Source organism: Sebastes umbrosus, chromosome 6 (genome assembly GCF_015220745.1).
Source record: "Sebastes umbrosus isolate fSebUmb1 chromosome 6, fSebUmb1.pri, whole genome shotgun sequence".
Classification (NCBI taxonomy): domain Eukaryota; kingdom Metazoa; phylum Chordata; class Actinopteri; order Perciformes; family Sebastidae; genus Sebastes; species Sebastes umbrosus.
In genome coordinates this window covers 9,791,389-9,854,584 of record NC_051274.1, presented here as the reverse complement: position 1 = coordinate 9,854,584, position 63,196 = coordinate 9,791,389, and the positions used below count along the sequence as shown (strand labels likewise).

Here is a 63,196-nt window from a genome sequence, read left to right as displayed (position 1 = left end):
TGTAGCGTGCGTGCATGCACGTGAGAGGTGGAGCGAGTGAGATTGAGCGCGGTGTGTGAGTGAAGGCAAGCAGGCAGGCAGAGGAGCAGAGCAGCATCGACTCCGGCCCTGATGGAGACCAAAGCTACGGTCTCCCCTGTGTCTTCCGACCACGGTCGGGGAGCTGGAGCAGGAAGAGTTAACACTGTTTTCGCAAGATGGGCTTCACTAGATATAACTTTGCGGTTTTGGTGCTTCTGTGTAGTTTTTGTTGGAACAGCGTAGCCCGACATGACCGCGCACGAGACACCGACCCGATTTATATGTGTAAGAAGTTACAAACAGTACCTTTAACTGTAACATGTCAGTCACAGCCCGGCTCCTGGAAAAAACGGCAGACACAAGTAATAACAACGTGATTAATTTACATCAAAACAAATACGAATCTCAGTAGTCCGCTCCCTGGTTGAATGAACATGTGCTGTATGGATGTTGTGCTGGCTTATATACTGGGAAAAAAAAGTTTGGAAACTTGTGTTTGGTGGATTATTTCTCTGTTGTTACAATGCTAATTGGCATTGTATTTTACATCGTTGGAATGCCTGTTTATTTACCTTCGCAATGATGTCCAACTTGTAAGGATCATGCATTTGTGGGATGAGCAGCACAGCTGATTATGTGGGTAGCGCCCAAGAAAAATTTGCCAAAATGCTCTGCCAATGGTAAATAATCAACCAAACACAAGTTACCGAACTTTGTTTTTCCAGTTTATATGCATGGGGCACAGCGTGCCCAGGTATGTCCCATGCCACTGATTAACCCCCAACAGGTCTGCAGCCCCAGAGACAGACGCTTCGCGTCGGGGTGCAGCATCGCCCTGTCGGGGATTCTTTCACAACAATGACCGGCTCGCTGTACATTATCCCTTACATAGTAAATATGTAGGCCTATAGTTTGTATTTCATGACTGGAATTACTTCATTTAAAAAAAAAAAATCCCTATTGTATTGGGAAATGTACCAATTGTAAAAAAAAAAGATGTCAGTGTTCTGTTCCAAGCGTTGATCCTGAGATGTGTATCTAGTGTTTTTGATGCATTAGTGCATTGGATGATAAATTAACTGTTGCGCTGAGCTGCATAGAGAACTATGTGAAGAGTTGTGAGCTGATAGAGAAATGTTTGTCACCATGCAGCAGTTTCACCATCTGACCACTAGAGTGTAATGTTACACTAATCTTATATATTATTCTGGCCATGAAAACTTGGAGTGACTACTGAAGTAGTGATGTGTCGGTCACGAACGAAACGGCTCTTTGAGCCGGCTCTTTTTAGTGAACGATGGGAGCCTGCTTCCGTCCGAGAGACTTTAATTCAAGGCAGAATGATAGGATGATCTTATCTGCCACGGGCATTCCATGCATCCAATGACTGTGACTGAATGTTGTGTTAATGACATCCGTACGACCAATCAGGTGATGACAGACAAGGATCATACCATCAAGCAGGGAGGGGCGGGGATGCGCGGCGTGGTGATGGTCTACAGGTACAGAGCAGGAGAGAGAGGAGGAGAGAAAGAGAGAGGAGTGTGGTGCGCAAAGATGAGTGACGGTTGGAAACGAAACAGCATGTAAAATTATGGTATTCTGTAAATTATAAGGTTTAGTATAATTATATTGAATGTTTTAAGTGATATATGTGCACACATACTAATCATAGCTCAAAACAGCGCTACATTTTGCTGAATTAAAAAAAGGCAGAAGTGGTAAAATAAAGAGCCGTTTGGGAGCCGAAAGAGCCGGCTCGTCTTTGTGAGCTGAGCCAAATGATCTGGTTCACTAGAAAGAGCCGGAATTCCCATCACTAAACTGAAGTGAGTGATAGATGGGGTGCGGCTTTTACAGGAAAGTGAAACTTACGAAAGTTAAACTGACGGATGAAAATATTGCCTAATCAGTCCGTCTGCAGAGCACAGAGAGACATGGCGTCTGCTTTATACTCTCAAGATCTGACTTGTCCTATTTGTCGGACTATCTTCACAGATCCAGTGAATCTTCTCTGCGGACACTCCTTCTGCAGAGAATGCATTACAGATGTTCTGAGTTCACAGCACCGCTGTCCAGAGTGTGACACAGCTGTTCCAACAGAAGGAGAACGTCTTCCGACCATCCACATATTGAAAAGCCTCGCTGAAAAGGCCAAAGAAGCGGAGCAGGTAAAGAAAGAGAAGGAGAAAGCAGAGGTATGTTGCTGCTATTCACAAGGAAATGTAGTTAGTCATTTGTATGTGTTTATTTGTATGAATGTATGGCCAGTTCTGCGATGCAGATGTTGATATTGCGCAGATATATCCTGAATAGCACAGGCCTTTGTAGTCTCATGTGATCTCATGTTTTAACCTCACAGTATCAGACGTCCAAAGTGCGTCATTATTTGTCCACAGTGTTTGATTAGGCCAGGCCTCTATCATTCAAACTTCAATACGGTTAGAATAAACTAGGTTATACAGAAATATTGGCGTGATTTGACTGATTTAACATTTTGTGGATTAGGTGGTAGGCTATGTGCACTTTTTTTTCTCCAATATAACGTTTTCTGTTTTAGAATAGTATTCACAGGGAAACTATATCCCACTCCAAACTGACAAGAGGATGGGATGAAATGTTCAAAGAATTCACATCCACAGCTTTGAAACATTTGAAATTATAGATGCATCATTAATAACACATTGAATAAAACACCACAAAGTAAGTAGTGATCAGATGTTAAGCTTGTTGCAGGTTTAAATGTTGATCACATGGATCATACTGTTTCTCCTGCTGCAATATTATTTCTACACAAGTTTCAGATTCAACTAAATGTAGGCTAACTATCAGTGTTTTATCCTAAACATGATGTACGCGCATGCATGTAATCTGTTGCGCGCGTGCACGTTTAATCAGTTATTACAGTATAATTTAAATATTTAAAAAAGTTTAAAAGGGATTTAAAAGTTGACTAACAGCCATAATGTATGAAAGATGTGGTGTAATTTAAAGTTTGAATGGTGTTTCCATGTTAAAGTATGAATGAGCAGTTAAGAGTTCAAAATTCTGACCATCCTCTCATTTTAATAGAGAATTGTTTTGCCGGAAAATGTTTGATATTTCTGAAAATATGAACGTTATGAATAAGAAAAGCAATAACCAACGTCCTAATTGATCTGCACGTTTTGGTGTTTGAATTTGGGTTTCTATGTTGAAATGAATGTTGAAATGTGGGAGGAGTAGGGTTGCGAAAAAACAGGCTGAATAATGATAACTTTTGTTTGCAGTAGAAGAACATACTGTAGGTTGCGAATGCTTGATTAATGAAGTTACTGATACTAATATGTAAATGTGCACAACATCTCTCTCCCTTTGGAGACACACCTGTTGTTCTATGATGGCTGCATTGTACTCATCTGTAACATCTATTTCTTTACAGACACGATCACTGCTTTGTATCAGTCGACATTTTTTTTTTTACTCTTGTAGTGTATCATCATCCTTTAGCTGTTGTGTTTATTAATAGATAAATTAATTTTTTTTTACAGGCGGCTGAGTTGTGCCTTGAGCATGAAGAAAAGCTGAAACTGTTCTGCGTCACAGATCAGCAGTTATCTTGTATCATATGCCGAGATGGGGAGAGGCATGAGGGACACAAATTCAAACCAATCAAAGAAGCAGCTGCATCTCTGAGACAGGAGTTGGAGAAGGGTATGAAGAACCTTCGTGGTGATATCCTTGATACAGAGAGCCTAGCCAATACGCAGAGGGAAGAAATAACTCAAAACAAAAAGAAATCTCAGCAGCTGATGACCCAAATCTGCAAACAGTTTGAGGAGATGCACCAGTTTCTGAGAAAGAGAGAAGATGAGATAAAGAATGAGCTGAAACACAAAGAGGAAGATGCTGCTGAGAAAATGAGAGAGAGATTAAATGCTATAGAAACAGCTCTGTCTGAGAGCAGAGAGCTGGAGGGAAAGCTGACATCAGTTCTGAAAATTGAAGACTCTGCGAGACTCTTGAAGAGCTGGACTGAGTGTAACAGCAGGATGAGTCCAGAACATGTATTCAGGCCCAAAGCAAATGATCTCAAAGTGGAGAATACCTCTCTCTCTTTGGGGCCTTATGAAAGCCACCTGCAGTTCTTCATATGGAAGGAGATGCTTCAGGTAATCCAGCCTCGAGCAGAGCTGCTCTCACTCAAAAGCAACAGTACAGATATAACTGTGTCTGATGATGGGCGGAGTTTGTTTAGTACTCCCAAAAGCAACCAAGCTCCATCAGGTCACTCATTGGTTTTTAGCTCCTACGCAGCATCAGCCTTTGCCTTTACCCCCTCAAGCACAAACACACATGTATTCAGTGTCAATGAGTTCACTTCAGGGCAACATTACTGGGAAATAGAGGTTGGACACCGGGACTACTGGGAAGTAGGGATAAAAGATAATTTCCTGAAATATGAATGTAAGAAATATGCCACCTGTCGTCCAGATAAAACCACTGAGCTAGAATTTGGAGACAGACCTCGAAAGATTGGGATTTACCTAAACTGTGCATCCAAGAAGCTCTCCTTCTATGATGCAGACAACATGATACGTATTCACGCTATGAGCTCTCCTCTCATGTCCATGCCACTGTCGGCATATTTTAACATTAGAGTCAGAGCACCAGATCGAAACCCTCTGACAGTGTGCTGGTACTGAAGTCAAGATCAATATCATAACAAGTACCAGTTCGATGTTGTATTTTCAGCTTTTTAAAGGTACAATGTGTAGGATTTAGTAACCTCTAGTGGTGTGGTTACAGATTGCAACCCTCACTCCTCCCTTTCCATGACTACTGTAACGTGAGCCGCCGAGTGCAAAACTGTGGTTGGCCTCACCCAAAGACCATCCATACCATAATAAGACGCCGGCTGGCGATACCACGGTTTTGAACTCTACGGCTCACTTTACCTCACTTTCGCAAGCGTGTCGGAGAACTACGGTGGCCTTCAGGTTACGTAAAAACGTGAAAATCTCTCTCTAGAGCTAGTGTTTGGTTTGTCCGTTCTGGGCTACTGTAGGAACATGGAGGAGCAACATTGAGGACTCCATGAAGAGGACCCGCTCCCTATGTAGATATAAAGGACTCATTCTAAGCAAACCAAAACACAACAATTCTTAGTTTCAGGTGATTATACACTAATGAAAACATAGTTATGAATATTATATTCCATTTCTGCTAATAGATCCCCCGAAATGCTTTACACTGTTCCTTTAAAGCGACAGTGGGCAGAATGTTTTTGGCATCATTGCGCAAAACTTCCATAATAGCCTTTCAGCATATTGTAATTCAAGTGTTCTAAGCGAAAACTAGACTTCTGCACCTCCTCATGGCTCTGTTTTCAGGCTTTAAAAAATCTAGCCTGTGGCGGGAGACTTTGGCCAATCACAGGTCATTTCAGAGAGAGAGAGAGCGTTCCTATTGGCTGATCATTCAACGGAGGCAGCCGTCAATCACTCGCAAACTCCGATACTTTTTTTTAATCATATTTGCTCCATTTCTACCCACTGCAGCTTTAAGGAGCAGAAAATATAAAAACAATTAGGCAAGTTCCATATCACAGGAGAGAAATACAATTAATACATCAACAAATGACTTCTAAAAACATAATCTGTTGCAATGTAACACATTTTATAGGTCTGTCTCTGTCTTTCTAACATTACTAGCATTGCTTGTGTATTCTACATTATAGGGCTTGTGGTTGTGGTGTATATATGATATATGCAATACCAGATGAATTCATTTGAATTTTGTTTTCTAAATTTGTTCTGTGTTTGCCATCTGATTTTGAATGTTATGTTTGTGATTCTGTTTTACACGATTGTACTCAAGTGTTTTTTTTTCTGCCGTCTGTATGAGATGTTCATGCCTCTCTGTCACCACTGGAGGGTGGTGTTATCATGTGTCACCAGACCTCCACTGTAAGAGTCTGGTGAACAGCAGACAGTCTTTGGCTTGATTTAATCAGTTTTCAGTGATTACAAAAATAATAATAAGACTGCCGAATATTATGCTCAATAAAACTTTATTGGCTCAATCATACTCTCAAAAGATGTGTCAGATTTTTTTTTGCTTAAAAAAACATGTGATTTGTGTTGAACATTTGATTAGAATTTTGAAATTAGCATTTAATTTAGAACTTCATGTTTGTCTTCATTAGCCCATTTCTCTATATGAAATATGAAATGCAGTATGATGATGTGTCAGAAGAGTGTAGGTCAATGTACATATTTAGGTATGGTATATTTACTTTGTTCTTCTAACTTTTGTAGGGGCTTAGAACTTAGAAAGAAAGAAATGACACAGCCACAATGGCACTTTTGTTGAAGCATGTGAAAACTGGAGCAGCCTTAAAGGGACTCTATGTAGGAATCAGAAATTGCTTGTTAACAGCGACACATGTGGCCGTTAAGTCAACGAAAGTCAGCGTCCTGTCCTATCGCACTTGTGCTCGCTCTACATAGACATGAACGAGCATCGGTCAAAACAGTGAGGCGACACACGTCAGCTAAAACCACAATATCACTCTATATTTCACCTGCTTGGCAGTAATGTTAGCTGACCAGACAAAGGTCTCTCCATGAATCGATGCTGATACTGTGTTGTCCTGCTTCAGCCTCCCGTCTTCTGCAGTGTGTAGTGTGCGCGCATGCACGTGAGAGGTGGAGCGAGTGAGATTGAGCGCGGTGTGTGAGTGAAGGCAAGCAGGCAGGCAGAGGAGCAGAGCAGCATGGACTCTGGCCCTGATGGAGACCAAAGCTACGGTCTCCCCTGTGTCTTCCGACCACGGTCGGGGAGCTGGAGCAGGAAGAGGTAACACTGTTTTCGCAAGACGGGCTTCACTAGATATAACTTTGCGGTTTTGGTGCTTCTGTGTAGTTTTTGTTGGAACAGCGTAGCCCGACGTGACCGCGCATGAGACACCGACCCGATTTATACGTGTAAGAAGTTACAAACAGTACCTTTAACTGTAACATGTCAGTCACAGCCCGGCTCCTGGAAAAAACGGGAGACACAAGTAATAACAATGTGATTAATTTACATCAAAACAAATAGGTGGGCAGAATCTCAGTAGTCCGCTCCCTGGTTGAATGAACATGTGCTGCATGGATGTTGTGCTGGCTTATATGCATGGGGCACAGCGGGCCCAGGTATGTCCCATGCCACTGACTAACCCCCAACGGGTCTGCAGCCCAAGAGACGGACGGAAAAAAGAAAAAAGAAAAAAGAAAAAAGAAAAAAGAAAAATCCCTATTGTATTGGGAAATGTACCCATTGTAAAAAAGATGTCAGTGTTCTGGTCCAAGCGTTGATCCTGAGATGTGTATCTAATGTTTTGGATGCATTGGTGCATTGGATGATAAATTAACTGTTGCGCTGAGCTGCATAGAGAATTGTGTGAAGAGTTGTGAGCTGATAGAGAAATGTTGGTCACCATGCAGCAGTTTCACCATCTGACCACTAGAGTGTGATGTTACACTAATCTTATATATTATTATACAGTATGTGACCGAGTCTTAATGATGAAATTATTAAAAACAGTATTTTTGCCAGTAATTCTGTTGGTGGTAGGCTACTAACGTGTTGTTCCGGTAATTACCTGGCCATGAAAACTTGGAGTGACAACTGAAGTAGTGATGTGTCGGTCGCGAATGATCCGGCTCTTTTTTAATTAATTCAAGGCAGAATGATAGGATGATCTTCTCCGCGCCACAGGCATTCCATGCATCCAATGACTGTGACTGAATGTTGTGTTAATGACATCCGTACGACCAATCAGGTGATGGCAGACAAGGATCATACCATCAAGCAGGGAGGGGCGGGGATGCGCGGCACGCTGACGGTCTACAGGTACAGAGCAGGAGAGAGAGGAGCAGAGAAAGAGAGAGGAGTGCGGTGCGCAAATAGCAGACAAGATGAGTGACAGTCGGACACGAAGCAGCATTTTAAAATTATGGTATTCTGTAAATTATAAGGTTTAGTATAATTATATTGAATAATTTAAGTGATATATGTGCACACATACTAATCATAGCTCAAAACAGCACTACATTTTGCTGAATTAAAAAAAGGCAGAAGTGGTAAAATAAAGAGCCGTTTGGGAGCCGAAAGAGCCGGCTCGTCTTTGTGAGCTGAGCCAAATGATCTGGCTCACTAGAAAGAGCCGGAATTCCCATCACTTAACTGAAGTGTGATAGATGGGGTGTGGCTTTTACAGGAAAGTGAAGCTGAGGAAAGTTAAACTGACAGATGAAAATATTGCCCAGTCAGTCCGTCTGCAGAGCACAGAGAGACATGGCGTCTGCTTTATACTCCCAAGATCTGACTTGTCCTATTTGTCGGACTATCTTCACAGATCCAGTGAATCTTCTCTGCGGACACTCCTTCTGCAGAGAATGCATTACAGATGTTCTGAGTTCACAGCACCGCTGTCCAGAGTGTGACACAGCTGTTCCAACAGAAGGGGAATGTCTTCTAACCATCCACATATTGAAAAGCCTCGCTGAAAAGGCCAAAGAAGCGGAGCAGGTAAAGAAAGAGAAGGAAAAAGCAGAGGTATGTTGCTGCTATTCACAAGGAAATGTAGTTAGTCATTTGTATGTGTTTATTTGTATGAATGTATGGCCAGTTCTGGGATGCAGATGTTGATATTGCGCAGATATATCCTGAATAGCACAGGCCTTTGTAGTCTCATGTGATCTCATGTTTTAACCTCACAGTATCAGAAATCCAAAGTGCGTCATTATTTGTCCACAGTGTTTGATTAGGCCAGGCCTCTAGCATTCAAATGTCAATACGGTTAGAATAAACTAGGTTATACAGAAATATTGGCGTGATTTGACTGATTTAACATTTTGTGGATTAGGTGGTAGGCTATGTGCACTTTTTTTTTTTTTCCAATATAACGTTTTTGTTTTTAGAATAGTATATTCTAATAAAACTATATGAAACTATATCCCACTCCAAACTGACAAGAGGATGGGATGAAATGTTCAAAGAATTCACATCCACCGTTTTGAAACATTTGAAATTATAGATGCATCATTAATAACACATTGAACAAAACACCACAAAGTAAGTAGTGATCAGATGTTAAGCTTGTTGCAGGTTTGTGGAAAGCCGTTTCAGCATTTATTCCATATCCTTGATATCAGACGTCAGTGTCCTCCACTAGTTCGGTCTTTGTCAGCACTAGTTGGACATTTGATCGCACTAATTGGACATTTTGTCTTACTAGTTGAACAAAAAGTCTTACTAGTCACTGTTTTTCAGCAACTAGTGGCACTTTTATCCAACTAGTTCCAACAGAAGCCTTATTAGTGAGACTGTGCACCACACTAGTAGGACCAAAGCCCAACTAGTCAGCTTTTTGACGCACTAGTGGACCTCTGGACCGAACAAGTAACGCTGACAGTCTTACTAGTTAACTAGTAAGCTGCAAAAGCTTTGACATGTTAACTAGTAAAGGACATATTCTCCTCACTATAGTGACCTACAATTTTCTGCACTAGTTAACTAGTGAGGACCAAAATGCTCACTAGTTAACTAGTTAAAGTATTTTCAACCTTACTAGTTAACTAGTGCGGCTCAAAATGTTTACTAGTAAACTAGTAAGGTAAAAAAGACCAAGACTAGTGTTACTAGTGGACATTTTGGCCCTCACTAGTTAACTAGTGCAGGAAATTGTAGTGCACAGTCTCACTAATAAGGCTTCTGTTGGAACTAGTTGGATAAAAGTGCCACTAGTTGCTGAAAAACAGTGACTAGTAAGAGTTTTTGTTCAACTAGCAAGACAAAATGGCCAACTAGTGCGATTAAATGTCCAACTAGTGCTGATAAAGACCGAACTAGTGGAGGACACTGACGTCTGATATCAAGGATATGGAATAAATGCTCAAACGACTTTCCATACAGGTTTAAATGTTGATCACACCTCATACTGTTTCTCCTGCTGTAATATTATTTCTACACATGTTTCAGATTCAGCTAAATGTAGACTAGCTATCAGTGCTTTATTCTAAACATTAATATGTAGGCGCATGCATGTAAACTGTTGCGCAAGTGAACGTATAATCAAGGGAAGCCCCCCTCCGCCCCCCTTATTAAAATACGTTTGCTCGTGCATGGCTACAAGAGATAAGAGAGACTTGTCATCCATCTGTATAAAGTGCAGCAGTACAGTAGAGGAACCAGAGAGTGTTTCTCCAGGTCTCTGGTGCTAAACCTGTGCAATGAATGATGCAACATTCAGACTACACAGAAGGTGCAAATGTGACAGACAAGAATAATTCATTTTCAGGCTGAATTCATTTATCCGGAGAAAAGCTCATTTCTTTGTTGTCTCAGTTATTACTGTATAATTTAAATATTTAAAAAAGTTTAAAAGGGATTTAAAAGTTGACTAACAGCCATAATGTATGAAAGATGTGGTGTAATTTAAAGTTTGAATGGAGTTTCCATGTTAAAGTATGAATGAGTTTAGAGTTAAAAAAGCAGGAAAAATGTTTCAATTCTGACCATGCAGGAAAATGTTTAATATTTCTGAAAATATGAACGTTATGAATGAGGAAAGTAATAACCAATGTCCTAATTGATCTGCACATTTTGGTGTTTGAATTTGAGTTTCTATGTTGAAATGAATGTTGAAATGTGGGAGGAGTAGGGTTGCGAAAAAACAGGCTGAATAATAATAACTTTTGTTTGCAGTAGAAGAACATACTGTAGGTTGTGAATGTTTATTAATGAAGTTACTGATACTAATATGTAAATGTGCACAACATCTCTCTCCCTTTGGAGACACACCTGTTGTCCTATGATGACTGCATTGTACTCATCTGTAACATCTATTTCTTTACAGCTACTATCACTGCTTTGTATCAGCCAACATATTTTTACTCTTGTAGTGTATCATCATCCTTTAGCTGTTGTGTATATTAATAGATAAATTAATTTTTTTTACAGGCGGCTGAGTTGTGCCTTGAGCATGAAGAAAAGCTGAAACTGTTCTGCGTCACAGATCAGCAGTTAGCTTGTATCATATGCCGAGATGGGGAGAGGCATGAAGGACACAAGTTCAAACCAATCAAAGAAGCAGCTGCATCTCTGAGACAGGAGTTGGAGAAGGGTATGGAGAACCTTCATGGTGATATCCTTGATACAGAGAGCCTAGCCAATACGCAGAGGGAAGAAATAACTAAAAACAAAGAGAAGTCTCAGCAGCTGATGACCCAAATCTGCAAACAGTTTGAGGAGATGCACCAGTTTCTGAGAAAGAGAGAAGATGAGATAAAGAATGAGCTGAAACACAAAGAGGAAGATGCTGCTGAGAAAATGAGAGAGAGATTAAATGCTATAGAAACAGCTTTGTCTGAGAGCAGAGAGCTGGAGGGAAAGCTGACATCAGTTCTGGAAATTGAAGACTCTGCGAGACTCTTAAAGAGCTGGACTGAGTGTAACAGCAGGATGAGTCCAGAACATGTATTCAGGCCCAAAGCAAATGATCTCCAAGTGGAGAATATCTCTCTCTCTTTGGGGCCTTATGAAAGCCACCTGCAGTTCTTCATATGGAAGGAGATGCTTCAGGTAATCCAGCCTCGAGCAGAGCTGCTCTCACTCAAAAGCAACAGTACAGATATAACTGTGTCTGATGATGGGCTGAGCTTGTTAAGTACTCCCGAAAGCAACCAAGCTCCATCAGGTTACTTGTCTGGTTTAAGCCTCACCATAGGATCAGGCCAAGGCTCAGCCTTTGGTCAGCCTGCCTTTACAGAATCAGGCAAAGTCCAAAGCTTTGGCTCTGCCACAGTATCAAGCCTAAGCACACCCTTTGGTCAGAGTGCCTTTACAGAATCAAGGAAAGCCCAAAGCTTCGGCTCTGGCTTTGGCTCTGGCTTTGGCTCCACCACAGGATCAGGCCAAGGCACACTCTTTGGTCAGAGAGCCTTTACAAAATCAGTGAAAGCCCAAAGATTTGGCTCTGGCCCTTGCTTTGGCTTTGGCTCCACCACAGGATCAGGCCAAAGCACAGCCTTTGGTCAGAGTGCCTTTACAGAATCAGGCAAAGCCCCAAGCTTTGGCTCTGGCTTTAGCTTCGCCACAGGATCAGGCCAAAACACAAAATCTAGCCCGTGACAGGACGTGACTTTGGCCGATCACAGGTCATTTCAGAGAGAGAGAGAGAGCGTTCCTAATGGCTGTTCGTTCAACGGAGGCAGCGGTCAATCACTCGCAAACTCCAATACTTTTTTTTAATAATATTTGCTCCACTTCTACCCATTGCAGCTTTAAGGAGCAGAAAATATAAAAACAATTAGGCAAGTTCCATATCACATTAGAGAAATAAAATGAATACATCAACAAATGACTTCTAAAAACATAATCTGTTGCAATGTAACACATTTTATAGGTCTGTCTCTGTCTTTCTAACATTACTAGCATTGCTTGTGTATTCTACATTATAGGGCTTGTGGTTATGGTGTATATATGATATATGCAATACCAGATGAATTCATTAGAATTTTTTTCTGTGTTTGCCATCTGATTTTGAATGTTATATTTGTGATTCTGTTTTACACGATTGTACTCAAGTGTTTTTTTTCTGCCATCTGTATGAGATATTCATGCCTCTCTGTCACCACTGGAGAGTGGTGTTATCATGTGTCACCAGACCTCCGCTGTATGAGTCTGGTGAACAGCAGACAGTCTCTGGCTTGATTTAATCAGTTTCCCAGTGGATACAAAAATAATAAAAAGACTGTCAAATATTACGCTCAATAAAACTTTATTGGCTCAATCATACTCTCAGAAGATGTGTCTGATTTTTTTTTGCATAAAAAAACATGTGATTTGTGTTGAACATTTGATTCGAATTTTGAAAATAGCATTTAATTTAGAACTTCATGTTTGTCTTCATTAGCCCATTTCTCTATATGAAATATGAAATCCAGTATGATGATGTGTCAGAAGTGTGTAGGTCAATGTGCATATTTAGGTATGGTATATTAACTTTGTTCCCCTAACTTTTGTAGGGGCTTAGAACTTAGAAAGAAAGAAATGACACAGCCTCAATGGCACTTTTGTTGAAGCAATTCTGTTGGTGGTAGGCTACTAATGTGTTGTTCCGGTAATTACCTGGCCATGAAAACTTGGAGTGACAACTGAAAGAGCCGGCTCTTTTAAGTGAACGATGGGAGCCGGCTCCCGTCCGAGAGACGTTTTTTTTTTTTAATTAATTCAAGGCAGAATGATAGGATGATCTTATCCGCGCCACGGGCATTCCATGCATGCAATGACTGTGACTGAATGTTGTGTTAATGATGTCTGTGCGACCAATCACGTGATGACAGACAAGGATCATACCATCAAGCAGGGCGGGGCGGGGCGCTGACGGTCTTCAGGTACAGAGCAGGTGGAAGAGGAGGAGAGAAAGAGAGTGCGGTGCGCGAATAGCAGACAAGATGAGTGACAGTCGGAAACGAAGTAGCATGTAAAATTATGGTGTTCTGTAAATTATAAGGTTTAGTATAATTATATTGAATCATTTTAGTGATATATGTGCACACATACTAATCATAGCTCAAAACAGCGCTACATTTGGCTGAATTATAAAAAGGCAGAAGTGGTAAAACGAAGAGCCGTTTGGGAGCCGAAAGAGCCGACTCTTCTTCGTGAGCTGAGCCAAATGATCTGGCTCACTAAAAAGAGGCGGAATTCCCATCACTAAACTGAGGTGAGTGATAGATGAGGTGTGGCTTTTACAGGAAAGTGAAGCTGAGGAAAGTTAAACTGACGGATGAAAATATTGCCCAGTCAGTCCGTCTGCAGAGCACAGAGAGACATGGCGTCTGCTTTATACTCCCAAGATCTGACTTGTCCTATTTGTTGGACTATCTTCACAGATCCAGTGACTCTTACCTGCGGACACTCCTTCTGCAGAGAATGCATTACAGATGTTCTGAGTTCACAGCACCGCTGTCCACAGTGTGGGACAGCAGTTCCAACAGAACGTCTTCCGACCAGCCATATACTGAAAAGCCTCGCTGAAAAGGCCAAAGAAGCGGAGAAGGTAAAGAAAAGGAAGGAGAAAGCAGAGGTATGTTGCTGCTATTCACAAGGAAATGTAGTTAGTCATTTGTATGTGTTCATTTGTATGTATGTATGGCCAGTTCTGGGATGCAGATGTTGATATTGAGCAGATATATCCTGAATAGCACAGGCCTTTGTAGCCTCATGTGATCTCATGTTTTAACCTCACAGTATCAGACGTCCAAAGTGCGGCATTGTTTGTCCACAGTGTTTGATTAGGCCAGGCCTCTAGCATTCAAACTTCAATACGGTTAGAATAAACTAGGTTATAAAATAATATTGGCGTGATTTAATATTGTGTGCATTAGGTGGTAGGCTATGTGCTCTTTTTTCCAATATAACGTTTTTGGTTTTAGAATAGTATTCTACTATTCTAAAACTAATGTAAGATTAGATTTATTTTTGTAAAGATTTATTTTAGACTGTATACATTGTATTCTGCTCCTTAAGTTAGATCTGGAACTATATAATATGGCGCACCTTGTATAAAAGTACCAGACATTAAAGTTGATCCAGTTGCACAGACGAAGCTCTCCTCTTGCTCTTGCTTTACCCACAGCCCTATACAGTAGTTTAATTAAGTAACAAGTAAGTTTATAGTTAAGGCAACGAGAAGCCTGCCTTACACTAACACTCCAAACCCAGGAGAGGATGGGATGAAATGTTCAAAGAATTCACATCCACAGTTTTGAAACATTTGAAATTATAGATGCATCATTAATAACACATTGAATAAAACACCACAAAGTAAGTAGTAATCAGATGAGCTTGTTGCAGGTTTAAATGTCTATCACATGGATCATACTGTTTCTTTTGCTGTAATATTATTTCTACACATGTTTCAGATTCAACTAAATGTAGGCTAACTATCAGTGCTTTATTCAAAACATTAATATGTACGCGCATGCATGCAAACTGTTGCGCACGTGAACGTATAATCAAGGGGAGCCCCACCCCCCATTGAAAATACGTCTGCTCATGCATGTCTACAAGAGATAAGAGAGACTTGTCATCCATCTGTATACAGTGCAGCAGTACAGTAGAGGAACCAGAGAGCGTTTCTCCAGGTCTCTGGTGCTAAACCTGTGCGATGAATGATGCAACATTCAGACTACACAGAAGGTGCAAACAAGACCATGGTGGAATACACAGGAAAACTATAGAATGCAAGAGTTATTAAAAATAGTAAAGTACAAATATAAATAAGTGTCAAGTGTAAGTATTGCAAAAGTAGCAGCAGTAGCAGTTTGTGGAACCCTGAGGAAGAGTCCGTGGGAGAGTTGGGAGGGGTCTTTCATGATCCGGAGGCCCTAGTGAAAATGTTGAAAATGAAAATGTAGGGGAGAGAGGTCATAATGATGGACTGACTTCACTGTCCTCTGTGGGGACATGCAGTCTGAGTTCTGAGTGCCAGAAAAAGAAAAACGGATCAGTATGAGGTTTTAACATGAAAAGAATATTGTTATAACAAGATATTTTTATGTTATTCCCACATACAAACTTATCACGTTACAACAATAAACGTTTTGTCGTGTTATAACAAAACGTTTCAGGTTATAAAGTGATTACTTAGGCTATATTGTTATAGTATGAAACTCATGTTTGAATTAGGAAACGGTGTGCAGAGAGCAGATACATTGAGGAATATGGTTTATTTACATGATTTGATTAAGTACATGCTTGGGTTGACACGGCGAGATTCTTCTGTTATTGAACACGGTGGACGGTATTGTGATAAGTATGCGATCACTAAGAAGGGGTTTCCGTGTTTTGGGCCATGGTGAGTTCATTGGAAAAGGCCAGCTCACAAACGTACCACACAGAGTCCACCTCCGCCCGAGACCAATTCATCTTGCTATAACTTGAAATGTTTCAAATTATAAGCATAAGTCATTACGTTATAACGTGAAACATGTCATATTTATAAATTATCACGTTTTAACATTAAACTTTTCACATTATAAGAAGATAACAAGAACAGTTTCTTGGCTGTTTTCATCATATCACGACTTTTAGTCAAATTAGCTTTGAATTAATCAAATAGCTTGACAATGTATCACTCCACTTTTCAATTCACATGCATTTTCATCACCTCCACTTCTTTTTAAAAATGAAATACATTGAACTGATAGAAGAGGTCCCACCTCAAGGGAGGACGAGAACCTGCCTTCCTCCTCTACCCCCCATGATGCCTACAACCACTTCACACACACAGGCTGCCCTTTACTGGAGAATTGTTTTGCCGGAAAATGTTTAATATTTCTGAAAATATGAACGTTATGAATGAGGAAAGTAATAGCGTGCATCGTAATTGATCTTCACGTTTTGGTGTTTGAATTTGAGTTTCTTTGTTGAAATTAATGTTGAAATGTGGGAGGAGTAGGGTTGCGAAAAAACAGGCTGAATAATAATAACTTTTTTTTGCAGAAGAACATACTGTAGGTTGTGAATGTTTTACTAATGAAGTAACTGATACTAATATATAAATGTGCATAACATCTCTCTCGCTTTGGAACAACACCTGTTGTTCTATGATGACTGCAAATATTTATTAAACTCAGAAGAAATAATTGCATTGTACTCATCTGTAACATCTATTTCTTTACAGCCACTATCACTGCTTTGTATCAGCCAACATATTTTTATTCTTGTACTGTATCATCATCCTTTAGCTGTTGTGTTTATTAATAGATAAATTTATTTTTTTTACAGGCGGCTGAGTTGTGCCTTGAGCATGAAGAAAAGCTGAAACTGTTCTGCGTCACAGATCAGCAGTTAGCTTGTATCATATGCCGAGATGGGGACAGACATGAAGGACACAAGTTCAAACCAATCAAAGAAGCAGCTGCATCTCTGAGACAGGAGTTGGAGAAGGGTATGAAGAACCTTCATGGTGATATCCTTGCTACGGAGAGCCTGGCCAATACACAGAGGGATGAAATAACTAAAAACAAAGAGAAGTCTCAGCAAATGATGACCCAAATCTTGAGACAGTTTGAGAAGATGCACCAGTTTCTAAGAAAGAGAGAAGATGAGATAAAGAATGAGCTGAAACACAAAGAGGAAGATGCTGTTGAGAAAATGAGAGAGAGATTAAATGCTATAGAAACAGCTTTGTCGGAGAGCAGAGAGCTGGAGGGAAAGCTGACATCAGTTCTGAAAATAGATGACTCTGCGAGACTCTTAAAGAGCTGGACTGAGTGTAACAGCAGGATGAGTCCAGAACATGTATTCAGGCCCAAAGCAAATGATCTCAAAGTGGTGAATACCTCTCTCTCTTTGGGGCCTTATGAAAGCCACCTGCAGTTCTTCATATGGAAGGAGATGCTTCAGGTAATCCAGCCTCGAGCAGAGCTGCTCTCACTCAAAAGCAAAAGTACAGATATAACTGTGTCTGATGATGGGCGGAGCTTGTTTAGTACTCCCGAAAGCAACCAAACTCCATCAGGTTACTCGTCTGGTTTTGGCTCCTACACAGGATCAGGCCAAAGCTCAGCCTTTGATTGGGGTACCTTTACCTCCTCAAGCAAAAACACACGTGTATTCAGTGTCAATGAGTTCACTTCAGGGCAACATTACTGGGAAATAGAGGTTGGACACCGCGACTACTGGGAACTAGGGATAAAAGATAATTTCCTGAAATATGATGGCAAGAAATATGTCACCTGTAGTCGAAATAAAACCACCAAGCTAGTATTTGGAGACAGACCTCGAAAGATTGGGATTTATCTAAACTGTGCATCCAAGAAGCTCTCCTTCTATGATGCAGACAACATGACACGTATTCACGCTATGAGCTCTCCTTCCATGTCCATGCCACTGTCGGCATATTTTAACATTAGAGTCAGAGCACCAGATCCAAACCCTCTGACAGTGTGCTGGTACTGAAGTCAAGATCAATATCATAACAAGTACCAGTTCGGTGTTATATTTTCAGCTTTTTAAAGATACAGTGTGTAGGATTTAGTAACATCTAGCGGTGTGGTTACAGATTGCAACCCTCACTCCTCCCTTTCCATGACTACTGTAACGTGAGCCGACGAGTGCAAAACTGTGGTTGGCCTCACCCAAAGGCCATCCATACCATAATAAGACGCCGGCTGGCGGTACCACGGTTTTGAACTCTACGGCTCACTTTACCTCACTTTCACAAGCGTGTCGGAGAACTACGGTGGCCTTCAGGTTACGTAAAAACGTGAAAGTCTCTCTCTAGAGCTAGTGTTTGTTTTGTTCGTTCTGGGCTACTGTAGAAACATGGAGGAGCAACATTGAGGACTCCATGAAGAGGACCCGCTCCCTATGTAGATATAAAGGACTCATTCTAAGCAAACCAAAACACAACAATTCTTAGTTTCAGGTGATTATACACTAATGAAAACATAGTTATGAATATTATATTCCATTTCTGCTAATAGATCCCCCGAAATGCTACACACTGTTCCTTTAAAGCGACAGTGGGTAGAATGTTTTTGGCATCATTGCGCAAAACTTCCATAATAACCTTTCAGCATATTGTAATTCAAGTGTTCTGAGCGAAAACTAGACTTCTGCACCTCCTCATGGCTCTGTTTTCAGGCTTTAAAAAATCTAGCCTGTGGCGGGAGACTTTGGCCAATCACAGGTCATTTCAGAGAGAGAGAGAGAGAGAGAGCGTTCCTATTGGCTGATCATTCAATGGAGGCAGCCGTCAATCACTCGCAAACTCCGATACTTTTTTTTAATCATATTTGCTCCATTTCTACCCACTGCAGCTATAAGGAGCAGAAAATATAAAAACAATTAGGCAAGTTCCATATCACAAGAGAGAAATACAATTAATACATCAACAAATGACTTCTAAAAACATAATCTGTTGCAATGTAACACATTTTATAGGTCTGTCTCTGTCTTTCTAACATTACTAGCAGTGCTTGTGTATTCTACATTATAGGGCTTGTGGTTATGGTGTATATATGATATATGCAATACCAGATAAATTAATTTGAATTTTGTTTTCTAAATGTGTTCAGTGTTTGCCATCTGATTTTGAATGTTATGTTTGTGATTCTGTTTTACACGATTGTACTCAAGTGTTTTTTTTTCTGCCGTCTGTATGAGATATTCATGCCTCTCTGTCACCACTGGAGGGTGGTGTTATCATGTGTCACCAGACCTTCGCTGTATGAGTCTGCTGAACAGCAGACTGTCTCTGGCTTGATTTAATCAGTTTTCAGTGGACACAAAAATAATAATAAGACTGCCGAATATTATGCTCAATAAAACTTTATTGGCTCAATCATACTCTCAAAAGATGTGTCAGATTTTTTTTAGCATAAAAAAACATGTGATTTGTGTTGAACATTTAATTAAAATTTTGAAATTAGCATTGAATTTAGAACTTCATGTTTGTCTTCATTAGCCCATTTCTCTATATGAAATATGAAATCCAGTATGATGATGTGTCAGAAGAGTATAGGTCAATGTGCATATTTAGGTATGGTATATTTACTTTGTTCCCCTAACTTTTGTAGGGGCTTAGAACTTAGAAAGAAAGAAATGACACAGCCTCAATGGCACTTTTGTCGAAGCATGTGAAAACTGGAGCAGACTTAAAGGGACTCTATGTAAGAATCAGAAATTGCTTGTTAACAGCGACACATGTGGCCGTTAAGTCAACGAGAGTCAGTGTCCTGTTGCTCGCGCTCACGCTTGTTCTCGCTCTACATAGACATGAACGAGTATCGGTCAAAACAGTGAGGCGTCACACGTCAGCTAAAACCACAATATCACTCTATATTTCAGCTGCTTGGCAGTAATGTTAGCTGACCAGACGAAGGTCTCTCCATGAATCGATGCTGATCCTAGTGTTGGCTTTTCCTGCTTCAGCCTCCCGTCTTCTGCAGTGAGCCACACGCGACCGCGCATGACACACCGACCCAATTTATACGTGTAAGGAGTTACAAACAGTACCTTTAACTGTAACATGTCAGTCACAGCCCGGCTCCTGGAAAAAACGGGAGACCCACATAATAACAATGGGATTAATTTATATCAAAACAAATAGGTGGGTAGAATCTCAGTAGTCCACTTCCTGGTTGAATGAACATGTGCTGCATGGATGTTGTGCTGGCTTATATGCATGGGGCACAGCGGGCCCAGGTATGTCCCATGCCACTGATTAACCCCCAACAGGTCTGCAGCCCCAGAAACAGACGCTTTGCGTCGGGGTGCAGCATCGCCCTGTCGGGGATTCTTTCACAACAATGACCGGCTCGCTGTACATTATCCCTTACATAGTGAATATGTAGGCCTATTATTTGTATTTCATGACTGGAATTACTTCATTTAAAAAAAAAGAAAAAAAGAAAACTCAGTATTGTATTGGGACGTGTACCAATTGTAAAAAAGATGTCAGTGTTCTGATCCAAGCGTTGATCCTGAGATGTGTATCTAGTGTTTTGGATTCATTAGTGCATTGGATGATAGATTAACTGTTGAGCTGAGCTGCATAGAGAACTGTGTGAAGAGTTGTGAGCTGATAGAGAGATGTTTGTCACCATGGAGCAGTTTCACCATCTGACCACTAGAGTGTAATGTTACACTAATCTTATATATTATTATATGTGTCTATGTCTTAATGGTGAAGTGATTAAAAACAGTATTTTTGCCAGTAATTCTGTCGGTGGTAGACTACTAATGTGTTGTTCCGGTAATTACCTGACCATGAAAACTTGGAGTGACAACTGAAGTAGTGATGTGTTGGTTGCGAACGAGCCGGGTCTTTGAGCTGGCTCTTGTAAGTGAACGATGGGAGCTGGCTCCCTTCCGAGAGACGTTTTTTTTTTTATTAATTCAAGGCAGAATGATAGGATGATCTTATCCGCGCCACGGGCATTCCATGCATGCAATGACTGTGACTGAATGTTGTGTTAATGACGTCCGTGCGACCAGTCACATGATGACAGACAAGGATCATACCATCAAGCAGGGAGGGGCGGAGATGCGCGGCGTGCTGACGGTCTACAGGTACAGAGCAGGAGGGAGAGCAGGAGAGAAAGAGAGTGTGGTGCGCGAATAGCAGACAAGATGAGTGACAGTCGGAAACGAAGCAGCATGTAAAATGATGGTATTCTGTAAATTATAAGGTTTAGTATAATCATATTGAATGATTGAAGTGATATATGTACACACATACTAATCATAGCTCAAAACAGCGCTACATTTGGCTGAATTATAAAAAGTTAGAAGTGGTAAAATAAAGAGCCGTTTGGGAGCCGAAAGAGCCGACTCTTCTTGGTAAGCTGAGCCAAATGATCTGGCTCACTAAAAAGAGCCGAATTCCCATCACTAAACTGAGGTGAGTGATAGATGGGGTGCGGCTTTTACAGGTAAGTGAAACTGAGGAAAATTAAACTGACGGATGAAAATATTGCCCAGTCAGTCCGTCTGCAGAGCACAGAGAGACATGGCGTCTGCTTTATACTCCCAAGATCTGACTTGTCCTATTTGTTGGACTATCTTCACAGATCCAGTGAATCTTCTCTGCGGACATTCCTTCTGCAGAGAATGCATTACAGATGTTCTGAGTTCACAGCACCGCTGTCCACAGTGTGGGACAGCTGTTCCATCAGAATGTCTTCCGACCAGCCATATACTGAAAAGCCTCGCTGAAAAGGCCAAAGAAGCGGAGAAGGTAAAGAAAGAGAAGGAGAAAGCAGAGGTATGTTGCTGCTATTCACAAGGAAATGTAGTTAGTCATTTTTATGTGTTTATTTTTGTATGTCTCTGTATGGCCAGTTCTGAATAGCACAGGCCTTTGTAGTCTCATGTGATCTCGTGTTTTAACCTCACAGTATCAGACGTCCAAAGTGCGTCATTATTTGTCCACAATGTTTGATTAGGCCAGGCCTCTAGCATTCAAACAATAAACAAGGTTATACAGAAATATTGGCGTGATTCAACTGAATATTTTGTGCATTAATGCACAAAATATTCAGTTTAGGTGGTAACATTCACATTAGGTGGTAGGCTGTGTGCACTTTTTCCAATATAACGTTTTTGGTTTTAGAAGAGTATACTACTCTTCTAAAACTAATGTAAGATCAGATTTATTTCTGTAAAGATGTATTTTACACAGTATACATATTGTATTCTGCTCCTTAAGTTAGATCTGGAACTATAGCCTATAATATGGATGATTAAGTTTGGCGGAGTGATATGATGTAAGAAGTGATGTGCTACGTTTTGGTTATCGGTGTTCAATTGTCCTACGATTGATTTGAGACATTAAAGGTCACCTATTATGCAAAATGCACTTTTCCATGTCTTTTAAACATCAATATCTGTCCCCAGTGTGTCTACAGGTCACCATAGTATCATAAAAGACCATCCTCTCTCTTTTTCTCCTGCTCCATTTGTCCGGAAATGGGTATGGAAAAACGCTGCACAGCTTTTCCTACTCTGGTGACGTCGTTAGCGAATTGCAAGCCATATAAGGCTTTCCTGTTAGAATCAGAGCAGAACCAGCAGCTAGGTGACCCCGCCCACAGAGCATCGCTCTCTCTCCTCCGCATCCTAAACTATGAACAAAGTCTGAAAGAACCAGCAAAACAGGCTTCATGTACTCCCATCATCTAAATATAAAATGTTCTTTCTTTCTATTGCTGTCATGCCAGAAAAAGAAAAACGGATCATATTTAGGTTGTAACTTTATTCCCACGTTATTCCCACATACAAATTTATCACGTTACAACAATAAACGTTTTGTCGTGTTATAACAAAACGTTTAAAGGGACTATTTGTAACTTTCAGAAATGCTTCTTAACAGCGACACCTGTGGCCGTTAAATCAACGAAAGTCAACGTCGGGCTCGTGCTTGTGCTCGCTCTAAATGGACATGAACGAGCATCGCTCAAAACAGTGAGGCGACACATGTCAGCTAAAAGCACAATATCACTCTATATTTCAGCTGCTTGGCAGTAATGTTAGCTGACCAGACGAAGGTCTCTCCATGAATCAATGCTGATACTGTGTTTGCTTCTCCTGCCTCAGCGCAGGCTTCAGCAGCGGGGCTCCCCAGCGAGAAACTCGTCTACCTCCGCCCGGAGAGAGCAGGAAGACACCGGCAACCGGTCGGTAACGAGACGGTAACGTTTCTCTATGCGGAGCCCCGTTATTTCCCAAGACACGGGAAACCTCTGTTGGTCTGGAGGAGCTGCAGCATTTATTTCTGCACAAACGTCCACTGTACATTCACTAGATATTCTCAGAGCTAAACTAACTCTTCTGCAGTGTGTAGTGAGCGCGCGTTCACGTCTAGAGGCGCGCGCTGTCTGAGTGAAGGCGAGCAGGCAGAGGAGACGAGACAGCGGCCACACGCGAGCGCGCATATGTGAGCGCGCATGTGTGCCGACCCGCTTCATTTATACACTTAGAAAGTTACAAACAGTCCCTTTAAGGTTATATAATGATTATTTAGGCTATATTGTTATAGTATGAAACTCATGTTTGAATTAGGAAACAGCGTGCAGAGAACAGATAAATTGAGGAATATGGTTTATTTACATGATTTGATTAAGTACATGCTTGGGTTGACACGGCGAGATTCTGCTGTTAATGAACACGGTGGACGGTATTGTGATAAGTATGCGTTCACTAAGAAGGGGTCTCCGTGTTTTGGGTCATGGTGATGCCAGTTCATTGGAAAAGGCCAAGTGCAAGTTCACAAACGTATCACACAGAGTCCACCTCCACCCGGGACCAATTTATCTCGCTATAACTTGAAATGTTTCATATTATAAGAATATAAGTCATCGCGTTATATCGTGAAACATGTCATAATTAGAAATTATCACATTTTAACATGAAACATTTCACATCAGCTATAACAGTAATACAAATAGGACTAATAACAACAATCAGTAGAAAGTGAATGTTAGGCCTCCCATATTGCTGACCACCGTATCTGACACACAACCCTGCAGCCTCACATATACTGTTGTCCGCCAGTCGGGTAATCAGTAACCCAGGTCACCAGTAGTTTGTCTCCCAGGAGTACAGGTTGGATGGTGTTTACAATAAAAAAAAACTTAATCCTTACGGGGCTGTTTGCCTTGTCTAGATTGGAGAAGGCCCAATGGAGTAGGTAGATTGTGGCATTGTCTACTCCAATGTTAGCCTGATAAGCAAACTGCAAGGGGTCTAGTCCTCTTTGCACCAGGGGTCTGAGGTGGGCCAGCACAAGCCCTTCCAGAGTCTTCATTATGTGGGAAGTCAACGCCACAGGTCTATAGTCATTCAGTACACAGGGACGCCCTTTTTTAGGCACAGGGACCAGACAGGAGGTTTTCCACATCGCTGGGACTTTCCCAAGGCTCAGGCTCAAGTTAAAGATGTGCTGGAGGACTCCACACAGCTGGTCTGTACATGCCCTGAGGACACCTGGTTTGATGCCAGATGTACTTGATTCAAACCTGTTAAAAAACAGGTTTAGCTCATCGGCGATGAGTTTCATGCCGACCACACCTCTCTCATGCTGTTCTGTTGTAGCTTATTTTCCAACTTCCTCCTTCAGATGTCTTTGCTCTCCCTGATCTTCACCTTAAGCTCCTTCTGCACTCGTCTCAGTTCCTCCCTAATTCCATCTCTAAAGGCTCTCTTTTTTGCATTCAGAAGGGCCTTAAGGTCTCCAGTACCCCAGGGTTTATTATTTGGGAAGCACCGTACTGTTCTGGGTGGTGCAACATTGTCCTGACAGAAGTTGATATATCCAGTTATGAAGTCTGTTAGGCCATCTTATAGAGAGGCCTAAGGTGTACAAGGTTATGGTCAGATTTCCCCAGGGGAGGGAGAGGAGTGGAGCTGTATGCCTACAGGCAGTAGATCTAAAGTTTTATCCTCCCTGGTATGACATTTCACAAACTGTTTGCACCTTCAATTCTGACCATCCTCTCATTTTAATGGAGAATTGTTTTGCCGGAAAATGTTTAATATTTCTGAAAATATGAACGTTATGAATGAGGAAAGCAATAGCGCACATCCTAATTGATCTTCACATTTTGATGTTTGTAACATCTATTTCTTTACAGCCACTATCACTGCTTTGTATCAGCCTACATTTTTTTTTACACTTAAAGTGTATCATCATCCTTTAGCTGTTGTGTTTATTAATAGATGAATTCATTTTTTTACAGGCGGCTGAGTTGTGCCTTGAGCATGAAGAAAAGCTGAAACTGTTCTGCATCACAGATCAGCAGTTAGCTTGTATCATATGCCGAGATGGGGACAGGCATGAAGGACACAAGTTCAAACCAATCAAAGAAGCAGCTGCATCTGTGAGACAGGAGTTGGAGAAGGGTATGAAGAACCTTCGTGGTGATATCCTTGCTACGGAGAGTCTAGCCAATACACAGAGCGAAGAAATAACTAAAAACAAAGAGAAGTCTCAGCAGCTGATGACCCAAATCTGCAGAGAGTTTGAGGAGATGCACCAGTTTCTGAAAAAGAGAGAAGATGAGATAAAGAATGAGCTGAAACACAAAGAGGAAGATGCTGCTGAGAAAATGAGAGAGAGATTAAATGCTATAGAAACAGCTTTGTCTGAGAGCAGACAGCTGGAGGGAAAGCTGACATCAGTTCTGGAAATTGAAGACTCTGCGAGACTCTTAAAGAGCTGGACTGAGTGTAACAGCAGGATGAGTCCAGAACATGTATTCAAGCCCAAAGCAAATGATCTCCAAGTGGTGAATATCTCTCTCTCTTTGTGGCCTTATGAAAGCCACCTGCAGTTCTTCATATGGAATGAGATGCTTCAGGTAATCCAGCGTCGAGTAGAGCTGCTCTCACTCAAAAGCAACAGTACAGATATAACTGTGTCTGATGATGGGCGGAGCTTGTTTTGTACTCCCAAAAACAACCAAGCTCCATCAGGTTACTTGTCTGGTTTAAGCCTCACCACAGGATCAGGCCAAGGCTCAGCCTTTGGTCAGCCTGCCTTTACAGAATCAGGCAAAGCCCAAAGCTTTGGCTCCACCACAGTATCAGGCCGAAGCACACTCTTTGGTCAGAGTGCCTTTACAGAATCATTGAAAGCCCAAAGCTTTGGCTCTGGCTTTGGCTCCACCAAAGGATCAGGCCAAAGCCCACTCTTTGGTCAGAGTGCCTTTACAGAATCATTGAAAGCCCAAAGCTTTGGCTCTGGCTTTGGCTCCACCAAAGGATCAGGCCAAAGCCCACTCTTTGGTCAGAGTGCCTTTACAGAATCAGGGAAAGCCCAAAGCTTTGGCTCTGGCTTGGCTCTGGCTTTGGCTCCACCACAGGATCAGGCCAAAGCACACTCTTTGGTCCGAGTGCCTTTACAGAATCAGGGAAAGCCCAAAGCTTTGGCTCTGGCTTTGGCTCCACCACAGGATCAGGCCAAAGCACACTCTTTGGTCAGAGTGCCTTTACAGAATGAGGGAAAGCCCAATGCTTTGGCTCTGGCTTTGGCTCCACCACAGGATCAGGCCAAAGCACACTCTTTGGTCAGAGTGCCTTTACAGAATCAGGCAAAGCCCAAAGCTTTGGCTCTGGCTTTAGCTCCACCACAGGATCAGGCCAAAGCACAGCCTTTGGTCAGAGTGCCTTTACAGAATCAGGCAAAGCCCAAAGCTTTGGCTCTGGCTTTAGCTCCACCACAGGATCAGGCCAAAACACAGCCTTTGACCGGGGTACCTTTACAGGATCAGGCAAAGCCCAAAGCTTTGGCTCTGGCTTTAGCTCCACCACAGGATCAGGCCAAAGCACAGCCTTTGGTCAGAGTGCCTTTACAGAATCAGGCAAAGCCCAAAGCTTTGGCTCTGGCTTTAGCTCCACCACAGGATCAGGCCAAAACACAGCCTTTGACCGGGGTACCTTTACAGGATCAGGCAAAGCCCAAAGCTTTGGCTCTGGCTTTAGCTCCACCACAGGATCAGGCCAAAGCACAGCCTTTGGTCAGAGTGCCTTTACAGAATCAGGCAAAGCCCAAAGCTTTGGCTCTGGCTTTGGCTCCACCACAGGATCAGGCCAAAACACAGCCTTTGACCGGGGTACCTTTACAGGATCAGGTCAACCCCCAAACTTCGGCTGTGGCGTTACCTCCTCAAGCACAAAGAAACATGTTTTCAGTGTCAATGAGTTCACTTCAGGGCAACATTACTGGGAAATAGAGGTTGGACACCGGGACTACTGGGAACTAGGGATAAAAGATAATTTCCTGAAATATGATGGCAAGAAATATGTCACCTTTAGTCCAAATAAAACCACAAGCTAGTATTTGGAGACAGACATTGAAAGATTGGGATTTACCTAATCTGTGCATCCAAGAAGCTCTCCTTCTATGATGCAGACAACATGACACGAATTTGCGCTATGAGCTCTCCTCTCATGTCCATGCCACTGTCGGCATATTTTAACATTAGAGTCAGAGCACCAGATCCAAACCCTCTGACGGTGTGCTGGTACTGAAGTCAAGATCAATATCATAACAAGTACCAGTTCGGTGTTATAATCAGCTTTTTAAAGGTACAGTGTGTAGGATTTAGTAGCATCTAGCGGTGTGGTTGCAGATTGCAACCCTCACTCCTCTCTTTCCATGACTACTGTAACGTGAGCCGCCGAGTGCAAAACTGTGGTTGGCCTCACTCAAAGGCCATCCATACCACAATAACACTACTTTAGGAGCAGAACAGCGGCTGGCGGTACCACAGTTTTGAACTGTACAGCTCACGTTACCTCACTTTTGCAAGCGTGTCGGAGAACTACAGTGGCCTTCAGGTTACGTAAAAATGTGAAAGTCTCTCTCTAGAGCTAGTGTTTGGTTTGTCCGTTCTGGGCTACTGTAGAAACATGGAGGAGCAACATGGAGGACTCTGTGAAATGGACCTGCTCCCTATGTAGATATGAAGGACTCATTCTAAGCTAACCAAAACACAACAATTCTTAGTTTCAGGTGATTATACACCAATGAAAACATAGTTATGAATATTATATTCCATTTCTGCTAATAGATCCCCCGAAATGCTACACACTGTTCCTTTAAAGCGACATTAGGCAGAATGTTTTTGGCATCATTGTGCAAAACTTCCATAATAACTTTTCAGAATATTGTAATTCAAGTATTCTGAGAGAAAACTAGACTTCTGCACCTCCTCATGGCTCTGTTTTCAGGCTTTTAAAAATCTAGCCCGTGACAGGACGTGACTTTGGCCAATCACAGGTCATTTCAGAGAGAGAGAGAGCGTTCCTATTGGCTGTTCATTTGCTCCATTTCTACCCAATGCAGCTTTAAGGAGCAGAAAATATAAAAACAATTAGGCAAGTTCCATATCACATTAGAGAAATAAAATTAATACATCAACAAATGACTTCTAAAAACATAATCTTTTGCAATGTAACACATTTTGTTGCTGTATCTCTGTCTTTCTAACATTACTAGCAGTGCTTGTGTATTCTACATTATAGGGCTTGTGGTTATGGTGTATATGATATATGCAATACCAGATGAATTAATTTGAATTTTGTTTTCTAAATTTGTTCTGTGTTTGCCATCTGATTTTGAATGTTATGTTTGTGATTCTGTTTTACACGATTGTACTGAAATGTTTTTTTTCTGCCGTCTGTATGAGATGTTCATGCCTCTCTGTCACCACTGGAGGGTGGTGTTATCATGTGTCACCAGACCTCCACTGTAAGAGTCTGGTGAACAGCAGACAGTCTCTGGCTTGATTTAATCAGTTTTCAGTGAATACAAAAATAGTAATAAGACTGCCAAATATTATGCTCAATAAAACTTTATTGGCTCAATCATACTCTCAAAAGATGTGTCTGATTTTTTTAGCATAAAAAAACATATGATTTGTGTTGAACATTTGATTAGAATTTTGAAATTAGCATTTAATTTAGAACTTCATGTTTGTCTTCATTAGCCCATTTCTCTATATGAAATATAAAATCCAGTATGATGATGTGTCAGAAGTGTGTAGGTCAATGTGCATATTTAGGTATGGTATATTTACTTTGTTCCCCTAACTTTTGTAGGGGCTTAGAACTTAGAAAGAAAGAAATGACACAGCCACAATGGCACTTTTGTCAAAGCAATTCTGTTGGTGGTAGGCTACTAATGTGTTGTTCTGTTAATTACCGTTCCATGAAAACTTGGAGTGACAACTGAAAGAGCCGGCTCTTTTAAGTGAACGATGGGAGCCGGCTCCCGTCCGAGAGACGTTTTTTTTTTTATTAATTCAAGGCAGAATGATAGCATGATCTTATCCGCGCCATGGGCATTCCATGCATGCAATGACTGTGACTGAATGTTGTGTTAATGATGTCTGTGCGACCAATCACGTGATGACAGACAAGGATCATACCATCAAGCAGGGAGGGGCGGGGCGCTGACGGTCTACAGGTACAGAGCAGGTGGAAGAGGAGGAGAGAAAGAGAGTGCGGTGCGCGAATAGCAGACAAGATGAGTGACAGTCGGAAACGAAGCAGCATGTAAAATGATGGTATTCTGTAAATTATAAGGTTTAGTATAATTATATTGAATGTTTTAAGTGATATATGTGCACACATACTAATCATAGCTCAAAACAGCGCTATATTTGGCTGAATTATAAAAAGGCAGAAGTGGTAAAACAAAGAGCCGTTTGGGAGAAGAAAGAGCCGGCTCTTCTTGGTAAGCTGAGCCAAATGATCTGGCTCACTAGAAAGAGCCGGAATTCCCATCACTAAACTGAATTGAGTGATAGATGGGGGGCGGCAATTACACGAAAATGAAACTTAGGAAAGTTAAACTAACGGATGAAAATATTGCCCAGTCAGTCCGTCTGCAGAGCACAGAGAGACATGGCGTCTGCTTTATACTCCCAAGATCTGACTTGTCCTATTTGTTGGACTATCTTCACAGATCCAGTGACTCTTACCTGCGGACACTCCTTCTGCAGAGAATGCATTACAGATGTTCTGAGTTCACAGCACCGCTGTCCACAGTGTGGGACAGCTGTTCCAACAGAACGTCTTCCGACCAGCCATATACTGAAAAGCCTCGCTGAAAAGGCCAAAGAAGCGGAGAAGGTAAAGAAAAGGAAGGAGAAAGCAGAGGTATGTTGCTGCTATTCACAAGGAAATGTAGTTAGTCATTTTTATGTGTTTGTCTCTGTATGGCCAGTTCTGAATAGCACAGGCCTTTGTAGTCTCATGTAATCTCATGTTTTAACCTCACAGTATCAGAAATCCAAAGTGCGTCATTATTTGTCCACAGTGTTTGATTAGGCCAGGCCTCTAGTGTATCATTCACATGTCAATACTGTTAGAATAAACTAGGTTATATAGAAATATTGGCGTGATTCAACTGATTTAATATTTTGTGCATTAGGCGGTAGGCTATGTGTCCTTTTTTTTCCAATATAACGTTTTTGGTTTTAGAATAGTATTCTACTAAATCTAATCTTACATTCGTTTTAGAATAGTAGAATACTATTCTAATACGAATGTAAGATTAGATTTATTTTTGTAAAGATTTTTTTTTATACAGTATACATATTGCATTCTGCTCCTTAAGTTAGATCAGGAACTATATAATATGGCGCACCCTACTTGCTTGTAAACTGAGTGATGATTAAGATTGGCGGAGTGATATGAAGTAAGAAGTGATGTGCCATCTTTTGGTTATGAGTGTTCAATTGTCCTACGCTTGAGTTGAGACATTAAAGTGGATCCTGTTGCACAGACGAAGCTCTCCCCGTGCTCTTGCTTTACCCACAGCCCTATACAGCAGTTTAATTAAGTAACAAGTAAGTTTATAGTTAAGGCAACGAGAAGCCTGCCTTACACTAACACTCCAAACTCACGAGAGGATGGGATGAAATGTTCAAAGAATTCACATCCACAGTTTTGAAACATTTGAAATTATAGATGCATCATTAATAACACATTGAATAAAACACCACAAAGTAAGTAGTAATCAGATGTTAAGCTTAAATGTCGATCACATGGATCATACTGTTTTCAGATTCAACTAAATGTAGGCTAACTATCATAGTAAAGTAAATAGTAAAGTACAAATATAAATAAGTGTCAAGTGTAAATAGTGCAAAAGTAGCAGCAGTAGCAGTTTGTGGAACCCTGAGGAAGAGTCCGTGGGAGGGTTGGGAGGGGTCTTTTATGATCCGGAGGCCCTAGTGAAAATGTTGGAAATGAAAATGAAGGGGAGAGAGGTCATAATGATGGACTGACGTCACTGTCCTCTGTGGGGACATGCAGTCTGAGTTAGTTCCCATAGCTTATTGCTGTCATGCCAGAAAAAGAAAAACGGATCAGTATGAGGTTTTAACATGAAAAGAATATTGTTATAACAAGATATTTTTATGTTATTCCCACATACAAACTTATCACGTTACAACAATAAACGTTTTGTCGTGTTATAACAAAACGTTTCAGGTTACAAAGTGATTACTTAGGCTATAGTATGAAACTCATGTTTGAATTAGGAAACGGTGTGCAGAGAGCAGATACATTGAGGAATATGGTTTATTTACATGATTTGATTAAGTACATGCTTGGGTTGACACGGCGAGATTCTGCTGTTATTGAACACGGTGGACGGTATTGTGATAAGTATGCGATCACTAAGAAGGGGTTTCCGTGTTTTGGGCCATGGTGAGTTCATTGGAAAAGGCCAGCTCACAAACGTACCACACAGAGTCCACCTCCGTCCCGAGACCAATTCATCTTGCTATAACTTGAAATGTTTCATATTATAAGCATAAGTCATTACGTTATAACGTGAAACATGTCATATTTATAAATTATCACATTTTAACATTAAACTTTTCACATTATAAGAAGATAACAAGAACAGTTTCTTGGGTCTGTTTTCATTATATCACGACTTTTAGTCAAATTAGCTTTGAATTAATCAAATAGCTTGACAATTTATCACTCCACTTTTCAATTCACATGCATTTTCATCACATCCACTTCTTTTTAAAAATGAAATACATTGAACTGACCTACCTCAATGGAGGAGGAGTACCTGCCTTCCTCCTCTACCCCCCATGATGCCTACAACCACTTCACACACACAGGCTGCCCTTTAATGGAGAATTGTTTTGCCGGAAAATGTTTAATATTTCTGAAAATATGAACGTTATGAATGAGGAAAGTAATAGCGTGCGTCCTAATTGATCTGCACGTTTTGGTGTTTGAATTTGAGTTTCTATGTTGAAATGAATGTTGAAATGTGGGAGGAGTAGGGTTGCGAAAAAACAGGCTGAATAATAATAACTTTTTTTTTTGCAGAAGAACATACTGTAGGTTGTGAATGTTTTACTAATGAAGTTACTGATACTAATATATAAATGTGCATAACATCTCTCTCCCTTTGGAGACACACCTGTTGTTCTATGATGACTGCAAATATTTATTAAACTCAGAAGAAATAATTGCATTGTACTCATCTGTAACATCTATTTCTTTACAGCCACTATCACTGCTTTATATCAGCCAACATGTTTTTATTCTTGTACTGTATCATCATCCTTTAGCTGTTGTGTTTATTAATAGATAAATTATTTTTTTTACAGGTGGCTGAGTTGTGCCTTGAGCATGAAGAAAAGCTGAAACTGTTCTGCGTCACAGATCAGCAGTTAGCGTGTATCATATGCCGAGATGGGGACACGCATGAAGGACACAAGTTCAAACCAATCAAAGAAGCAGCTGCATCTCTGAGACAGGAGTTGGAGAAGGGTATGCAGAACCTTTGTGGTGATATCCTTTTTAAGCAGGGCCTGGCCAACACACAGAGGGATGAAATAACTAAAAACAAAGAGAAGTCTCAGCAGCTGATGACCCAAATCTTCAGACAGTTTGAGGAGATGCACCAGTTTCTAAGAAAGAGAGAAGATGAGATAAAGAATGAGCTGAAACACAAAGAGGAAGATGCTGCTGAGAAAATGAGAGAGAGATTAAATGCTATAGAAACAGCTTTGTCTGAGAGCAGACAGCTGGAGGGAAAGCTGACATCAGTTCTGAAAATAGAAGACTCTGCGAGACTCTTAAAGAGCTGGACTGAGTGTAACAGCAGGATGAGTCCAGAACATGTATTCAGGCCCAAAGCAAATGATCTCCAAGTGGTGAATACCTCTCTCTCTTTGGGGCCTTATGAAAGCCACCTGCAGTTCTTCATATGGAAGGAGATGCTTCAGGTAATCCAGCCTCGAGCAGAGCTGCTCTCACTCAAAAGCAACAGTACAGATATAACTGTGTCTGATGATGGGCGGAGTTTGTTTTGTACTCCCGAAAGCAACCAAGCTTCATTATTTTACTCGTCTGATGATGACTACGACACAGAATCATACCAAAACACAGGCTATGGTCGGAGTATCTTAACAGGACCAGGCAAACCCCAAAGCTTTGGCGCCTCCGCACAATTAGGCCAAAACAGAGCCTATGATTGGCATGCCTTAAGAAAATCAGGCAAACCCAAAAGCTTTGGCGCCACCACACGATCAGGCCAAAACAGAGCCTTTGATCAGGGTACCTTTACAGGATCAGGCCAAACCCAAGCCTCTTCAAGCACAAAGAAACATGTGTTCAGTGTCAATGAGTTCAGTTCAGGTCAACATTACTGGGAGATAGAGGTTGGACACCGGGACTACTGGGAACTAGGGATAAAAGATAATTTCCTGAAATATGATGGCAAGAAATATGCCACCTGTCGTCCAGATAAAACCACCGAGCTAGAATTTGGAGACAGACCTCGAAAGATTGGGATTTACCTAAACTGTGCATCCAAGAAGCTCTCCTTCTATGATGCAGACAACATGACACGTATTCACGCTATGAGCTCTCCTCTCATGTCCATGCCACTGTCGGCATATTTTAACATTAGAGTCAGAGCACCAGATCCAAACCCTCTGACGGTGTGCTGGTACTGAAGTCAAGATCAATATCATAACAAGTACCAGTTCGGTGTTATATTAGCAGCTTTTTAAAGATACAGTGTGTAAGATTAAGTAGCATCTAGTGGTTTGGTTGCAGATTGCAACCCTCACTCCTCCCTTTCCATGACTACTGTAACGTGAGCCGCCGAGTGCAAAACTGGTTGGCCTCACCCAAAGGCCATCCATACCATAATAAGACGCCGGCTGGCGGTACCACGGTTTTGAACTCGACGGCTCACGTTACCTCACTTTCACAAGCGTGTCGGAGAACTACGGTGGCCTTCAGGTTACGTAAAAACTTGAAAGTCTCTCTCTAGAGCCAGAGTTTGGTTTGTCCGTTCTGGGCTACTGTAGGAACATGGAGGAGCAACATTGAGGACTCCATGAAGAGGACCCGCTCCCTATGTAGATATGAAGGACTCATTCTAAGCTAATGAAAACACAACAGTTCTTAGTTTCAGGTAATTATACACCAATGAAAACATAGTTATGAATACTATGTTCTATTTCTGCTAATAGATCCCCCGAAATGCTACACACTGTTCCTTTAAAGCGACAGTAGGCAGAATGTTTTTGGTATCATTGCGCAAAACTTACATAATAACTTTTCAGCATATTGTAATTCAAGTATTCTGAGAGAAGACTAGACTTCTGCACCTCTTCATGGCTCTGTTTTCAGGCTTTAAAAAATCGAGCCTGTGACGGCCAATCACAGGTCATTTCAGAGAGAGAGAGCATTCCTATTGGCTGTTCATTCAACGGAGGTAGCTGTCAATCACTCGCAAACTCTGAAGCTCCATTTCTACCCACTGCAGCTTTAAGGAGCAGAAAATATAAAAACAATTAGGCAATTTCCAAGTTCCATATCATAGGAGAAAAATAAAATAAATATATCAACAAATGACTTCTAAAAATATAATCTATTGCAATGTAACACATTTTATTGCTGTGTCTCCGTCTTTCTAACATTATTAGCATTGCTGTTGTATTCTACATTATAGGGCTTGTGGTTATGGTGTATATATAATATACTGTATGCAATACCAGATGAATTAATTTGAATATTTTTCTGTGTTTGCCATCTGATTTTGAATGTTATATTTGTTATTCTGTTTTACACAATTGTACTCGAGTGTTTTTTTTGCCACCTGTATGAGATATTCATGCCTGAGTAATTCAAGTGTTCTAAGCGAAAACTAGACTTCTGCACCTCCTCATGGCTCTGTTTTCAGGCTTTAAAAAATCTAGCCCGTGACAGGACGTGACTTTGGCCAATCACAGGTCATTTCAGAGAGAGAGAGAGCGTTCCTATTGGCTGTTCATTCAACGGAGGCAGCTGTCAATCACTCACAAACTCCGATACTTTTTTTTAATCATATTTGCTCCATTTCTACCCACTGCAGCTTTAAGGAGCAGAAAATATAAAAACAATTAGGCAAGTTCCATATCACAGGAGAGAAATACAATTAATACATCAACAAATGACTTCTAAAAACATAATCTGTTGCAATGTAACACATTTTATAGGTCTGTCTCTGTCTTTCTAACATTACTAGCATTGCTTGTGTATTCTACATTATAGGGCTTGTTGTTGTGGTGTATATATGATATATGCAATACCAGATGAATTCATTTGAATTTAGTTTTCTAAATTTGTTCTGTGTTTGCCATCTGATTTTGAATGTTATGTTTGTGATTCTGTTTTACACGATTGTACTCAAGTGTTTTTTTTCTGCCGTCTGTATGAGATATTCATGCCTCTCTGTCACCACTGGAGGGTGGTGTTATCATGTGTCACCAGACCTCCACTGTAAGAGTCTGGTGAACAGCAGACAGTCTCTGGCTTGATTTAATCAATTTTCAGTGAATACAAAATAGTAATAAAACTGTCAAATATTATGCTCAATAAAACTTTATTGGCTCAATCATACTCTCAAAAGATGTGTCAGATGTTTTTAGGATAAAAAAACATGATTTGTGTTGAACATTTGATTAGAATTTTGAAATTAGCATTTAATTTAGAACTTCATGTTTGTCTTCATTAGCCCATTTCTCTATATGAAATATGAAATCCAGTATGATGATGTGTCAGAAGTGTGTAGGTCAATATGCATATTTAGGTATGGTATATTTACTTTGTTCCTCTAACTTTTGTAGGGGCTTAGAACTTAGAAAGAAAGAAATGACACAGCCACAATGGCACTTTTGTCGAAGCATGTGAAAACTGGAGCAGCCTTAAAGGGACTCTATGTAAGAATCAGAAATTGCTTGTTGACAGCGACACGTGGCCGTTAAGTCAACGAAAGTCAGTGTCCTGTCCTGTCGCGCTTGTGCTCGCTCTACATAGACATGAACGAGCATCGGTCAAAACAGTGAGGCGACAAACGTCAGCTATATATCACTCTATATTTCACCTGCTTGGCAGTAATGTTAGCTGACCAGACGAAGGGCTCTCCATGAATCGATGCTGATCCTAGTGTTGGCTTTTCCTGCTTCAGCCTCCCGTCTTCTGCAGTGAGCCACACGCGAGCGCGCATGACACACCGACCCAGTTTATACATGTAAGGAGTTACAAACAGTACCTTTAACTGTAACATGTCAGTCACAGCCCGGCTCCTGGAAAAAACGGGAGACCCACATAATAACAATGGGATTAATTTACATCAAAACAAATAGGTAGGTAGAATCTCAGTAGTCCGCTCCCTGGTTGAATGAACATGCTGTATTATGTATATTGTGCTGGCTTATATGCATGGGGCACAGCGGGCCCAGGTATGTCCCATGCCACTGATTAACCCCCAACAGGTCTGCAGCCCCAGAGACAGACGCTTCTCGTCGGGGTGCAGCATCGCCCTGTCGGGGATTCTTTCACAACAATGACCGGCTCGCTGTACATTATCCCTTACATAGTGAATATGTAGGCCTATTGTTTGTATTTCTTGACTGGAATTACTTAATTAAAAAAAAAAGGAAAACTCAGTTTTGTATTGGGAAATGTACAAATTCTAAAAAAGATGTTGGTGTTCTGGTCCAAGCGTTGATCCCGGGATGTGTATCTAGTGTTTTGGATGCATTAGTTCAGGGGTCAGCAACCTTTACTATCGAAAGAGCCATTTTAGGCAAAAAAAAAAGAAGAAAAATCTGGCTCGAGCTGCAAAACATTTGAGCTTTGTTATTAAGGTAACACAGCTTATAGTCTAAGTATATAGTATTTAAGTCTAATGCAGTGAGGGCCAAAGTGCAAATGTACTACGGAGTATTACGGTCACATTGAGGGGAAAAAAATCTGAGATTTACAGAATAAAGTCATAATATTACGAGAAAAAAGTCGTAACATTACGGGAATAAAGTCATAACTTTACGAGAAAAAAAGTCGTAATATTATGTGAATTAATTCGTAACATTACGAAAATAAAGTCATAACGTTACGAAAAAAGTCTTAATATTACGAGCATAAAGTCCTAACTTTATGAGAAAAAAAGCCGTAATATTACAAGAAGGTCATAACTTTACGAGAAAAAAAGTTGTAATATTGCAAGAATGAAGTCATAACTTTACGAGAATTTTTTTTTTAATATTACGAGAAGAAAGTCATAACTTTACGAGAAAAAAAGAAAATAACACTTAAAATTACTACTTTATAATATTATGACTTAACTCTCAAAATCCCAGTTTTATTTTTTTTTTCTCAAAGTGGCCCTAATACTCGGTCGTACCATAGACCTACAACAATGATACATAAAAATTAAAATGTAAACGGAAACAGTTATTCTTTTCCATTTTTAAAAATCCACAGGGAGCCACTGGAGAGGAGCTAAAGAGCCTCAGGTTGCTGACCCCTGCATTAGTGCATTGGATGACAGATTAACTGTTGCGTTGAGCTGCATAGAGAACTGTGTGAAGAGTTGTGAGCTGATAGAGAAATGTTTGTCACCATGCAGCAGTTTCACCATCTGACCACTAGAGTGTAATGTTACACTAATCTTAAGTGAGTGATAGATGGAGTGCGGCTTTTACAGTAAAGTGAAACTGAGAAAAGTGAAACTGAGGAAAGTGAAACTGAGGAAAGTTAAACTGACGGATGTAAATATTGCCCAGTCAGTCCGTCTGCAGAGCACAGAGAGATATGACGTCTGCTTTATACTCCCAAGATCTGACTTGTCCTATTTGTTACACTATCTTCACAGATTCAGTGAATCTTCTCTGCGGACACTCCTTCTGCAGAGAATGCATTATTACAGATGTTCAGAGTTCACAGCACCACTGTCCAGAGTGTGAGACAGCTGTTCCAACAGAAGCGGAATGGCTTCCAACCATCCATATACTGAAAAGCCTCGCTGAAAAGGCCAAAGAAGCGGAGAAGGTACAGAAAGAGAAGGAGAAAGCAGAGGTATGTTGCTGCTATTCACAAGGAAATGTAGTTAGTCATTTGTATGTGTTTATTTGTATGTCTCTGTATGGCCAGTTCTGCGGTGCAGATGTTGATATTGAGCAGATATATCCTGAATAGCACAGGCCTTTGTAGTGTCATGTGATCTCATGTTTTAATAGTATCATATGTCCAAAGTGTGTCACTATTTGTCCAGTGTTTGATTAAGCCAGGCCTCTATAGAATAAACTAGGTTATAAAGAAATATTGGTGTGATTCGACTGATTTAATATTTTGTGCATTAGGTGGTAGGCTATGTGTACTTTTTTCCCCCAATATAAGGTTTTTGGTTTTAGAATAGTATTCACGGGGAAACTATATCCCACTACAAACCCAGGAGAGGATGGGATGAAATGTTCAAAGAATTCACATCCACTGCTTTGAAACATTTGAAATTATAGATGCATCATTAATAACACATTGAATAAAACACCACAAAGTAAGTAGTAATCAGATGTTAAGCTTGTTGCAGGTTTAAATGTTGATCATATGGATCATACTGTTTCTCTTGTGTAATATTATTTCTACACACGTTTCAGATTCAACTAAATGTAAGCTAGCTATCAGTGCTTTATTCTAAACATTAATACGAGCATGCAACTGTTGCGCGCGTGCATGTATAATCATTAAACCTTAATTCATTTATTCGGAGAAAAGCTCATATCTTTGTTGTCTCAGTTATTACTGTATAATTTAAATATTTAAAAAAGTTTAAAAGGGATTTAAAAGTTGAATAACAGCCATAATGTATGAAACATGTGGCGTAATTTAAAGTTTGAATGGTGTTTCCATGTTAAAGTATGAATGAGCAGTTAAGAGTTCAAAATTCTGACCATCCTCTCATTTTAATGGAGAATTGTTTTGCCGGAAAATGTTTAATATTTCGGAAAATATGAACGTTATGAATGAGGAAATGAATAACCAATGTCCTAATTGATCTGCGCGTTTCAGTGTTTGAATTTGAGTTTCTATGTTGAAATGAATGTTGAAATGTGGGAGGAAAAGGGTTGCGAAAAACCTGAATAATAATAACTTTTTTTTTGCAGTAGAAGAACATACTGTAGGTTGCAAATGTTTATTAATGAAGTTACTGATACTAATATGTAAATGTGCACAACATCTCTCTCCCTTTGGAGACACACCTGTTGTTCTATGATGACTGCAAATATTTATTAAACTCAGAAGAAATACTTGCATTGTACTCTTCTGTAACATCTATTTCTTTACAGCCACTATCACTGCTTTGTATCAGCTGACTTTTTTTTTACTCTTGTAGTGTATCATCATCCTTTAGCTGTTGTGTTTATTAATAGATAAATTATTTTTTTTTTACAGGCGGCTGAGTTGTGCCTTGAGCATGAAGAAAAGCTGAAACTGTTCTGCGTCACAGATCCGCAGTTAGCTTGTATCACATGCCGAGATGGGGAGAGGCATGAAGGACACAAATTCAAACCAATCAAAGAAGCAGCTGTATCTGTGAGACAGGAGTTGGAGAAGGGTATGGAGAACCTTCGTGGTGATATCCTTGCTACGGAGAGCCTGGCCAATACACAGAGGGAAGAAGCAAAGCTGCTCTCACTCAAAGGAAATAGTACAGATATAACTGTGTCTGTTGATGGGGGGAGTTTAGTTAGTACTCCCGAAAGCAACCAAACTTCATCAGGTTACTCGTCTGGTTTTGGCTCCAACACAGGATCAGGCCAAAACACAGCCTTTGGTCGGAGTACCTTTACAGGATCAGGCAAAGCCCAAAGCGTTGGCTTTGGCTCCACCACAGGATCAGGCCAAAACACAGCCTTTGGTCAGAGTACCTTAAAACCCCAAAGCGTTGGCTTTGGCTCCACCACAGGATCAGGCCTAAACACAGCCTTTGGTCAGAGTACCTTAAAACCCCAAAGCGTTGGCTTTGGCTCCACCACAGGATCAGGCCTAAACACAGCCTTTGGTCACAGTACCTTAAAAACCCAAAGCGTTGGCTTTGGCTCCACCACAGGATCAGGCCAAAACACAGCCTTTGGTTGGAGTACCTTTACAGGATCAGGCAAAGCCCAAAGCTTAGGCTTTGGCTCCACCACAGGATCAGGCCTAAACACAGCCTTTGGTCAGAGTACCTTCAAACCCCAAAGCTTTGGCTTTGGCTCCACCACAGGATCAGGCCTAAACACAGCCTTTGGTCAGAGTACCTTAAAACCCCAAAGCTTTGGCTTTGGCTCCACCACAGGATCAGGCCTAAACACAGCCTTTGGTCAGAGTACCTTAAAACCCCAAAGCTTTGGCTTTGGCTCCACCACAGGATCAGGCCAAAACACAGCCTTTGGTCAGAGTACCTTAAAAACCAAAAGCGTAGGCTTTGGCTCCACCACAGGATCAGGCCAAAACACAGCCTTTGGTTGGAGTACCTTCATAGGATCAGGCAAAGCCCCAAGCCTTGGATTTGGCTCCACCACAGGATCAGGCCAAAACACAGCCTTTGGTCAGAGTACCTTAAAACCCCAAAGCTTTGGCTTTGGCTCCACCACAGGATCAGGCCTAAACACAGCCTTTGGTCAGAGTACCTTCAAACCCTAAAGCGTTGGCTTTGGCTCCACCACAGGATCAGACCAAAATACAGCCTTTGGTCAGAGTACCTTAAAAACCCAAAGCGTTGGCTTTGGCTCCACCACAGGATCAGGCCAAAACACAATCTTTGGTCAGATTACCAATAGATATTCGACACCGGTACTAATGGGAACTAGGGATAAAAGATAATTTCCTGAAATATGATGGCAAGAAATATGCCACCTTTAGTCCAAATAAAACCACCGAGCTAGTATTTGGAGACAGACCTCGAAAGATTGGGATTTACCTAATCTGTGCATCCTCTTCTTCTATGATGCAGACAACATGACACAAATTCATGCTATGAGCTCTCCTCCCATGTCCATGCCACTGTCGGCATATTTTAACATTAGAGTCAGAGCACCAGATCTAAACCCTCTGACAGTGTGCTGGTACTGAAGTCAAGATCAATATCATAACAAGTACCAGTTCAGTGTTATATTTTCAGCTTTTTAAAGATACAGTGTGTAGGATTAAGTAGCATCTAGCGGTGTGGTTACAGATTGCAACCCTCACTCCTCCCTTTCCATGACTATTATAACGTGAGCCGCCGAGTGCAAAACTGTGGTTGGCCTCACTCAAAGGCCATCCTTACCATAATAACACTTCTTTAGGAGCGTGTTGGAGAACTACGGTGGCCTTCAGGTTACTTAAAAACGTGAAAGTCTCTCTCTAGAGCTAGAGTTTGGTTTGTCCGTTCTAGGCTACTGTAGAAACATGCAGGATCAACATGGAGAACTCCATGTAGAGGACCCGCTCCCTATGTAGATATGAAGGACTCATTCTAAGCTAATGAAAACACAACAATTCTTAGTTTCAGGTGATTATACACCAATGAAAACATAGTTATGAATATTATATTCCATTTCTGCTAATAGATCCCCCGAAATGCTACACACTGTTCCTTTAAAGCGACAGTAGGCAGAATGTTTTTGGCGTCATTGCGCAAAACTTCCATAATAACTTTTCAGCATATTGTATTCAAGTATTCTGAGAGAAAACTAGACTTCTGCACCTCCTATTGGCTCTGTTTTCAGGCTTTAAAAAATCTAGCCCGTGACGGCCAATCACAGGTCATTTCAGAGAGAGAGAGCATTCCTATTGGCTGTTCATTCAACGAAGGCAGCTGTCAATCACTCGCAAACTCCGAAGCTCCATTTCTACCCACTGCAGCTTTAAGGAGCAGAAAATATAAAAACAATTAGGCAATTTCCAAGTTCCATATCATAGGAGAGAAATAAAATGAATACATCAACAAATTACTTCTAAAAACATAATCTATTGCAATGTAACACATTTTATTGCTGTGTCTCCGTCTTTCTAACATTACTAGCATTGCTGGTGTATTCTACATTATAGGGCTTGTGGTTATGGTGTATATGATATACTGTATGCAATACCAGATGAATTAATTTGAATTTTTTTCTGTGTTTGTCATCTGATTTTGAATGTTATGTTTGTGATTCTTTTTTTCTGCTGTCTGTATGAGATATTCATGCCTCTCTGTCACCACTGGAGGGTGGTGTTATCATGTGTCACCAGACCTCTGTTGTAAGAGTCTGGTGAACAGCAGACAGTCTCTGGCTTGATTTAATCAGTTTTCAAGTGGATACAAAAATAATAATAAGACTGCCAAATATTACGCTCAATAAAACTTCATTGGCTCAATCATACTCTCAAAAGATGTGTCAGATTTTTTTTAGCATAAAAAAATACGTGATTTGTGTTGAACATTTCCTCGAACACACATACAACTTCTCCTCCAAAGAGAACTCTGTTGAATATGTCCTCTACAAACTACTTAATGAAGAATTCCCTATCCACTCCTTTTATGGGATTAGAGGGGGATTGGATGGTGGCATTCTCCTGAACATTTCTCATGCTCTCAAAGATCATATTCATCTCTGTTTTTGTTACGACATTTGTTTCCTGTATCAAGTTTATTTTTTATATAGATTTTGTTTCAATATTGTCCTGGTTATGCTAATCTTTTTTTAATTTCTAGGGATGCTAACAATTGTTTTTCAGGGACTGATATAATATTCCCACTTTTTGGGGGATGATTTAGAGAACATGAGCTTTCAAGATCTGTAGGATTTATTTTTATCTTGTTTTCAGATTGGAATCCCTCTTTCCCAGTTTACTGTCTTTATAGTGTTATTGTATTTTCTATGACTTTGATGATAATTTTTTTTATCAGAGATTATGTTTATATATCTGGATTTTCTCACAATGTTCCCAGTTCAGGTTCACAATAAGTGTATTTCCATCCCCCTGTTTTTATGCACATTTCTAATTTGCACATTGAAAAATTTCAGAAATTAAAAAAAAAAAGAAGTCGATATACCACAAACAAACTTTTAAAGGTAGGGTCAGTAATGCTGAGAAACTAGCACGAGTAAACTACATTTAAAAAAATATCCAACCTATAAACCAGCCCAATGTTGACAACTCTTTTCCAACAAAAGCAGCTAGCAGCACTAGCTCCAAAAGTCCATAAATCTAGAGAGAAAGTCTCCAAGTCATCAACACTGACAGTCCGCCCCTTTTTTGAACACTTCTACCAACCCTAACTTTAATGCTTGGCTGAGGTGGAAAAGTTTGTGTATCGATAAAAACAAAATGTGACTCTCTCCATCTTCTTGTCCTGACTTCGTCTTTGGTTCCTCATCACTTTGTGTCCTCAAGGTGTCTGTCTCTCCCTGTTTGAGGATGGTCATCACCCTTTTGACCTCATCATCGCAGCAGGCTGAATGAAATGTAGGATCCAGCGTGGCCTGGTGCTGAATGCTCACAACTAACTGACACCCACTTACTTCTCTAACCTGTGTGTGTGAAAATACTCCAAGAGGGTAACTCCAGAAACTGCTTCTGATCATGACATCCTGGAGCGCTAAGAGCAGGGCTGACGGTAGGGGTGATGTCCCCCGCTGCAAGCGGTGGGCTGGGGAAGACCTGGGCCTGGCACAGTTCACCAGCCAGCAGCCAGGGGGCAGGAGGTCGCAGTGGCTGCTTAACCCTCAGACAAGTCAGTCAACTCTGTGCACCTGCTGAGCCGCTCACAGTGCAAACACATCCACACACAGTGGAGCACATGTTTCATAGTTGACAGCAAAAAACATCAAATATTAAAAACAAATGAAATAATTAGTTTATTTTCCTGGTCTTACATTGACAGAACATTTTGGGTTTGGAATGTTGGCTGGACAAAAAAAAGCAATTTCAAGATGCCACTGTGGGTTCTGAGAAAATTAATGTATTAATGCAGATTAATCAAACATGGAAAATAATTAGTAGTTGTATATATATATGTATATATTTACATATATATATACAATACATTATTTGATTGTTTTACTGACGCATTAACATGTAAGCAGCATGTTAATGATGAAGCTGGTGGAGAAGGAGCTAATATTATTTTTTTACTAATTTATATACATTTAGGTAGTTTAATCAATAACAAATCATCATATTTTATAAAGTGGTCACATGGTTTGTGTGTAAAAACTTCAACAGCAAAGTATCTAATTATATACAAATAAATAGAAGTTCAGTAAAAAGTTCAATGTGTAATTACAACAGGCCCCTGGCCAACACCCCCAGCCCTCACATTTGTATCATCATCTTAAAGTCAAAGTGTATCCGCAGAATTAGACAGAACTTGATCTAGGCCTATTCTTATTTTATTTTTGTTTTGTTTTTTAAAAAACAATCTTTTTTTCCCTGTTTTTTTAATATACATCAGATACACAAAACACAATCAAGAAAAAAGTTGCGTTAATGCAACGTTCCCCGCTCGATCCCATCAGGCGATGGGTGTTTCCTGTCTACATCTCTTCTGTGACTTATTTTATAAATACATTTAAAAAAGAAAAGAAAGACAAGAAGAAAGAAGCTAATTGTGCAAATGTAAAAAAGAAAGAAAATAAACAAATAAATACACACAGTAAGCAAATTACAAGGTGCACATTGTCCACGTTACTTTAGTCATTGCTTTATATTTTAATACAGGTACGTGCACACATAGTGGCTAAAGTGGCTTAGAGCTGTTGCACCATCATTAAATCACTAAATATATATTATCAGACTATTGTGATTATTATTATTAATACAACAGCTGCCACTGCATGCTGCTGCCCTTATTGTGAATATTATTACGTCAAATTATGACTATAACACCAAATAAAATGCCGTTGTTAAGAGCATCAGGTGACTGTGCTGCTGCCTGCTGCTGTCACACAGTATTTTTCCTCATGTTGACATTCAGTTGCTTAAATGTTGTAGTGAATCTTGTGATCATGTTCATGTTTTCTGGATTTCTAGTTCATCTACTGCCTGCCTCTCCAGCTTGTCTCCGGTTATTTTGCTAAAGTTGTAAGCAGTTCTGATGCAGTTTTAAGATAACAATTAAAGTCCTGCATTCAAAATGTTTCTTCGGGACAATAATGTCAGTATTTTCAGATTTTTTTTTTTACATATGTTATATTATTATTTTTTATATCACTGGATCATTATTAATGATGTCTTAAATGTGTGAGCAGTGTTTTATTTTCAGTATTTCATCCTCGTGCACACAAGCATGTGTATGTGTGTGTGTTTGGACCTATGGTTTTATATACTGTGCCAACCTCGGGGAAAATGCATGGTCCATGGCGTTATATTTTTGGGTAGTCTATTAATGAAAGTCTCTGGGGTTTCTCTTTATTGCAAATGTTAATTTTCCAAGAAAAGATAGAACTTGAGGGATGGAGAAAGCACAGAGAAAACAAAAATATACTTTTTTTTCTCACTCAAGTTCCATGCTGTAACATACCCAGAAAGGATAATGCTGTTTTTGAGCTTTCCTCTCTGAGAGTGTGGGGTTCCTGCTAATGGAAATGTATGTTATTTTACTTCACAGCCAGTTGCTGATGACAGACTTGTTTAAGTCATCAGATTTTTTTTTCCAGAAAATAAGAAAAGCCATGCAGCCATAAAAATATGGAAACAATAAAGATTGATGATTTGTTTTTGAATGGAGCTGCACAGTCAGGAGAAAAACACAACAAAAGAACAAGTGAGTTAGTAGCTGTCCAACAAGGTGAGAGCAGGCTGTGGGCCTTCAGCTTTGTGATCTAATTAAACCGGCTTCAAAAGCTCACCTTGTGCATTGCGTACTCTCATTGCTGTGAGAATGTATGTGGGTTTACAGTAAGTGTGTGTGTGTGTGAGAGAGAGGTGGTCTCATTGTACCTCTAAGTCCACAGTAAGCTACTTCATTTGTCCTGTAAGAAACTGCTGCCTGGTTAACCATGATTAATACCTACTGAATAGTTATCTGCGGTTTCGGCTGTGAGGCGCCAGGTCTACTGTTGTGAACCAGCGCGGTATCTTCATTAATCAAAGCGGGAGCTGCTGTCTAGTTAGCATTCATCATGGGCTATATTATGATATTCAGATGATTCAGTGAAGAGGAGCGTGTGCTGAGCTGGCCTGGACAGAGAGAGAGAGAGAGAGAGAGAGAGAGGTGAACGGGCCGGAGAAATCAATGCATGTGGGGAAAGGCTGTTCTCAGCAGTAAGGGGTTCGGAGCTCAGTAATCGAGTCTTTCTGTGCAGAATTAATGAGAGAGCTTTTCATGCCATACGGGCCGTGGAGATCTGTCGACATCCACCCCTACACTGGCCTAACAAACAGAGGAGACGGTGATGTAGGGCCAGGGACAAAGATGCAGAGGAGCATGCGGCTGTGCTGCTCACAGATGAAAACACGTGTGCACACAAGCACACACACACACATGACTGAAAAAGACAGAGAGCAAGTAGGAGTCAAACACTCGTCCACATACACGGGCAAGCAGCACTGTAAATGTATGGTTCAATGCTGTACTGTATTTTCATGATGTGGTACTTTAAACTATTTGGCTGCCGGGGCAATCCTTGGATCAGGCTTTTCAGGCAATTAGACTGTTGTCACACTATTAAATAGGCGTTATCAGTCGCTATAAGCCCCCATAGATGTGGGTCAATAAGGGCCTACTACACCCACTAGTAGGTTTTATCATCTATTCACATGGTAGATCACCAGAAGAAGGTATAAAAGAACATGACAGCGACGTCTAGCGACCGTAGTAATTATAACAGGGACAGAAGTGGAAGTCAGACGTTTTTTTGCTTAAACCTAAAGATGTTGTAGTTTTTTGCCTAAACCTAACTGTTTTTTTTTTTTGTTTTTTTTAGCCTAAACCTTAAGTTATAGTTTTTTGCCTAAACCTAACTGTTTTCTTTTTTGCTTAAACTTAAAGAAGTTGTAGTTTTGTTGCCTAAACCTAACAGTTCAATTTTGAGCATCAAACACTTAATTTCCTGCATTCTGATGCGTTTTTATACACCAATTTATCTTGGAAATGTCTTCATTTATGTAAAAGAAAACACAAAATTAAAAATATAAAAATATATAATGTTATATAATGCAGAAAAGCTCTCAGGCATTCTGTATTGCTTTCAATTATTTATTCTCCTGGATATCAACTTTTTTCATTTAATGTTATCTCTGCTGAGTGAACATATATGTAGGCATGACTGTTGTATTATTATTGTATTGTATATGTTGTCTGTATTCCATACCATGTAACCATGGGCTCAAGTCAATAATAATATGAATTTGAGGAAACACTACACGTTGTCTTCAGCTAGTTGCCTGTCTATGTTTTGCGCTGAAAAACAAAAAAAAATGTGGATGAAGTCATGGCTGAGGAGACGGAAACAGCATGCTTATACATTTTGAAGCACGAGCTAGAAATATAGTTTTAGTCTAGTAATAGTAGTAATCAGCCATCACGGTCCTGCTTCAAACACAGCTCTCTTTACTGCTAAAGCTTTATTGTAACAGTTGGAAGCTCACTCAGGTTATTGCTCCATCTGTATAAAGAAGAGATGAGGAGGCCGGGGGAAACTTAACAATATTTCTTTATGAGAAGCATGCACTCACGTGCATTACATGGCGTGGATAATGTGCCGTGTAAAAGCTACGGATTGCTTACAGTTGAGTGATGTAATGCTCCACAGATAATCCTGTTTAGGCCTGATGAATATCACAGTGTGAATCCGTCCCGGGCATCCATCAGCTTTATTGAGCAGTGAGCGTTTGCTGTTGGTACAGTACAGCAGAGATATAATATTTATAGTATTAAAAGTGAGGAGCATTTTTTTTTTTTAGAGGTAATGTAGAAGAAGGAAAAGTCATCTTTACAGGATGACTTGGTCTCTTCAGGAGTCTTGGTCCTGACTGCATTTGATGTCTCAGCATCCTTCACTTTGATGTGCGTTCCGAAGCCTTGTGTACTTCTTCATGTAGAGCACTAGAGGGCCCACTCTGCTTTCTCTGCTGTCTTCTCCTCAGTCCGTCACCCCCAGTATGAGATATTAGTTGTCCCCCTGAAAATTGCCAATGATTTCTCCCTGTTCTTTGTAATTAAACGGCTATTACTCAGAGGAGGCAGCAGATGCAGTATGTAGTGGTGAAGGCCGTTTGTATCACTGCTGTACACACTTCTAACTGGGGGTAAGTATTATTACTTTTACATTGATCTTGGTGACAGATAACAGCTATTCCACAATAGAATTGTTAATGGAGAAGGGAACTGGAGACAATAAGCTGAGCTTGTTGTGGCTTCAGGAAACATAGAGCTAGACATACAAAGGATAAACAGGCCTTATAGAAACCTCTCCGTCTCAGTCTGTTTCTGATTAATATAATCTGTTGTACACCGGATGACGTGTACTGCAAAACTACCACACTGATATTAATTTAGCTCCAAAGATAAATGCCATGTAAAAGATATTAGTTATTTTTTTATTTTTAAAAGTATGATTTTTTTTTCAGTTTATTCTAGTAAAATATGATAAAAGAGCAAAGATTAAAATGTAGTGCCCCAGATGCTGCCATAAAAAAAGTACTGAGAGACCAGATCACTCTCTTATTTGAGGTTCAAGGAGAGAAAACAGCATTGGAAATCTTATCCAAGAAATATTTTAAGAAAACTGAGTAATGTAAGTCGTGTAAGTGTTTGCATCTGCATACAGTTTTGTCCTTTCTAATTCAGAAAGCGATATGTGTCATACCAACCATGGAATCATCCACTAAAAAGCAATACAAAAAATAGTATTATTGCATTTCTTAGTTCCTTTGAGCAATAACGACTTAAAAAGAATAATTTCTTTTCAACATGAGCCTCTACTAAATGGTCGAGGTGTCAATTTTCAGCAAAAACGCACTTTCAACAATCTGCATACATTTGTCTCCATTTTAATGAAATAAAATGAAAACCTGATAAAATCACATTTTACATGTAAAATAAACATGGAAGTTTTTAAAAGAGGAATACAAATAAAACAAATAAAAACCAAAGGACGTATGAAATAAAAAGGCATACCAGATCAGACTTGCTCATCATTCCACAGTTTCAGGGCCGTTGATCTTCTTCTTGTTTAAATTCACAGTGCACCCTGGGGATTTATTTTTGCAGCCCCTTTTTTTTTTTGCAGCAAGGAACCGGAGGGTGGGAGCTACTCTTCTGCAACAATACTGTCGGTCGAAACAATGTTATCAGCTGCAACCGCTGTATTAGCTTGGCTAGTGGGGCATGCTCACGTTCCCGGCAATGTCAACAAAGCACAGAGAAGCTCTAATTCCAACACACACAGAGGGAGAGAGACTTCATTCTCTGTTCAGGTAGACATTCCTCCTCTATATCTTTAAATAGACAATAGTTGTTTGCTGCTATATTAATGCTCTGAATATCGTACAGAGCACCTTTAAGTGAAAGAACCGATTATTATCATTATATATGTACTAGTATCACAAGTAAAAGTACTTGTCATGAAGAACAATGCCCTCTGTAACTGATATATTTTTACATATTTCATGATTAAATTCTTAATACTAATGCATCAATGTGTGAGCAGCATTTTCCTGTTGTAGCTGGTCAATATGGAGCAAATTACTTTATAGAGAAGTTTAGTCCAACCTGAGGATAAGGCCCGTCCAAAGGGTCACAAGAAAAGGCATGAGCTGATTAATGGGAGAGGAAAAGAAAATCATTTCTATGACACAGATTATATTTTTTTGGACTTGCTTTTTAAGGGGGCTTTGAACAGTTATTTAAATGTGAGAAGTTTAGTCGTGAACACTCTCTTTGGTGGAACTAACAACTCATAGACATGAAATTTGACAAGAGGCCACAAATGTGTTTTTGTAAGAGTGCAGGCGCTAAAAGCTGGTTTAATCTTCACAGATAGGTATACATACACATACAATATTTCCCTCAAACGTATACTCAAAATTGTACTTAAGTACAGTACATGAGTAGAACTAGTTACTTTCCACCACTGACTAAATGTATATTTCAGTTTAGTGAAATACTGTATAGCCTTCTGTATGCTTCCTATCATCCACACTACGCCTACTTCGCTCATAAACCCGGCTGCTTTCTCCTCTCCTTCCTTTCTCCTTCACCTCCTGTCCCCTCTCCCTGTTTCTGTTCGGTCCAGTAAAGAGGTGATACTCTCCCTGACCTGCCCCGGCCTCGGCAGACACTCACCGCCAGACGATCGGTCACACGGCACAAGGCTGCGCAGGGGCACAGTGTGCGCTTGTGTTCCAGGTCACCTCAGCCTCGCCTGCAGCCAGTGACTCTGACAACAACCAGGTGAAAGAAACCACCAAAAAGATCACAAGTTTGATGTTTATACTTGAGGACGTACACATCACAACCGTCTTGAAGTGTGCTCCCAGAACGAGACTCATTCCGTGTGTCAGCCAGCTTCCTGAGATGTAAAATGTGAGCTTGTTTGACAGCCAGGTATCAGACTGATGGATCAGAGGTTTAACAGGCTTTATTGTCGGGGACTGTGAGATCTGGCAACAGACTCCTAATGAAGACGTCCTGGGATGAGTCCACAGAGACGGCGCCCATAGAGAGGACATTGATCAGAGCCACCAGACTGAAGAGACACATTACAGAGACATGGGGAAAAGGTAAGAGGATAGAATGGAGGAATTCAATCGGTTGATTAAGGCCGATGGCTTCATTCAGTTTGTACAATATCTGCGCGTGTGATCTGCCCCTCCCCTCTCTGTCTCGTTCTGTGCGTGTGTGTGTGTGTGTGTGTGTGGGGCAGGGAGGCGGAGGTTATCCCTAAACTTATTAGAGCAGGTGCAGTGCATTGAAAATCCATTCAGTGTTGCTGTCACAGCGATTCTCTTCCATTGAATTAAGAGGGGTCAATCCCACAAATCAAGAGATTACGCTGCGGGGAGATAGAGGACTAACTGCTCAGTGGTGTACATACAACACACACACACACAGTCTCACTAATGTAGGCCTGCACGTGTGTGTGGGCATGTAGACCTTAGGTAGACTGAAATAGACGCTATGCACATGCTTTTATTGCCAGTATTCAAATAAACTGCAATCATATTGATTTTGTTATTTAGATTACATATATATATATATATTTTAAATATATACCAAAATTAAAAAAAAGTAGAAAATAAAATGGCTAAAGACATTCATACTAGGCTGACTTGGTCACACTGTCTCTCAAACACACTCTCTTTCTCTGACACACACACACACACACACACCCACACAGTAAACCCCGTCTTGCGTGACCATGCGGTGGTTTTGTGCTGGCAGGAGGAGAGGTGGTTGTGATTGTGCTGAGTGGAACGATCTTGAGTTTGGGGACCTTGGCATTCATCACACACTCACACACTCACGCACATACACACTGCAGTAGCCCTGCGGCTCAGCCCGCTTTAATTATTACACGGCCAGCTAATCAATAGCAAAGAGGCTAATCCTATTTCATCCCTTCATATTCATTTACGCCGGTGTCAGATTTAAACTACCTGCGCCGTGATTCCCATCATCTTGTATGCGACTGTGAGTGTGTGTGTGTGTGTGTTTTGTCTGCATGTGCATGTGTGAGCTACTGCTGGTGTGCATATTAGCAGTCAGTGTGTAATGAATTAGAAAATAACTGTAGGAAGGTTTTCTAGTAGTTTTTAACACACCATAATTTAGTTATAAAATGATACAAGGACATGTGTAAGAGTTGATTAGGGTATTTGTCAACAACTGTAACACCGTGGCCACACTGGGAATGTCAAGGCGGCTGCGTAGTGGGGCGGTTGTGTAATTCACGCGTCGGGTGTTCACACCAGCTGCGTTTCTGTTGCTGGGCTGCTGCTGTCAGCCCTTTCTTTCTACATAGAGTTTGCCTTTCATAATGGCCATTTCATTTCATTATAAATGTCATTTATATTTATTTTAGACAGAGAAAGGTTAAGAAACGTGTGGTAATTTGTAAATAATAGTAATAATCAACAATTAAAACCCTGTACTGTATTCATCATGGAGCTCTCCAAGTCACTGCATGTTCTACAACACTGTCCTGCAAATATTTCAGAATAAAAGCCTTGTTTTAACAAATGAAGGAATTCTGTTCACAGAAAAAAAACACTTTTATTTTGAAATAAAAGCAGGAAGTGTTGATGTAAAAATAAGACTTTATTACTGTTTTTCATCTCCGTAACATTTTCTACAGATAGAGACATCGAAACTGTAGTAATGTTGCTGAAAGAATAACTGAATTTGGAGAGGGTTTTGATGGTTGGAGAAGAGGGGGTGATGTTTAAAATATATAACTTCCATCACAGAAGTCTTTGTAGACCCCACTTACATCACAAGGCTCCCAAAGTCATCTTCCAAATGGGCTTTTAAGGTCTCATTATCAGGATGTACATTTTGTTTTAAATTTTCAACATCAGACCTGTAGTGTAGTTTTGCATTAAGGGACGCACACAATTCTCTGGAGTTTTCTGAAGCGTGAAAAAGTGCAGAATCTCGGGCCACATTTGTTTTGGTGACAGATCATCAAGAATAGTACAAATAAAATCTGTCAGCCTTGCAGATATAATTAACCCTGCATGTATACCTAAAAATTACTAAGTAAAAACTTGTCCCACAAAAAGGAGGACACAAAGTTGGACACGCACATTAAATGTATATGTTTCCATCATCAAGGTTTAGCTTCATCTAGGGGCAGATGTTTGCAAAATTGGGCCATTCATCATTATTGAATATTGAATATTTGATCCACCACATTAACATATCTGGAAGAAATGAAAGTTCATGTAATGTAAAACACTAATAATAACTACAGTCACAAAAATACCACACAGTATTAACAATTTCAAAGAAAGTAGTAGTAATAGTTTTCTTTGGTATGGACCTTACTGGGTTGGTGGTGGTAATTGTTTTGAAAGATAAACTGATGACACCTTTGACACTGAGTATGATGAAGAGGTTACAATGAAAGTTATGAAGCACTCTTTCACAAATTTACAAAAACCAACAGTGAGAGGAAGAGCGAGTGGGCCTGATGAGGTAGTGATCTGGACCATAGCCAAATGGTCTCCAAGAATAGAAACCAGCTACTTACTTTTTCCCTCAGACTACTCAGTCTCTTCTGGTTCATTTCCCTGTCATCACACACACACACACACACACTCAGAGGGCGTGCAGGCAGGCCCTTCCTCTCCTGGCTATCCTTGTTAGTGATTTGCGCACAATTTTAACTGTACACAGAGATGAAGTCAAGACAAACTACTCATTGTCCTTCGAAGACACCCAGATGATTTTACTGTAATTACTTTTAGGGCCCTTTTCAAATCCATGTGAAATATTGCAAACCAAAACGGCTGGTCTGCTGTGATCTATAGTACCAAACACAGAGGCACAGTAAATAACGGCTCAGAAAGGCCTTGGAATGACTCACTTTGCCTCAATGCGTGGTTTACAACACTGCTCCATGCCAAAACACACTTGTTAAACACTTTGTTGAAGATAAAGGGCAGAGAACTATAGTATGTAGATTATGTAGACATTTGTTTATCTAAAGAGAGCAGTTTTTCTCTGCTTAATGGTTTATAGTGATAGAGCTGAAGTGGGTCAGCAGCCCAGTCGATAGGAATAAATGTTGGTATTGTACGATTCTGCACGGATATATTGAATGTTTATTTTTATTATTTTTTAATGTGGATGTTTTAGTGGCAGTATATGGAGCAGCCGTTATTGAAAGTTTTGGTCTCTATAGCTAATTTCCCCGTTCATGACATGTCATGAACAGCATAACTCACCTGTTTGACAGATGGGTACCTTACCAGAAACCTATTTGGTCACGTCACGGAGACTACACCTCCATATCTTACACAGTCTACGGTCGACATTCAATGTATCCCGTGACTGGCAGAAATAACGATACAATGCCAACATTTGTTCTGGCGACTGGGTTGAGGGAAGACAACATTGCAGTCAGAGACAGAGAAACACTGAAGAAAATTAATTCACACAAACAAACAAACTAATTCACCAACGCCATGTCCATATGTGGCATCTTGATTCTGTCTTTGTGTATGTGACCTGCAGTCACCCAGTGGTGTGCAAAGCAGATAACAGCCCAACCGGTGGTTGAGGAATTAAAGATAGTGTTCAACCCTGAGGGGCCTTTTTAAATAGACCACACTCATCACTGACTATATCTCCATTGGCCTCTTTACACAGCGTGACCCCCAATCTGTGAAATTCAACCGCACACCCAACCCCCCCCTCTCCCTCTTTCTTTGTCCACAAGGTGATAAGTGGAGACTGTAGGCTACGAGTATACCATTAAATACCATGTATTATATAGCAGATGTTATTCAACTCTTCAGCCCTTGACCTAAATAATAAAATTATTGTCTGGCCCCAGGTCTCAGGCTCATTAAAATATATTGGTTTCCATAACATCGAGGGACCCACTGCCAGCTATAGGCTTGTGACCTGCTTGAGACCTGTTTTGGTTCCTAATGTAAAGTTTCGAAATTAAGTTTAACGAGATACTTGACTGGCTATTATTACAGCATACTGTATATTATCACCCTATTTTTTAATTTTTATTTTATTGGAACATTAGGACAGATCAGAATGAGAATGAATCACCCAGAGATCTGTTTTACAGACAGATGTTACTGACATACAGAAAGAAGTACTCATACCACAGTTTACAATATCACAGTGTGATATACGTACTATATAAATACTCTCCTACAAGTAAAAGTCTAGTTGAGTAAAAATACGCAAGAGTGTTAAATTATGGAACCTGCAAGGTCTTGAAAGATTATGTATATATATTTTTTTTATCTTATGCACACAAGATAATATTTTGTACACACAAGTTATTAGCGTGTGCAACAAGATAAAAAATATGTTTGTTTTTTTGGTACTTCTTAGGCTTTCCTGTAAATTTAGTTTCGGGGCAATTTGCAACTTAATCTTAATTCTTATAACGTAATGACTTTACGTTAATCCCAACAGAGCTTCACACAACTCCAAACTGAGTAATCAGCAACATAACTGAAAACCTGTGAAGGTATGTGGGGCCTTTAATCTATAACAATGTATCATATGTAATACCTTGATCATATGTTTTGTATGTAAAATCAAAGCAACTAGTAGCTGTTAAATAAATGTAGCGAAGCAAAAAGTACAATATGAAAAAAAAGTTAAAAAAAAAAAAGACAGGGAACAAGCAAACAAACTGTGAAGGGTCAGAGCCGCTTGTTTTTTTCTCAGGAGACTCAGATCCTTCAACGTCTGCAGAACCATGCTGCAGATGTTCTATCACTCGGTGGTGGCCAGCGTCATCTTCTACGCTGTAGTGTGCTGGATCAGCAGGGTGAAGGCAGCCGACGCTAATAAACTCAACAAGCTCATTAGAGGAGAGCAGGTTCTGTCCTGGGAGTTGAACTGGAGTCTTTGGCGGAGGTGTCGGAGAGGAGTATGCTGAGGAAATTACTTAGTATTAGGGACAACGCCTCTCATCCTCTGCACGCCACACTGGAGTCATACCAGAGCACCTTCAGCCGTAGACTGAAACCACCGAGGTGCACCACGGAACGCCACAGGAGGTCTTTCCTACCGTTGGCCATCAGACTATATTACTCCTCCCCCTTCTGCAGGAAGGACAACTGAAAACACCGGACACTGACAACAACAATAATATCAATATCATGTGCAATACCACTTTTTCCATTCTCATGTGCAATATCACTGTTAATTGTGTGATTCAATATTAATGTCCATATATTACTTCTTTTCTCATTATATGCAATATTACTTCCTTTTCTGTTTTTTAGCTTACTTTACCTTTTTTATTTTACTCATCTTATTTACTCATTTTACTAAATGTATCTTACTTAATTGTTATTCTATTAGGCACTGGTGCTAGAAATAGTACTTTTTATTTTATACACTTGTATTTTATAGATTTGAACTTAATTTTGTTGTAATTTTGAGCAATCTCTGGCACAAGAATTTCCTTCGGGATTAATAAAGATCTATCGTATCTTATCTTATTTTATCTTATCTTATCTTATGAATGGTGGCTATGTCAGAAAACTAGTGCCTAGTCGGACCATAGTACGTAAAGTACACACTCAGAGCTACAGCCTCATGAGAGGCCAGAGTCTGCCTACTGCCTTGTATCGTGAACAGACCACATGAAGCTGCAATGGGAAGAACAACTGGGCTCACAAATATCAGTAGTTAGCAATTGGTCTACTTAATTCCTCATTAATATGCATCAGGCCTGGCCTGACGTTTAGAGTACTTCACGGGCTCCATCTGACCAGCAGCAAATCGGCAAGACCTCTATCATGAACAGATGAGAATTGTTTAAGATTGCTGGCATGATCTGGGCACAATTTCAAATGTATGTGTCGGGGATCACCAAAGCCATCAGGTACAACATTTCATGGCATCCGATGATGAGATGTTTCTGTCTGGACCACAGTGACCATCCCCATGCAGAGCCACACCTCTAGCATTTAAAAGTGTCTTTTATCTGTCTGTGAAACCCGTCAAATAGTGGTGCTTCCTGTGAACAGGAAGTGCATAAAGTTGTTCCACAGTGACTTTGAGTATAATGTGCTGGCATCATTACAGCGGGGGCCGGTGCCGAGCTATTGAGTGCTGCATAATTTATTAGATTTCATGAGGGTGATTATTTCAGATTGAAATAGATGTGATCCTGAATTGTTCTGCTCCATTGCTCGGTGTGAAATGAGTAATGAGCCCGTGGACTGGGGATGGAGCAGGCTGGACAGACAGACCAGAGACATAAAGTCAAGGAGCAATAGCACAGGGGAGACACTGCTGCATTGAATGTGTGCTTTCACTTGGCATCAATAGTGCTGAAAATTTAGATATTTTCCAGGAAGTTTTCAATTACAAATCGACTTGTGCATTGCCTGTACCTCTCTGGGAATGACTGAACACCTTGGCACTCTCCATCCTCAGCAGCAAAAAGATTAAATTAAGAAGGATTGTACTTGTAGCTGCACTGGGAGAATGATATACATTTACATTTAGAAGGCTTTAGTCGTGTCAGACAAAGAGGAGAGCTAGAAATAAAAGTGAAGTTTGCTTCTCTTTTCCCCTGGACGGGATGCATGTGTGCTCCATGTGCAAACACACTCAGCTGCTGTGTGAATGAGTGGATAGACGTGCAGTCCGTCGCTGCTGCAGTCTTGTCAGAGGCACACGGGGAGAAAGAAGGGAAACAGGGAAAGTAATGGGCACAGATTCTTTAATTTAACTCCCTATCGATTTCTCTTGTCTCCACTTCGCTGGTGTCCCGGTCCTCTACTGCAACAGACCTGACAGACAGAGAGGAACTGTGTCTCAGCTGTAGCATCGGGTAGAAGGAGTTAGTACGAGCCTGCAGTGTGTCTGCCTTCAACCTCTTCTACTGGCAAGAATTATTGAGGAGGGATACAAGCTCTAGCTTGCTTGCTAACGGGACAATAAGTTCACAGTTTTTTTCAACAAAAAAAATGTACAGTATTTGCACTTTTGTCTCAAAAATGTCTGCAAACCGTTCCTCTTTTGTGTTGAAGTTTATACTCAAGATGAAGGTTGAGCTGGGCAGACACCATGCGTTTGTATTAATCTTGTACGTTGTGTTAAGTCACATATACATATTTGAATTGGCCTTTCCGCTCGGCCAGAAGCTGCGACTTTTATGCTCACAGTGTACGGATCAATTGGCCCGCCACAACCTGGATGCTCACACTGAACATGAGCAAGGAGCTCCCGGTCACTTTTGTCTATTGACAATTCCAAAAAAGTTTATTCAAACAAGATAACATCCTAAACTATGTTGATAAAAAAAAGAGAAAGGCAATTCTACTAGGAATGGAATGTAAGAAGAAAAGAAAAACCAGAGCGGGAAGTTAGACAGTATGCTCTATCACAGCACAGATTATGGTTATAGCATGTAAAATACTGTAGTGCAATAATATTAAAACAAGCTTATTACAGTTTATAACAGATCTTTAGTAGACAAAAGAAGGAAATTGGATTATGGAACTGCTCAAACTGCCGGTCGGGCAGTTGACCAAAATTTCTGACATGCCAGAAATCCATCCAATCATCTGAGAGCATTGATCGTTCAGATAATTAATCTGGCATTGTGACCCCCCTAAAGCTAAACGTCAAACAACCGATCCATCTGGCTTAATCCGTACAGGGTCTGTTTGGCTTTGAATCGAAGATAAAAGGGAATGTAACACAGCTAATACAATACATATTACGTATACGTATGCTACTATAGGTACCTCCATTTTGGACCCCCCAAACGTCAGTACTGTCAAGACGGCTTGCAATTGGTCAAGTCGAGTCTGAGTTCACCAAAGTTGAAATTTGTGCAGATTTACCTCAACCCTTTGAGCAAATCCGCTGATCGTTGTGGGTCCATTGAGATTGAGACTGAGAAACACAGGGAGGAGTAAAGTTTGATTCTCAGTTTATTTTTTCAGCCTCTCCTCCCCCTTTAGATGTGTTGCCAGGTTTGCAGATGGGACCTCTCCCTCTGTGTCTTTGTGTTGTGATGCCAGGCAGATTCCTCAAGTGCTGCTGTGGGACAGGTGTTTGGAAACAGAAGCCACTGTGGGAAGTCTTGGCATTGCCCGGCAGACTTACCCTGAGAGTTGGCATCGAGCGAGCACTCCTCAGCTGCACACCAAAGGCTCTGCCAACTGTGGAATACCTCATGATCCCCTTTTCCCTTTGCTCCACCTTCAACTGTCTTACTCAGTCACTTTGCTTTTACTCTGTCTGTGCCTGATGCCTGAAGTTTAGTCTGATGTATCCAGGGATGTACAGTAGTAGTAATTAAGGACGGATAGAGTATGACCTCCAGCTGGTGATTACCATAAGACAAGCACCAGTAAGCACAAAAAACTATTTATCATCTCTCCCCGTCTTAATAGATAATCATTTATGTAATGTATCTGCAAATTAAAGTCATAGGCCTGTAATCATTTGCAGGCACAAAGGTGACGGTGGCACAAATGCAGTCATGCCGGGAATTTCTGTGGAGCGCACTGCTATTTTTTTGGCACTTTGCTCCTGTTTGATTATTTTGTGGCTACAGATAAAACCTCTTTTGCTGCGGTGGGTGGAGTGGCAGCTGAGGTTTTGTTCATGCAGATTATGTGGCGTAATGAAACTTTACACGTAGATTGGCTGAAAAGAACAAAACAATGTTTAATTGTACACAATTACAAAACATAAAGTAACACATTTTCTGCATTAGTCCACCAGTTAGGGAGGAAGTAGCATAATTCGTATAAGTACCATTTTACTCGGCAAAACATAATTCTGTTAAGAAGTAGTTCCACTCCTTTCAAAAAGAAGAGGCAGTGTGACTACCCCCAACACTCTCTCTGTCTCACTGATTTCCCACCATCCTTGTTGAGGCTTTGCCCACCAATCAGCGCTGTTAATTGCAGCGCAGCAGTTAAGGACCCCGGATGGCTCACATTATCTTTATTTACCGGCCTAATTGTCACACGGATGGCAGCCTTGAATGGAGCTCTGCAGCACTGAAGACTGATCACTCACTCAAATGAAACACAAGACACCAGGGACACACTAATGCGTAGAAGGATGTAGGAGTGCAGGGAGTGTAAAGGAAAGTGAAAGTGAAAAGAGTAATAACAGAAAAGTTTACAGACTAAAATTACAAGTTTAGTAAGGTGATAAAAAAAAGGAGCAGGAGGAAGAGGAGGAACAAAGAAGAAGAAGCCGGTGGTGTCTTTGCTAATGATGCTGTCGAAAATGAAGAAGACAAAGAGTTTGTAGATGCTGAGGTAATGCAGTCTAGTAAAAAAAGACGATAGCAAGTACCGGGAGCTTGAATCAGTTAGCGCTCATGGAGATGTGGTGGGACGCCAAAACAGACAAGAGAAGAGAAGAGAGAAGAAAAATGGAAGTGGAAGCAGCAGACAGTGAGGAAAAGGCAGCCGGCAGCCACCACTGAAGGCTTAAGTATTAATCTTTCCCAGTAGGAGTAGTGAGGCAGCTCTGCATATTAGCCCGGTGAACAGCAGCACCATGGGCCTATGTGCACACGCTTCGACACACACATACAAGCACACACTCATACAGTATAAGTACCATTGATTACAATCCTTCTTCCCACTGCTAATTTCAAGGTGCTTTGTCTTCTTCATGCTTATCTAGTGTGTGTGTGTGTGTGTGTGTGGGACAAGATGGAGAGGACAATGAATACAACTGTGGGACAGTGTTTTAGCATGTGTGAGTTTTACTGTGTGAAATGCCAGAAAACTATCAAATCTCTTATTTGATGTCCCCATTCAGAGAAGCAGAGAGACAGTTTTCCTGGTGTTTTCTAATTACATAAAGCTGTACCCCAAGTCGTGTGTGTGTGTGTGTGTGTGTGTGTGTGTGTGTGTGTGTGTGTGTGTGTGTATATATACACCGATCAGCCATAACATTAGGTCAGCATGGGCAACCTGACCTATCTGCGGCTACGCAGCCCCATACGCAACAAACTGTGATGTACTGTGTGTTCTGACACCTTTCTATAGGAACCAGCATTAGCTTTTTCAGCAATTTGAGATACAGTATCTCTTCTATTGGATCGGACAACGCGGGCCAGCCTTCGCTCCCCACGTGCATCAATGAGCCTTGGGTCTGACCCTGTCGCCGGTTCACCGGTTTTCCTTCCTTGGACCACTTTTGGTAGGTCCTGACCGCTGCAGACCCAGTCGTCTAGCCATCACAATTTGGCCCTTGTCAAAGTTGCTCACATCCTTACGCTTGACCATTTTTTTCTGCTTCCAACACAAAGTTCAAAATGTTCACTTGCTGCTTAATATATCCCTCCCACTGCCAGGTGCCATTGTAACGAGATAATCAATGTTATTCACTTCACCTGTCAGTGGTCTTAATGTTATGGCTGATCGGTGTATATCTATATACTGTATATATATGATTGTAGGATGTGAGTTTATGTACTGCACAAGAAATAATGACATTTTCATACATGAAAACACTGTAATGGCGGCCCTGAAGCTCAGTGCACTGCAACTTAGAAAACACTGACACAACTTGGTTCTCACTTTTTCCTAAATCTTGTGCATGTGTGGTCAAATTGGTGAAGATGTTTTTTTTTTTGCACTGCATGTGTTCTCTTAATTTGCAGTGCATTGAGCTTTCAGGGGCCACCGTAGGATTACAATGTATTCACGTAAGACTCACATCATTAATAATTACATAGTCACTTGTTCTCTCTCTCGTCCATATAGCTACCTTCCTTAGTTGTCTCTTCTTATCTCAGCCTGTCCTGTAACAAGCTGTGTGAGCGACTGAGCGCCCATTACTCTGCTAACTGCCTCCTCAGAAGCCCAGCACAGCAGACACATGCTGGTAGTTTACACCAGGCTGCCAGCCGGGAGGTGGGGGGGGTTCCTTGTGTTTGTGTGTTATCACAACCTGACTGAAAGGCTGGTGTGCCGTCGTGACACTGCCAACTGTCCCCTGTGTCCCACTAACGTCCTCTTTACTAGCAGCAGAAATATCCTCTTTGCACTTTCTTTTCTTTTCTCCTCTCTTTTCCTCTCCTCTCCTCTCCTCTCCTCTCCTCTCCTCTCCTCTCCCCTCCTCTCCACTGTTCTCTCCTCTCCTCTCCTCTCCCCTCCTCTCCTCTCCTCTGTCCTCTCTGTCCTTGCTAAATGCACCTATGAGCATTACTGTTGTTGTGGCTTTCTTGAAGGTGGATGTTTTCCTTTGGTCGAGTGTCAGAAACAGTGACAACCACTCTGGGGGTTTTCGCACTTATGAAAAGACACACATACACAGGCACACTCGCGCACATCAGAGTGTGTGACGGAGCTGTCTGCTCCCTCCTGTCGCCTCATTTGTTTCTGCATCAGGCTGCTCTCAGAGGAGGCCTCGCTTCTGCCCTTGTCAGCAAACATCAGCTCGCTCTTTCTACTCCTCTCACTTTCCCTCCTCCTCATCTTTATCCTCTCACTTTCTTCTCCTCCACTTTTTTTTATTTCACCGCTCTCCACCTCTTCGCACGTCGCCGTTTACTTCCTCCTATCTCCTCTCCTCACATCCTCCTCGCTCCCTTCAATCCATCCTCTTGCTGTTCCAATACGGTAAATCTCTTCTTTATTAATCTCTTTGCTCTCACTATCTCCCCTCCTGTTCTTGTCTCTGTGTTTGAGGTTGACCAAAGTCAGGGACAGACGGAAGATCATCGAAGCCGCATCAGGGATTCTCCTTCTCTGAGTAAACGACAGCAGCAACACACTGCCGATGTTTGTTTGAGGGCTGAGGGTGTGTGTGTGTTTGCCGGTATGTTTGAATGAGTGCTGTAGGTTCTTTCTCCACAGCAGAGCAGTTCAAGTGTGAAGGAGGGTCAAGCCAGAGCAGAGCGGCTAGTAAGGTAGGGGAACGTGTGTGTGTGTGTGTGTGTGTGTGTGTGTGTGTGTGTGTTGAGGATGGGGCGATTGCTGGGGGAAACATACAGGCAAGAAGGAGAAGTGAAATTTACCGCTTCATCAAGTCGTCCAGTCCACACCCCACATGCAATCACTCACACACACACACACACACACACGCACACACACACACACACACACACACACACTCACAGGGCACATACACTACCTGCCCTAACTATCCATCTAA

At 40.8% G+C, this 63,196-nt stretch overlaps 4 protein-coding genes across 5 annotated transcripts; all 4 read left to right on the top strand.

The window, feature by feature from the left end:
- Positions 1 to 8,208: 8,208 nt before the first annotated feature.
- Positions 8,209 to 18,323, top strand: LOC119490588. Its single transcript, XM_037774092.1, has 4 exons — positions 8,209 to 8,604; positions 11,011 to 12,082; positions 13,839 to 14,140; positions 16,846 to 18,323. Exons 1-4 carry the CDS (start codon positions 8,299 to 8,301, stop codon positions 18,019 to 18,021), a joined length of 2,856 nt encoding a protein of 951 aa, XP_037630020.1. The 5' UTR covers positions 8,209 to 8,298; the 3' UTR covers positions 18,022 to 18,323.
- A 3,208-nt stretch (positions 18,324 to 21,531) lies between these two features.
- Positions 21,532 to 27,299, top strand: LOC119490587. The gene is made up of 2 exons (XM_037774091.1): positions 21,532 to 21,832; positions 25,305 to 27,299. The coding sequence occupies exons 1-2, from the start codon at positions 21,533 to 21,535 to the stop codon at positions 27,297 to 27,299; spliced, it is 2,295 nt and encodes a 764-aa protein (XP_037630019.1). The 5' UTR covers position 21,532.
- Positions 27,300 to 29,952: 2,653 nt separating this feature from the next.
- On the top strand, positions 29,953 to 34,243 carry LOC119490126 (nuclear factor 7, ovary-like). 2 transcript variants are annotated; one of them, XM_037773340.1, is made up of 2 exons: positions 29,953 to 30,204; positions 32,715 to 34,243. In XM_037773340.1, exons 1-2 carry the CDS (start codon positions 29,977 to 29,979, stop codon positions 34,065 to 34,067), a joined length of 1,581 nt encoding a protein of 526 aa, XP_037629268.1. In that variant the 5' UTR covers positions 29,953 to 29,976; the 3' UTR covers positions 34,068 to 34,243. The 2 variants fall into 2 exon arrangements, with proteins under 2 accessions (XP_037629268.1, XP_037629267.1); XM_037773339.1 differs by having other exon boundaries at positions 29,953 to 30,231.
- Positions 34,244 to 38,139: 3,896 nt separating this feature from the next.
- Positions 38,140 to 41,356, top strand: LOC119490127 (putative per-hexamer repeat protein 5). Its single transcript, XM_037773341.1, has 3 exons — positions 38,140 to 38,463; positions 39,838 to 40,873; positions 40,958 to 41,356. The coding sequence occupies exons 1-3, from the start codon at positions 38,200 to 38,202 to the stop codon at positions 41,068 to 41,070; spliced, it is 1,413 nt and encodes a 470-aa protein (XP_037629269.1). The 5' UTR covers positions 38,140 to 38,199; the 3' UTR covers positions 41,071 to 41,356.
- Positions 41,357 to 63,196: the final 21,840 nt, after the last annotated feature.

What these genes read in the sequence shown, in the direction of transcription:
- LOC119490126 (XM_037773339.1), top strand. Translation starts at nt 29,977, where the DNA reads ATGGCGTCTGCTTTATACTCCCAAGATCTGACTTGTCCTATTTGTTGG. An exon ending in AAAGGAAGGAGAAAGCAGAG is followed by an intron (nt 30,232 to 32,714) that starts GTATGTTGCTGC and finishes TTTTTTTTACAG; the next exon opens with GTGGCTGAGTTGTGCCTTGA.
- LOC119490127 (XM_037773341.1), top strand. Translation starts at nt 38,200, where the DNA reads ATGACGTCTGCTTTATACTCCCAAGATCTGACTTGTCCTATTTGTTAC. An exon ending in AAGAGAAGGAGAAAGCAGAG is followed by an intron (nt 38,464 to 39,837) that starts GTATGTTGCTGC and finishes TTTTTTTTACAG; the next exon opens with GCGGCTGAGTTGTGCCTTGA. An exon ending in TGGCTCCACCACAGGATCAG is followed by an intron (nt 40,874 to 40,957) that starts GCCAAAACACAG and finishes CCACAGGATCAG; the next exon opens with GCCAAAACACAGCCTTTGGT.
- LOC119490588 (XM_037774092.1), top strand. Translation starts at nt 8,299, where the DNA reads ATGAAAATATTGCCCAGTCAGTCCGTCTGCAGAGCACAGAGAGACATG. An exon ending in AAGAGAAGGAAAAAGCAGAG is followed by an intron (nt 8,605 to 11,010) that starts GTATGTTGCTGC and finishes TTTTTTTTACAG; the next exon opens with GCGGCTGAGTTGTGCCTTGA. An exon ending in AAAGGAAGGAGAAAGCAGAG is followed by an intron (nt 14,141 to 16,845) that starts GTATGTTGCTGC and finishes TTTTTTTTACAG; the next exon opens with GCGGCTGAGTTGTGCCTTGA.
- LOC119490587 (XM_037774091.1), top strand. Translation starts at nt 21,533, where the DNA reads ATGAAAATATTGCCCAGTCAGTCCGTCTGCAGAGCACAGAGAGACATG. An exon ending in AAGAGAAGGAGAAAGCAGAG is followed by an intron (nt 21,833 to 25,304) that starts GTATGTTGCTGC and finishes ATTTTTTTACAG; the next exon opens with GCGGCTGAGTTGTGCCTTGA.